Here is a 72,089-nt window from a genome sequence, read left to right as displayed (position 1 = left end):
TGGGTAAAGGTAATTAAGATAGCATGATGCCTTCATCTTGTTTGACCCTAGCTCTACTCACAACTTCATATCAATGGGTTGGCCACCAAGTTGGGCATTCACGCTTTCGAGATGGGAGATGCTGTAACTACTGAAATTGCTTTCAAGGGACGGTCATGTTACCATATACATGTGGTAGTGATGTGTGTGAACACACTAGGACCGCCGGGGCATTTTTTCCCTCTTTAGGAGGTTTTCCCCCCCGTACATTGTATATACGCCCATCACTCTAGGGCTATCCATCTTTCCATTGCACACTAAGTAAGACACTCTCTATTGTGTGCCTTGAGCTTCCTTCGTCTTCTCCAAGCTGTGTGCGTTTCTTTGCAACCCTAATTCCAACAATTGGTATCAGAGCAGGTTGCATCCTCCCGGGCTTAGTCGTCAGCTGCTCCAGTACACGCCTGCTCACTTTCTCCGATTTCAGTGAGCTTTGGCGAGCATTCGCAGGTCGACAAATACTTTTGGATCGCTCGTAGAGCTTGGTCTGCTCAGATTTTTTATTCGGGCTCATTTCGGCCTCCAATTCCACTACAGGTAGTACTGCACAGGCTATTTCGTCATTTTGTGCAAAATTTTTATCAGTGCCGTTTTTTGAATAACAGGTGCCTTACAGTCTTCTACGGTTTGTGCTATATAGCATGTGTTGTTCCCGCTCTGTTTCTCCTATTTTCGGGCAGTTTTCACATCCGGTGCAACATTTACCATGGCTGACAACAACAACACAGATGTGTTCAAGATGTTTGCTGCTGAGGACAGGTTGGATGGGGACAATTACCCTATGTGGGCTTATATGATGCAATATGTTCTTGTATCAAAGGGCGTCTGGAACATTGTGCAGGGCATTGATGTACGTCCTAGTTCTGAGGATGTTGCAGGTCTTGCTCCAAGGATTGCTGCTGTTAGAGTTGTTTTGCCTACGGCAGAACAAGCTTGTTGGGATGTTAAGGATGTGCAGGCTCATGCATTGATTGCGTTGTCTGTGAAGCGCACCATTGTTCCTCACATCCGTTCAGCGAAATCTGCAAAACAGGCTTGGGATATTCTAGCTAGTCTTTATGCAAGTCGCAATGAGGCTAAAATTGCTTTGCTGCGTAAAGAGCTGGAGTCGAAGATTATGCATGAGGAAGATGATATGGACACTTTCCTTGCTAGTGACAAGGATATCAATGAGAAACTCATTTCTGCAGGTGAATTCATTTAAGACAGTTCCCTAGTGCAGACTGTTCTTGATGCCTTACGAGATTATTACCAGACTTTTGCTAGTACTTCGAGACTTATGACCCAAGGAAATCTTGAATTTGTCAAGTTTGATGCATTATGCACATTGGTGTTGCAAGAGTCACTTTCCAAAAAAAACAGGACTAGGTAGCGTGCAGTTGAACAGGCTTTTATTGCTTCTCAAAGAAAGGGTGGTAACAGCAATGCAGCCACTTCTTATGGTTTTGCTGCGAGTGGCAAAAATTCTGTTCCTAATGCTTCTGCTGGCAGAAATTCGTCTGGAAATTCTGGTGATACAAGCAAAAAGAAGATGCGTTGCCATTATTGTAATGCTAATGATCACTTGATAAAGTCATGTCCTAAGTTGAAGGCCAAAGAGGCTAAGAAGAAAGAGGGTGGTTCCACTGCAAATGCTGGTTCCACTACAAATGTAGCCATTGTTGAGTCTTCTGTGAAAGGAGACTGTAATGCTGATGTTGATGCAGAATGGGCTTTTAGCGCAGAGTGCACTTACAATCCTGCTGTCTATGATGCATGCTTGTCAGCTGCTGTAGATTCACATGTGTGGTATTTTGACAGTGGTGCTACAAAGCACATTATCTCAAATCGTGAATTGTTTACCTCTCTCAAGTTTGTCCCTCATGGGAATTCAGTCACTTGTGCCAACAACGCCTCTTATCTAGTTCAGGGAGTTGGAAGATTGTGCTCACTGCTGCTAATGGCAACTCCTTCACACTTGTTGATGCACTTTATGTACCTGGGATCAAGAAGAATCTCTTGTCTGTATTCGCACTTGCTAGCCTTGGACTTGTAGTCAAATTTGTGGATGACAGATGTACAGTTCATGATCTCAATTTTGGTGATGAAATTGTTGCATCTGGGCTTTTGTGCCGTGGGCTATATAAGCTCACTTTGTATGACAAGTGTGGATAAAATTTTGCAAATGCTGTTGCAGATTCAAGGGCTATTTCAGATGCAAAACTTTGGCATGCACATTTTGGTCATCGGAATTTTGCCAGTTTGCTACGTTTGCAGAAATCTGATATGGTTGCTTCTTTGCTGCCTCTTGAAGCACCTATCAAATATGTTTGTGAAGGCTGTATTTTGGGTAAGATGCAGCGTTCTAAATTTCCAAAGGATGGTTTAGTTCGGGCCACATGCAGGTTGCATCTTGTGCATAGTGATGTTTGTGGGCCCATGCAAACTCTGTCCTTGGGCAATTACCAGTACTTCGTGACTTTCATTGATGATTACTCCAGGCATGCATGGGTATTTCTGCTTAAAGTGAAGTCCAAAGTTTTTATGTGCTTCAAACAATTTCTTGCTATGGCTGAAAATGTCTCGAAATGTACTATGGACACCCTCCGTTTCGATCGAGGGGGGGGAGTATATGTCTCATGAATTTAATGCATTTCTGGCTAGTCATGGGATAAAACACCAATGTATAGTGCCTTATACACCTCAACAAAATGGTGTTGCTGAGAGGAAAAACAGGTCACTGACAAAAATGGCACGATGTATGGTCAAAAGTCAAGCTTTGCCGCATTCTTTTTGGCTTGAAGCCATCATGTGTGCCACTTATGTACTTAACAGGTGTCCTACAAAAGTTTTGCAGTCTATTACTCCATATGAAGCATGGCATGATAGAAAGCCTTTTATTGAGCACATGCGTGTTTTTGGTTGTTTGGCATATGCTTTGGTGCCACAAGTGCAGCGCAGGAAATTGGATGATAAGGCTGTCAAATGTGTTTTTGTTGGTTATAGTGCTGAAATCAAAGGTTACAGGTTATATCATCCGCAAACAAAACGTATTCTGGTTTCACGGGATGTAGTGTTTGTGGAAGATTCTGTTCAGCCCTTACTGTCATGTACTAGAGACAATAATGTAAGCTCATAGGATATTTATGACACTTTCTTGCCTCTTTTCAGTGGTGGAAATACGAATGTAAGTTCCAATGAGGCAAATGTACAGCCTATGGGGTTTTTGAAAATGTTGTAGATCAGCCTATTACTGATGGAGATGTACATGATGTACTTGATGAGGAAAGGGCTGAAATTGAGCAGGCTAGAGGTATGCCAAAATGGCTGGTGCACACTTTGCGTGACAGTAAATTGGATGCACCTTTGTCTAGTCGTACTCGTTCAGGCTCTTGCCATGCATCTTATGCATCGGATTGTTATGCTTTGGCTGTGTCTAGCTTACATGATATTGAAGAGCCTCTGTCTTTTGATGAAGCATAGAATTCAAAAAATTGGACGGCTGCCATGCAATCAGAATATGATGCACTTATAGAAAATGACACATGGACTTTATGTGATTTGCCTCCTGGCAAAAAGGCCATTGGTACGAAATGGGTTACAAGTTAAAACGCAAGCTGGATGGTGAGATTGATCGCCATAAGGCTCGACTTGTTGCAAAGGGTTATGCCCTGGGGCAGTCACTTATCAAAAGATCCCTATATCACGTGCGTTCAAGAGGTAATTAATAATACCCCAATATACATACTATACTTACACTGTGAGCCTATTTAAAAAACCCCCACCCCCCTCTGTATGTATGCATTTTTATACATTTTGGTCTTTTAATATTCCTCTCCGGTTAACTCACGTGATATCATACACATTCTAAAAAGTGACCGCCCCGGGGGTTATGCACAGCAAAAAGGCACTGATTATGAAGAGACTTTTGCTCCCACTTGTCGTATGACTACTGTGCGTTTTCTATGTGCATTGGTAGCTCATTTTGGTTGGGATATACATCAATCAGACATTGTTACTGCTTTCTTGAATGGTGACATATTTGAGGAAGTTTATGTAACGCAGCCTCGTGGTTTTGTCATAAAAGGACAAGAGGACAAAGTGTGCAAATGTAACAAGGCTTTGTATGGGTTGAAGCAATCTCATCGTGCTTGGTATGAGAAAGCTGACACTCATTTGGTCAAACAAGGCTTTCGTAACAGTCCAACAGAAAGCACATTGTATGTAAAGCGTGAGGGTGATGTAATTTTCATTGTGGTTCTTTATGTTGATGATTTGCTGATCACTGGAGCAAATGAGAGACATATTGCTGAATTTAAGGCTGATTTGAATGCTACTTTCAAGATGAAAGATTTGGGGCTGTTGCATCACTACTTGGGTATACAGTTTAAGCAGTGTGATGGTGGTATTGCCTTGTGTCAGAAAAGTTACATAGAGACATTGCTATGTAAGTTTGGACTTGAGGATTTCAAACCTATTGCCACTCCCATGGAAACAAGTTTGAAGTTGAGTCTAAATGATGCTGGCAATCCTACCGATGTCATTCTTTATCAAACTGCTGTTGGCTACCTCATTTATGTACGCAATACGAGGCCGAATATGCAGTTTGCAGTCTCACAGGTCAGCAGATTTATGCATAGCCCAGGGTAGAAGCATTGGCAGGCTGTCAAGAGGATTTTCTGCTACCTTAGTGGCACTTTACATCTTGGCTTGTTTTATCCCAAGGGGGGATCATTGCCGCCAGACTTACATGCTTTTTCGGACTCAAATTGGGCGTTGTTTTGACACGCGAGTGTCCACAAATGATTTTTGTTTCATGCTTGGTAGTTCATGTATATCATGGTTGAGCAAGAAGAAACCTACTGTGGCCACTTCGAGTTGTGAGGTTGAGTACATGGCAGTCTTCACAGCTACGGTTGAGTGTGTATGGCTCAGACGCCTTATGGCTGATTTGGGTGTTGGACAGGACACTGCCAACACTATCTACACTGACAGTCAGAGTGCATTGGCAGTTGCGAGGAACCTAGTTTTTCATGCTCGCACAAAGCACATTGAGATGCATTACCATTATGTCAGGGAGAGGCTCTCAGTAGGAGAGATCAGCTTGGCTTGTGTGCCAACACATGACAACCTTGCAGATCTTTTCACAAAGGCATTGTCTCGTGAGAAGCTTGAAGCTTTCCGCAAAGCTTTGGGCTTACTCCCCTTTGTGGACTATTCATGTCCTCAGGGCATGGTACTTCCCTTTACTCATGTGCCAGCTCTCGTTCACCGCATCACTCTAGGGGGGATTTGTTACCATATACATTGAGGCGGTCCGGGGCGGGCAACAAGAGAGGCGACCTCTAAACACCCCTCAAGGTTCCCATGCTGCTCAATTGGGGCTGGGGCAACCACAAGCACAACACAACAACAAACCCACAGCCAAACCCAAACAAGATAGGGGCACCACCTAGTTATGGTATGCGAACTAGGACGCAAGAGAGATTTTGGCACAACCAAGAAGATGCACCACACAACACACACAAGCAACCTCACACCAAGACACACATGAAATGGACCAAAGAGAGCTAGAGCAAAGGGAAGAGAGAGAGGAAAGGATCTTGCGTAATACCTTATTTGTGACTTGCAAATGGATATGGTTCCTTATGATGCTATCGTAGAACTTGTACAAAACTCACTCAATGCTTAGTGATTGCTAATCATTGCCAAAACACACACACACACTGTCTTAGGGTGTGGGAGACCTCTCACCACAACACCCTCTTACAATGGACAAAAAACTGGCAATGAAAAACACACTAAAACACTTTCTAAAATCAAGATCAATCGATAAAAAGTTAAAATACACAAGTCACCTTGAATTCACCAAACCGTATTGCACAAATAGAAGGACGAAGATTTGAACGTCGAATCACGCCTTTGATGCACCAAACCTCAATTTATTGATAATGAAGGAGCATATACAATAGTGGTTTTGAGATTTGTGGAACTCACGCTCTCTCACTTGCAATGTGTAGCTCGAAGGCTTCTCTCACACCAAGAGTGAAGCTCACAAGTGGTTGCTACACCTAAGTCTCTCCTCACGCATAGAGTGTTGGGGTGCTATGTGAGATGTTGGAGGTTGTTTTACAAGAAGGAAAGGGGCCTATTTATAGGTTGGAGACCCCTCATTAAGATTATTGGAAATCCTAATTTACAAGCTAACAAATCAGGATTATGATTTTTTTGAATATCAAAACATCGCGGGCCTTCTTTGTCTGCTTGAGTCATGGGTGTGGGCTCAAAAGAGAGCATTATTGATGGTAGATAAGGTGAAAGTAAGTAAAGAGAGAGAGAGAGAGAGAGAGAGAGAGAGAGAGAGAGAGAGAGAGAGAGTTACTATACACATGTCTTGAGGCGAGGTGTCTTTTATGGTTAGGTCAATGGCTATTTTGTGTTAGTATGTTAGTGGTTAGTAATCACTAGAAAGTTAATGTTACATTTACAATGGGTAGAATGAGGTGGATGGTTGAATGAAGTGAGAAAATCCTTGTGATGGTGAAGCTTGAAGATGTTTTGGACTTACTTGTGTAGGTTCTCAAAATGACTATCGATCTTCTTCTTCGTCTTCTCTTCTTTACGCTACCGCCGCCAAGGTTGATTATCGTGATGAAAATGGTAATTTCGTTGATGATATCTCTTGATTTGCAGAGGTTAATCATGGTACACATGCTGAATTTATGTATATATATAAGGGTTAAGATGGAATTGTACTTTGGAGATAATAGAGAGAGGCATAGAGATGGTGTATGTATGTAGAGGTTCATAAAAGAACTATAGGGATGAGAGAGAAGGGTAATGGTGAAGAGGGTGGGAGAAGCCATGGAAATTGCAGGTTTGAGTGAGGGAAGGAGAGGGAGGGATGTGTAAGAGTAAGTAGGTGTGTGGAAGGGTGAGAGAAGACTAAAAGCTACTTGTGAGAAAAGTGGGCAGACTGGGGTCCACTCAAAAAATCATAGCTCACCGCTGGTAGCTCCACAAATCATGAAAAAATTTGAAGTGATTATTTAGAGCGTGGGCTACATTTTCTCTTTTGACCACCGCTCCAAATTCGGAGTGGAGATAGGTGCCAAAATTCTCACCAAAAAGCCTGTTTTTTATGCCTGCAAAAGTCTTTTAGTGGCCCCCTCCTTTGTTGAATTTGTACAATGCATCCAAGAGTGAGCCCCTCCTTTGTCATATTATAATAAAAAGCATCCAAGTTGCCCTTGACCCATGCATGGAGGATGATTATTGGTGAATAAAGAAATATATACATGGTGGGACTAGTGTATGGACTATTCATGGACTTTAGCTCAATGAGCACATGGTGTTAGAATAATGAGTAAAAATAATAATAAAAATATGGAGGAGTTATGGATATGGAAAGATATTGGAATCATATGATATGGTCCCTCCTTGAATTATTTTGGGTGAAAGAGGAAAAGGTATGCAAGTAAATAATATAATAAAAGTAACCAATGAGTAGAAATCAATTTTTTGTTTTCACGAGGGTGAGGGTGAAAATGTGGGAGTGATTTGTATAAAGGAAAAATATGAGGTTAGAGTATGTACAATATTGGCAAAAAATATAATTATGGTGTAAGAGAATGAAAGAAGGTGTACATAGGTTTAATAAAATACACACCTAAGTAGAATATTTAAATAAAATACCAAAATAATAATAAAAAATCCCTATATTTAGGCCATATATACAATGAAATATTTACACACAAAGAGGCCATAATATACTTTTAATTTTTTTGGCTCAACTAGCCCAGTGACTAGCTAGCTGAGGGTTTTTAAGAAGATATGGGAAAAGCCCCCTAACTCACACACGCCTATGTACAGTGAAATGGTAGGGATAGCCATAGCGTTTGGGTGAATTTGGTAGGGTGAGATAACTCACTATGGCAATTACAGAGAGCCGAAAAAACGGTTATCAACATGTGGTAGTGGTGTGTGTGAACACACTAGGACCACCGGGGCATTTTTTTCCTCTTTAGGAGGTTTTTTCCCACGACCATTGTATATACGCCCATCACTCTAGGGCTATCTATCTTTCCATTGCACACTAAGTAAATCTGCAACCCTAATTCCAATAGGTCAAGCCTCTGTTACTCCCTTGATTGGAAAGTTGAGGCTTCATGTCCAATGTCAACAAAGAAGACTTCTTTATCTCTCCTCTCCAACATGAGGATGCTATCCTAGGGGCACCATGGTTCAACCTCATGGCTGCCAACATGAAGTTACTTGGAAGGAGAATCTACTTCACCTACAGAGGAAAGAGCATGTATATAGATGCTAGTGAGTCTGGTCGTACTATACCACTTGTAAATCCTCCTACTTTTGATAAATCAATGAAGAGCTTTATTTTCGCGTACATGATTTTTCTCAAAGAGTCCCTAAAGGTCCTAATGTTTCATCAAATGTAAATGGTAGGAATCAAGAAGAGTTATACTTGTCTAATTTTTTGAAAGGATTCCAAGATGTGTTCATCGATGATATCCCTATTGACTTACCTCCAAAATGAGGGGATGATGAACATTGAATTGAGATCCTACTAGAAAGCTCACCACCTAACAAGCCTCCTTATCGAGTTTCCCAAGCTCAACAATAGAAGACCATGAGGCGATTGCAATAATTGGTTGACAAAGGGACGGTGAGGCCTAGCTCCTCTCCCTTCTATTCTCTAGTCCTTTTAGTGTAAAAGAAAGATGGTACATACCGTATGTGTGTGGACTATTAAGCACTAAACTATCACTATCAAAAACAGATTTTTTGTGCCTCGGGTAGACCATCTGTTTGATAAGCTACAAGGCTCTACCTCCTTCAATAGGATTGACCTTAAAAGTGGCTATCATTAAATAAGGATAGTGGATGAAGATATCCTAAAGACCGCGTTTCGCACAATGTTTGGTCTTTATGAATATTTAGTCATGCCTTTTGGCTTGACTAACGCACCGGCCACGTTCAATTGATTAATGGAGAAAATCTATAGAGCCTATTGTAAATTCACCGGAGTGTTCCTTAATGATATCATCATCTACTCCAAGTACTTGGAGGAACACAAGCAACATCTCCAAGTGATTTTTCAAGCATCAAGTGAGAACAAGCTTTTTCTCAATCAAAAGAAAAGCAAATTTTTCCTTCAAGAGATTCAATACTTAGGTCATATTATCTCTCAAGGTGGTATCTGTATGGATGCATCGAAGTTAGAGGTAATAAAATCATAGCCTAATTCAGGGAATCTACATGAGGTAAGAAGCTTTATTGGTATGTTTGCATACTATAGACTCTTCATAGCTAAATTTTCTCAAATAGCAGGACCATTACATGGCTTAACAAAGAATATAATTAAGTATTCATGAACTTCTAAGGAGAAAAATGCTTTTGAAAAGCTTAAAGAGAAGCTTACCTCCCAATCAATCCTCATGCTTTCGGATCTCTCAAAGCCATTCAAGGTCCAATGTGATACTTGTGGTGATTTCCTTGGAGCAGTCTGGCTTCAAGAAGGGCATGTCATAGCGTATGAGAGCTGAAGGCTCAATATGGATGAACACGTCTTAGGCATTTATGAGAAAGAGCTTTTAGCTATTCTACATGCCCTAGACACATGAAAGCACTATTTATTGGGGACTCCATTCATTTTACGAACAGACCATCAAAGTCTCAGGTACTTCATGATGCAAACTAGGCTTTTTGAGAAACAAATGAGGTGGAAAAATTTTCTTTTCCAATTTAATTTTCATTTTGCTCACATTGTTGGTAAGCACAACCAAAGTGGTCGATGCGCTTTCACATCGGATGACCAAAAGTTAATGCGATGTCTATAGCAACTCACAATGATCTATCTTCCATGACAGATGAGTATGATACTGACCCTAACTTTAGAGACATAATGTCAGCCCTTGCTTTGAAGAAGAAAGAGGAACCATTCACCTTGCAGGATGGTTATCTTCTCCAAGGTAATAGGGTATGTGTTACCCACTCCCTTTGTGAGAAAGTCATCTATGAACCCCATGCCCCTCCCTATGCAGAGCAGAGAGGAATTCAACCTACTCTTCGAGGAGTAGAAACATATTTCTATTGGCCTATCATGAAAGTGGACATACAATAGTATGTTTCAAAACGTGTAGTATGCCAAAAGACCAAGTATGATAGAGGGAAGCAATCTGGATTACTCCATCAATTGCCTATCCCAAATTCACCATGGGAGAGTATATCCATGGATGTCATCTTTGGATTACCCAAGTCTATCCATGGGAATACGGGAATATGCACAATAGTCGACAGGATTAGCAAGCAAGCACACTTCATTCCTGTCAAAAAGACTATTAAGGCACACCAAATGGCAACTTTCTTCACATCTCAGATTTTCAAACACCATCGATTACCAACATTCATCCTGTTAGATAGAGATTCTAGAATGACCAGTAATTTCTGGAAAGGTCTCTTTGAAAATCTAGGTACAAGATTGGATTTCTCTTCGGTCTGTCACCCACAAATGGACGGCCAAAGTGAGATAGCCAATCTTACGATACTCGATCTACTAAAAGACTTATGTTACAGAAGTAGATCAACGCTCACAATGAGAAAAGTACTTACCTCTTGTAGAGTATGCGTACAATAATACTATACATACTTCTATGGATAAAGCACCTTTTGAAATCATTGAGGGAAGACCTAAAATTTCCTTGTTACTTAAAGTACATGGGAAGATCTTCGCTGCCAGTAAGTATAGCCATGACCTACAAGAATCTTTCCAAAAGATTAAGGAGGCTATATCCATCTCTCAACAAAGGAAAAAGCTGTTGCTAACAAGTGAAAAAGGGCCTTAACGTTCAAAGAAAATGATTGGGTCTTACTTAAGTTTTCCAAGGCTTGATTGAGGCAAACGACGTAGAAAAATCCTACAGGCCATCAAAAGTATTATGCTAAACTAGCAAAAAGATACTATGGTCCTTTCCAAATCTTGAACCCGTCAATGAGATGGCTTATCAACTCAAGTTGCCCAACTATTGGCTCATACACAATGCTTTTCATGTAAGCCTACTTAAGCCCTACAAAGGAGAGCCACCAAGTGAACCAATTATTGAAGACCCTCTCGAGACCGAAGGCCAAGAAGAGGTGCTACAACCCAAAGATATCCTTTGGCAGCATGAAGACAAGGTACTACAACATGGTAAGATTATCCGACAGTATCTTATTAAGTTCAAAATTATCCTTTTGAAGATGCTAGATGGATGCAAGGAATACAACTCAAGGATAGTATGAACCTTGTCAATGCTTACAATGCTACATTAGAGTAAGCAAATGTACAAATTTCTTTTAAATGACCAATGTTTTTGTCTTATAAGACTAGTTCTCTCTTTTTATTATGCACAAATTTTAGTAGTTTGCATACTTAGAATCATGTTTGTGATGATGACGTCTCTCAAACACCAAGTAGAATTTATCACTCTACTTGGGAGAATCAAATGGACTAAAGAGCAGACATGCTTGTGTAGCTATGTCTCACAAGCACCAAATGGATTAGTAATCTATCTTGGAAAGACGTCGTCGGGTAAAAGGGGGATCCTCTACCCGCTAAGCCAGATTGACTAACGACTAAGGCTTTATCTCTTCTACCTCATAAGAAAGGACGACTATGATTTCAAGAGAGAGGTAATATCATAAAATCTAATATCTAACCAACCCAAATAATTTTCTCATATTAAATTGATCATTTAATGTGGGAGAATAAACGGGAACAAGGGTTAGAATGTAGACATGTGCTTACAGATCTATCTCACCATGGGGAGTGTTAAAAAGTCCTTTAACCTTAGGTAAGCTAGGGCTGAGCTTGAGGTGGGAATGTGGCCCAACCTTGAGGTAGTTGTCGTGCTTGATGACTAAGATACTTGAGGTGCTTGTCGTGCTTGATGACTAAGGTGCTTCAGGTGCTTGTCATGCTTGTTGACTAAGATGCTTGAGGTGCTTGTCATGCTTGCCGACTAGGGAGCTTGAGATGCTTGTGGGAACATTACCCAAGATTGAGGTGCTTTGTCATGCTTGCGGACTAAGGTGCTTGAGGGTAAGGTGTTCCACAAAGTCAACAACTATCCCTACAAGGAGGGGACGAGCCCTACAAGAGGGGGCTAGAGAGAGAATTTTGGTCTCATAAATCTCTATAGACATGATTGTAATAAGGATTAGTTAATCGGGGGGACCGACTCATCATATGAAACCAACTCACCATCGGCTAGAGAGCTCACCATAGCATGATTGTCTTCAAACAAGATAACCTGTAGAAATTGGCATAGAGGCACTTGCATAGCAACCTTCAACAACATTTCCTTCAACAGCATGGCATCCACCTGCGGTAACTGATCCTCCAAAGCAAACACCAGCATACCTTCACCTGTAGTCCCTTCAAACAGCACTAGAAAAGGCAAAAATCCTTGCATACCTTGTATTCTCACCATAGGTTTAGCAACCAAGCCTATGACTCGTCATCTACATCGACCACTAGATCATCGAACCCCCAGTCTACTTCATGGAAGCACTCTTCTTCAGTCAACATGGCCTTACCATTACAATGCAAGAGAGAGGGTTGCCCAAACCCCTGGTCCGCACAGAATCTCTTCACCTGCAATCTGTTGCTCTTTGACCACCTTATCAACATGCATAACATCATATGTCTCATATCTTGAGAAACCAGACTCCGTTTCCCATGTGCTGTCTGTATCCAAGGCACTGCTATAGCTCGAATACACCTCGGCTTTCTCCACAAGACTCACTGGCTTTGGCACTTCAACTATCTTTTCCATTGCTTGCTTTTCAAAAGTCACTTGGTCAAGCACATCAGGTGGTACTCGGTAGACTCCTCTCTGCAGCTACTGAGGCCTCATAGGCCCACACGGTATCGTCTCTACTCTGTCATCACGCCTATCCGCTGCTACCACATGTGCATCAACAAAGGGTCGGATTACCTGAAGATCTTCCCTAGCAATTGGCCTTGGCACCAATGGACTCGCCAAAAGCTGCTTTGCATGTTGCTTCTTTAAAACCTTCTTTGTCCTGCTTTGCACATAGGCTACTGCCTCCTCGTACGTGCACGGTCCATCTATCTCGACTTTATCCTGCACTTTTACATGCAAGTAGTCCACAAACTTGGTCATCTTCAAAAAATCTGCATTCTCTACTGTAGTTACCTTAACCAACTTGCTCCATATGGCCTCGAACTCCAACACGAATTCTCGGAAATCACCATCAAGGCTTTGCTTTAGGTTGTCCATCATGTGCTTCACTTCACTCCACTACATGTTGGCCACATATCGGCTTCCGAATGCCGCTTCCAATGTGCTCAAATCCTGTTTTTCTTTAGCCTGCAAGCCCTTGTACCATATCTTTGCTTTTCCATGAACCAGGAGCAGGAAAGCTTGGGCCACTCCCTCTTCTCTTGACAAGCCGCTGTCCAACAAAAGAAGGCCGTAGTCTTGTAGCCAAACCTCAACATCTTTAGCACCTGTAAAAGTCAGAAAAATCCTGCTCTTCAAACCACGACACCATCTTCGACTTCACCAAGAAGCAATCAATAGCTCCTTTGTGGGGGCACCACTGATGGAAAGGGGGAAGTAGGAACAAACCCAGGACACCCCAAGCTTGCCTCTCTATAGCCCCGGGATTAACCCGCACCCCTAACCACACAGAATCACATACAAATGGGCACTATCTACCAATCTTCATAGTACAAACCACCTTCGAACAATCACGGCTACACATAGTTGACCATAACCGCAAACACTTGTCCACAACTCACCATCCCACACTTGTACCCACCGATGCATACACTCATCCCAATTCTGTAAACACACTCACGCAGGGAGGCGACACACGCCTCGACCACACATACAGTTTGCCCGCACAATATCTTTCCCTCCCTCTTTGCGCACACACACACACAAACCCGGAGCCACCGCTATAACGGGTATACGACAAAACATGAGATGCAAATGAAATTGATGGCAAACTCGACGAAAAACACAATCCCACTATGTATCACATAAACACAATCAAACACAATGATGGCGAATTCGATATTTGCCGGCTTCATACCAAGATGCTTCGTGCAGCTAATTGATCCTCTTCGCACTGGCAATCTCCTTCAAAGCTTTCTCAAAGCAGTTCTACTGGCCGTACTTCTCTTCTACTCACGGCCGAACTCCCCCGCTCGTCATGATTACCCCAACTTGTAGCTGGACAGATCTCGGCCTTTCTCTTCACCTTGGCCTTCTTTTCCGGCTACTGCATGTGACACCCTGCCATGCTCACCTCCTTCGTGCTGTTCCAAAGCTCCTCCTCCTTGAGTGGCTTCTCGGCCTTATCCTCCTGCTCACGCCAAGGTGGCTGCCCCTTAAAGCTTCTGCAGATGCCCTTGGTTGCTTGGTGGCGCCCCTATTTGTGCTTTCTGGGTTTGGCTTAGAGAACCCTTTCTCTACCTCCTCAAGTGTGCCTCGCTACTGGCCAGCCCCACCTCCTCTCCCTCTGTCAAGCTTGCGGCCCTCAACCCCTGCTTAGTATGGCCACCCTCGCCTCCCTTCTTTGGTTCCATGCGAGCTGAGCTCCTTCAGCGTCCTTTTGCTCCGTAGTCCCGGCAAGCTTTCATGGCCAGCTCTTTGGTGTTACAAGCTGCCAATGATTCTTCTGCTCTCGTTTCTGAGCGGCTCCCTGCTGCTACATCTTGTGAGAGTGCTTCAGGAGCCCCCTGCTCCCCGGCCTTCTTTTTCGGCTACTGCATATGGCCTTGCTCTGTCGTGCCACTATAGCCCACCCACCACTTCTTGGCTCCTCTCTTCACCTTCCTAATTTGTGCTGCCATGCAACCAGACAGGTGGTGCCCCTTTCCCCTCCAGATGGCGCCCTCATCTGTGTCGTTAGCGCCACCTTTCTTTTGGAATGGAACCGATTTTCATATCTCAGGTTAAGATCAGCTTATTTTTAGAAAAAAACTCTTATTGGGTCCCCTTTCCCATGCCCATGCAATACCAACTTTGAGCTCGCCTTGAAAAACTCTTAACTTTACTTCCTTTCACACTTTCAACTGTCGGATCCAAACTCCAGCGTTGATCTTTGATAATTAGTCCACTATATGGTCACATAGTAGGCTCCTCTGCAATAGCTCTTGATCATCGAAGAACACAAAAAAACCCTGCCTTGGTTGATCTAGACCATCTATTTTGAAGCCACGGTCGCCAATCATAATGCTCGATTAAGAGTTAATAGGCATTGGCCTTCAAACACCTAGAGAGCCTTGAACTCACCAAACATGAGAAAGCATTCTGCATACATACTGGTACTATTGGATGGAGATATACATCAACCTTTAGTATCCTTAAGAACTCCAGTTAGCAAAGCTTCGAACCACATTTGACCTGGTAAAAGTGACATTTGGCATACACATCCTGGCAAGTAGAGTCTCTTGCTGACATCTCAATCAAAATTTTATATCATAAACCTCATAGCACCTGTATCCAGTACCGCTTGCCTCTTTCCCAACCTTGTGATATAAGCATTTGATCCTGTCACCTGTAATAGCAAGAAACACTTGCAATTTCGACTAGAGAGTGCTTCATCCCGGTATACTTGTCTCCTAACTGCATCAAATACTTTCCCAATGTCCTTGTTACTTGCCTGCAGACTGCCATGCCTGGGCTTCTTGCACTTCCATAGGTCGACCATCTTCAACTGTACCAAGGTCCACCACACCCTCACCTTGTCAAGGGGCAGCGTTTCGAGATCCTACTTGGAGCGCCCTCTCTGCCTGCGTCTATTCCTTGCCGCCCACAGCGTCTTGGGAGGCTCCGACTGCCCGCATAGGATCCGCCACCATTGGGCGTTTTGATATGCCTGCGCTCCATGCAGTAGACTACCCACACTTGCTTGCGCTAAGAGCTCCTTGATTTGGCCCGCCTAGGCTCTGATACCAGTTGTTGGTGTCGGGCTATGGGGGTGTAGCCGGTGAGGGTTCACCATGGCATAAGGGTAGGAAGTGGAGAAGGTTGAGGAACGAGAGAGAGAGAGAGAGAGAGAGAGAGAGAGAGAGAGAGAGAGAGAGAGAGAGAGAGGAGAGAGAGTCAACACAGTAGGAGAAACTACACGCTATATTGATTTGATTAAAACCTTTACAATATATAGATTTTCCTTGCCATGCAAACTATAAGTAATGTGCATGCTTTTAAGAGGCGTTTCCCACCAGCGGCTGAGCACTACATATTGGACCACAATTGGGCTTGCATACCACAACATTGGAGAGGGTCTAACATTGCTCGGTTGATTATAATTCCTAATGAGCTTGCTAGTAGCTCGATAATGGTTAAGCCAAAGGCAAGCCCCAAAAGATTTCATTATTAAGTCTATCATTTCCAACAGTGTACCTCGAAATAAGTTCTTTTTAAGCGGGATAATAAATCCTTGTCCCACTTACCCTGTTACATGAATAGGTCCAACCTTTCATGGACAACTTAAGGACCTCTCTTCTTAAGCAAGAAGAGAGAAACCAATAGCTTTGATACCAATGTAATGGAATATGTCTATAACATTGATTGTAGTGGAATTAAGGTAACAATAGTGAGAATTTCCTTAAGAGAATTCTTAAAGAGCAGAAGGAGATCCCTTCATTAAAGGTAGAAAAATGAAAATTATACCTAATTAGCTTGGCATGAGTAATACTTGTAAAAGAGAGGGAGAGAATTAGAGAAATTGACAACAGTTGAGGACCAGATTGTGACTTGGAGCCTATCCCCCCTCCAAAAAGGCTTTTGTATTATAGATTCTCCCATGAAGAGAGACTTGGTACAATACATGCTTTGTGTTCCTTGAGACCTTGTTGATGAAATGAAGATGGTAAACTTCATGAACCAAATTTATACTTGTGATTACCTTGCAAAAACATTAACTTGTTCGGACTCAATCCCAAGACCTCAAACCTTCAAAGGTGGAGAGAGCTAGTAGGGAGTGAGAGAAAGAAGATATAGTATACGAGAAAGAAGTAGTTTCCTCACATATGATTACTCATGGAGCATAGCATAGCATAGTAATGAAGATGAAGAAGATGGTAAGCATTGCGGTTGGATTTGCATTCCATAGCCAAGAGGTGTTGGTGTGGGCTCTCTGCTTCTCAAGCTTGGAGAAGGAGATGGAGTTCTTTCTCAATACAATGAGAGAGAGTGTGAGTGTGTGGGAGAATAAGAAAAAAGGAGCCTACCTCCTAGCCTTGGTTGATCCCTCTCACTTTCTACTCTTGCTTGCACCTCATTGGCCCTTGCCAAGCTCAACCAATCATAAGCTTAGGTCATAACTAGCAATAGAGGTAAGCATTTGGACAGGTGTCCTCCTTTCCCCTTTGAGAGAGTGGACTTGAATAACGCTTGAATAAATATTTAATTATTTAAAATTCTTGTTAGATCTCTCTATAGGTCATCAAATAGCCTTTAGGCACAATATTGAGGGAACCTTGCTAGGGGCTTGACATGTGTCCTATATGCCTCTTGTGGAATGGGTGTCTTTTGGTGTGTGTGGGTGAGTGTTCTCTCTCATCCCCTACTTCTTGGGCTCGCCCCCTCCTTTGTAGGCCACTTGCTGACTTTCAAGCACCTCAAGCACCTTAGGCATGAAGCACCACAAGTACCTCAATCACCTTAGTCAACTCAAGGACCTCAAGAACCTTAGTCAGCTCAAGCATGACAAACACCTCAAGCACATGCCTAGATTTCCTAAGGTTTAAAGTACCTAAAGGTCCTATGTCTAAGGAATTTTAACACTATCCTTTGGAGGTCTTTAAGGACGCTAACCCTAAGGTATTTTCATCTCTATTACCTGCTCATTGCTCTTTGGTAGACCATCTTCCTTTTGGACCCTTCATGAGATGTAGCCTTCTCTCCCTTTGGTCCCGTGCTGAGGTAGGTCTAGAAGCACATATCTATATTTTAACTCTTATTTCCATTTATTTTCTCACATTAAATGATCAGTTCAATATGAGAAATTCATTTGGGATAGTTAGATATTAGAATTTATGACAAAAGTATGTTGTGAAATGGTGGCATGTTCAATTGAAGTATTGTGAGTATTGTGTAGGCGTTGTTTTCTTGAGGTATGTATACACTTATTTGTGTGAAACATAAGGTGTGCATTGTGAAGATTGTGTTGTTCTAGAGATGTTGCTAAGAGGATTGGGGTGTTGTGAATATCTTGGGCTATAGAGAGGTAGTCTATGAGTGTTTTTGGATATGTTTGCATTCCCCTCTTTCAATGTCATCTTTGACTACTTATATTTTTTGATATAGTGAAGTAATGATCTCAATGATTTTCACAAAGTGTAGGGATTTCTCCAAGCATCGCACCCATAAGCTAAATCAAAGATTACTCAATTGCATTCTAAAACTTTGGAAGATGCTATTTTTGAATTATTAGTTATGATGCACATGAGAAAGGGTTGTGAGCTATGAAACCTACTATAGATAATAGATATTTCTTCTTACAACATCAACGATAAAGGCAAGGCATATTCACATGATGAAGGGGCTACAATGAAAGCTAAGGGCCCTTTAGGACGGCACCAAAAAGCCTTAACAAAGAGTTCATAGCAGGGTGATGAGAGTAATAGCATTGTATCTTCTTTGTGGGCCTTGGATAGGTCTAACCACTGATGTCCAAGGATGATATTTGTATGAATTTCCTTTGAATACTTTACTTGAAACTTGAATTTTTCTTCATGATTCTGGATGCTAAAAATAGCAACCATTTCTTCTTGACTTGTAGCCATACCTTGCATTGTTTTACTGTCATGTTTGCATGGAGTGATCTCGAGTATTCATTGGATGCTGTTTGAAATCATATTGCACTTGGATTTCTTATCCATTAGAGAATTGCATTTGAAACTTTCTCCATTTTCACTGCTGAGGACTATAGCTATTCTCATTGACAGTTCTCTTGAAGATCTTTGTCCTGCTTCTGCCATGGTATCATCTTGATCTAGCTTGGTCTCTATGGAAGGTGATTTGAAACTTTGTCTTCCATCCTCACTTACATTTGTTTATTCAACTGGAAATGATTGATCGACTTTTGGACTTTCTCTTGTTTCCTGGTTAGCTACAACCTTGATCTCCTAACTTCTATCTTTGATGGCATTTTTTACTTAGTAGCTTGCATGGTTGTTGTTTTCTCTATTTGATTTGTGCATGTTATTGCATGATCTTCTTTAAGCTCTTTGGAGACTGGAGATGAATCATTTTCAGTAAACTTTGCTTTTACATTGGTCTTCATTTGAACCGTGCTTGAGGACTTTGTGCTATCTTCTACGGGTGATAAGTCCTGGTCCTCATTCTTTACTGTCTTTGAAATTGCATCTTGTTTGAAATCTGTATCTCTAAAACCTTTTGCAACAGTGGCATTCATAATATGATGTTAACTGTTATATCTTTTGTTGTGATCACATGGAATTGGGTTATGGTGGTCTGTGAACCTACTTGAATGGCAGTGGAAATGAATCCCGAGTACTCTACTCTTTTGTCTCTAGATATGCTAATGAATTCAGGAGAATCTTCCAACTATGGTTGGCCACATTTTTCCCAAGTGCAAAAAGACACGAGGTTATTATCTAGCTAAAAATCTAGCTTTACTTTGCTTGATAGCTTTTCTTCATATTCACTAGTAATGTTGCACTTGGTCTTCTCAAGATTTCTATCTAAATTGATTGCTTTTACAGTGGTGGCATCCTTGAATTGAACTTTTTATACATCTTCTTTTCTTTAACAACCTAATTCAATCAATGTTGGCTCATTTGGCAGTGTACTGCCCCTTTTGTTTGTATTTGTTGAGCACTATCTGCTTGCATTTAGTAACTTTTGATCTTAAAAGATCCACTGTACTTTTTGGGCAAAATTTGTCTCTTTGGAGGAGATTTTGGTGGTGACCATTATGTAGCCTTCTAAACTTTATCTTCTATTGAATTTGAGCTATCTTCCACCTATTTTGGTAGCTTGAGTCTTTGCATGAGCTTGAGGTAATCTTTAACTTTAGTCTGGCTATTCGTAGGGGTTTGTACAAAGTCATGAACTTATTGATATTCATTGCCATGTGCATCTGGATATGCATATGTGATCTTGGTCACATGCAATTTCTTAAATACTATTGGATTCGTTGGCTCTTCCAACTTTGACTTGAGGAGATCAGCTAGAACTTTTGTCCTTGATGATCTTCATACTGACATTTATCATGACATTCAGAAGAAATCGAGGTCAACATGAACTTCCAACAACCATATGGTCTTTAATGATTTTTTCTTTGAAGGGGTGTGTTGGCTAGAAGTTCTAGGGCTTCTAGTGTGCATATGAATTATGGGTACCATACAATGCTCACAACATTTGCTTCAATGTGAGATTCGTGAATGATTACATGATCTCCATATTTGCCATACAACTCACAGATTATGCATTTCTCTTCCTTCTTAAGATCATCCGGAGAGAGGATATCCTTCTTGCTATCCAATCTACTATGAAGCTCTTTGGACATTTGAACCTTTTTGTATATATTTAAAAAGACCATAAAAATGACATCTATCTATACTTAAAAAAACCAATTATAAAATACTTTATGAAAATGAAATTTTAAATATGAAAGATTACTTACATCAAACAATAGACGTGCTAGATATCTCTTGGTCAATGAATACCATGGTTCTTCTCCATTCGTGTCTCTTCTACGAAGTTTCTCAATGAGTTTTTAATCTTCTTCGGGTAATGCATGAAGATAACCCTCATGATCAACTGCACATATGTTGCCATAGTTCACAAGCTCATCTTTCAAGTGAGAGGACACCAAAATATGTGTGTTCATACTAGAGAAATTTATACAAAATTTTAGTTTTTGTACAAGAGAATTATAAGCACGTAAAATTTTTCAAAATTAAGCTATGAACTCACAAATTCATTCTTTGCAAACTCGTTAGCAAAGCTACCTCTAACACCTTTGTAGCACAATGCTTATCTTTGTTGGTGGAGTACATTTCTTTGATGGTAGCCTACCATGCCACAATTCTGTGATTTCCTTCCCACATAAAAAACATCTCTGACAAAGAGATTCAAATTCAGGTTGAGCAGCAAGCTCTTCATCACACGCCATATTAATTTGTCTCCATATAGGATCCCACTCCTCCATAATAGCATCTTAAGTAGAAAGCAAAACTAGCATAATTAGAAAAAAACTGTCACAATTTTCTTTTTAAAGTAAAAAGCAAGAGTAGCCACCAAAAAATACCTGTCACATAAGCTTTCTCTTTTTGGCATGTGGTCAAGGATACAATAAATGCACCCTTCTCCGTGATATATCCTTCTCTAGAAAATGCTGACTTTAAACCACTGGCATCTGATCTCAAGCCTCGAACTTTGGCATGCGGAATGAGACGACATAATGGCACAGAAGGACACTCAAAGTGGCTGAAAATTCTGGTTTTTGAAAGGATATCCTCTCCTCTATCTAAATGCAGTGAGCTATTGTCATCATCAATAACACCTGGTTGGATCTCTGGTCTCATTTCAAAAGGTACTATCTATAGTGAGGCTTCAGCTGCTGCTTCCTCTTGATCTATCTCATACAAAGATCCCATACCTACTCCTAGCTATCACTGTCGTCATGAAGTTGCATCTTTGCAACCGATCTAACCTGGTCACTACACATTGGTAATGGTGTAGATGCACCTCGGTCACGCCTTCTAGAACCGACTCTAGAAGAAGAAGTACTGCATACACAAAAAGCTTTGATTTTGTAAAGATTTTTGACCAATTCTTCTACTAATTTAATAATTGGCAAGGCATACAGTTAATAGTTTTTTGCTCCAAACTATACGACGTCGACGCGGTATGGTTTGGGGAAGAAAAGCCACCTTCAATGGTTTTTTAGTCGAAACTTTATCGCGTTGACGTGGTATGGTTTGGGGCATTAAAGCTGCTAATCAGTTGTCATGACTAATTTATCATTTAACTAGTTTCGAGCAATGTGAGACACCTAATCACTGTCTTGAATACTCCCATTGACATGCAAAGAGAGGAAACAACTGATCATCTTGGTGAAATTTGTGAAGTACTCTTATGCTGCCATCTTGACAACATCCGGGGGAAGAATGATGGATTTACTACCCGAAACTATACCGCGTCAATACGATATAGTTTTGAACAAAAAAGCTGGGCACAGACTCATACAATAGAAAGGGACAAACTCATACAATAGGTGTTTTGGGGACAAACATCTGACAGTAATAATAGAAAGGGAATACTTGATGCGGTATAGTTCGCTTGATATGTTTGTTGTATAGATGTGCTGAACCACTACTTTGCAAAATTTATTAGATTTTACATCTAGCTGGCGTTAGCCCAAAAATTCCGCGCTGACCATACCACGCATCACAGGCAATACAAAAACTGCAAGCAATGGCAATATCCACCATACACAGACAATATTCACAAATCACTGTCAATATCCACAATACATAGACAATATCCACCATGGAAAAGGGGTAGCAGGGTACATGAGATTTTTCTCAAAACCATCCCACGTCGAGGTGGCATAGTTTCAAGCAGTATCACGGGGAGACATTTTGGGCAATGCTACTGACCGTTTGGGAGGCATTTCAGGAAGCAAGTAGGGTCGATGCTGAATAGGGGTGCATGTAGGTTTGTTGTTGAGCACGGGTGTGTGTAGGGTCACATTGAGCGAGTAGAGCATGAGATAGGACGTCTCTCTCTCTCTCTCTCTCCTCTCTCTCTCTCTCTCTCTCTCTCTCTGTCTGCACTACTCACTGTGAGCCAAAGCTATTCTGTTGAATAATAACCTAAGCTTTAAAATTTTTTGAGACTCCCAAAATATCTCCAGTTGTGAGACGCACAAGAAAAGAGATAAGAAGAAGAAGAAAAAGATATCTAAAGATCTAGCCGATGAAGAGAGTTGAACTCAATACCTGTTATTCAGGATAGAGATAGATAGACAGATTTTATTATCGTCCTCAGAGGTCAAATATGACCTATGGGACCAAAGTTACATGTGATGTAGTATGTGTATGGATGATGAGTGACTCTCGATGCTCTAAAATTATGGTGATGAGAGTCGCAATAGAGAGCCCACACTTTCGCTGGGAGAGAAAAGTTGTCAGGACACCAGCAAGGCCCGACTAGACAAGGGCAAGGCCGGGCTAGGCAGTGTGGAAAGGGAGTCCAACTAGGGCAAAGGGCCAGGGGGTGTGCTATATAGTGGGTGGCTGGGTGGTTGACTCCTAGATTCTAGTTCCCCTTGTCTAACATTGGTATCAAGAGCTTGGTTCATTTTGGGGAAAGGCACAGCCGTGGAGAAGGGGATCCACACAACTCTGCATGAGGAAGTGCATGTTGGGGTCACCAAGTCGCGGAACACCTCTCCTGTGAGGAGGACAACAAGGCAAGCAGGCCATGGGAAACCCCCTTTCAAGAAGGAGCCGCTGAGGCGGCTTGCATCAAAAACGCCACTTGCAGGCTCTACGGCTGCACGTCGGGTGCGGGAGCCCCTACCTCAACACAGAGGTGGCCGTGGCATTTTTCCCTACTCGTGTGCTGCTCTGAGCGGCCATACCCATTGTGTGAAGTTTTTTTCCCCACTTACGGGCGCCCAACCCCCTTGGGGTTAGTGGCCACACCCAAATTTTAACAATAAGGGGCGGTACCCATAGTGGGGTACCCCACCCCCTTCCTCCACGTGCGGATTCGGCAAGGCCCGGAGAGGTGCGGCATAGCATAGACGAGGCCGGTACAAACTTCAAGATAAATTCTCTTTGCATTACGCAGAAACTCAGAGATTTAAAGAACACCATTCCGACGGGAGTTCAAAGTACAATTATGTGGTAAAATCAATTAACGCTTTCAAGTCTAATTGATTCGTCTCTATCAAGAACTTGTGGAATTCCATATACGACGGACAATTTGAATCAATCTCCACCCGGGATACTATCGATTTTGAGCGAATTAGCAAGGGTAATTACACTTTGCGAGTGCTCTCAATCTTAGGTATTTTTTTTGACTACTCCTTGCACCACAGTGTGTCGCCTTGGATTCGAATATGAATATGACATTCGATTTTGAGCAAAGTACGCCTGATCGATGGCCCGTGACAGGATCCTCTCAAGGAGAGTACCCGCGATGCTACGGCAGGTGATGATACTTACGATCGAATTGATCGATACTCAAGAATTTCATGGACTTCAGACACGCATGACAATCATGGATGAAAATTTTAAAGCTTTAAATGAAAATGTTACTAAACTATCTACATTAGTAATTCAATTAATGCAAGAGCAGTCCAAGAGTCCTACTGACACGCACATGCATGAGCACGTTGCTACACAAGGGCAAGGCCCTTCTAATCTAGGGCAAGGGCCAAATGCTGATACGTTGCATACTCTCACTGCAAAAGAGGTGGATGAATTGTTGAAAAACACCAAACCACCGATTTTTAAGCGAGAAGACCAAGACCACAATAAGGATGTAGTGAATATCTTTCTCAGCAAGTGGGATGGAATTCACGCCTTACGACGTACTCTGGACCCAGTCAGAGCTCTGCGAACGAGCTTAACTCTGGAAGGCAAGGCCTACAAATGGTGGATGTCCCTCAAGGAGAAGAACATCATACCACATAGTTGGGAAGCTTTTGAAGCTATGTTTAGCAAAGAATTTTTGCTTACAAATGAGGCAGATTGGAATTGGACGGCTTGGGATACATGTTCCATGCGCCAATACCCATCACTACTTGAATATATCTCTCACTATCGGGATGTTATCCTCAAGTTGGAAGGCTTAGATAACTTTCAACAAGTACGGGGGTTCATACGAGGTCTGACACCAGAGCTTAAGAAGTATGTCAAGACCCAAGACCCTAAAACACTTAAGGAAGCTATAGTGAAAGCACATATTCATGATGATCCAGATGAAAAGAAAACACATAATAGTCACGTGCCTGAGACCCTAAAACACTTAAGGAAGCTATAGTATGTCAAGACCCAAGACCCTAAAACACTTAAGGAAGCTATAGTGAAAGCACATATTCATGATGATCCAGATGAAAAGAAAACACATAATAGTCACGTGCCTGCTAATACACATGGTAATACACGCACTCAATATGGGAACAATTAAAGAAAATTTATAGTTGCCAATTCGGATGAATCTAAGAAAGAGGGTCCTCCCTCTCCTGAGGACTTGGATAAAGCCAAGAAAGAAAAATTATGTTTTCAATGTTTAGGAAGAGGTCATGGCAAAAAGGATTGTCCCAAGGGGAAATTTGCTGCTCAGGGCAAGGAGAAAGCAGTGCACACGGTGCAACTGCTGCCTCTTCAGTCTTCCTCATGATTCTCTACAGTGGAAGTAACACACACCAAGGTGGTGCATGAATTCTATCTCGCAGCTTCCATGTGACAACCAACCTTTGGACCACATGAGTTAGTATGTATGCACGGATATCTGCAAGGGCACAAGGTGCGCATCTTGGTAGATGACGGTGCTACTCACAATTTCATCAATTACGGATTGGTGAAAAAACTCAAATTGCCTCAAACTCTGAGTACCCACCACTACAAGGTAGCAATGATGAATGGACATGATACCTAAATCTGGGATACTCAATGCCTAGCTGTTTCATTGGAAGTACAAGGGTACTCCACATGCTTGGATTTTCAGGTTATGAACATGGAAAGGAAATATGTGGTTCTTGGTAGGGAGTGGTTGCATAGCCTAAGACCATCATTGAAGCATAGCTATGAGCACAATAGCTTGATGTTTGAATCCCATGGCGCACATGCATTGTTTTTAGGAGAAAAAGATATACCTTCATCACCACTAATTTGTATTGCTGAGCTTATGCAGCTCGTTTCTGATAATGAAATAGATCAGTTTTTCTTGGGTTACTCACTGTCTCATTTTCTTTCTAACATTGAATCTGTTGAACATTCTTCAACGTCGCATGCTTCTCTCTCATCTGTTGCACCAATGGCTAATTCTAAACAAGCAAATGTTGCTAGTCAATTATAGAAATTATTAAAGGAATTTCAAGATGTTTTTACTAATGATTTGCCACCAGGATTACTGTCAACACGATCAATGCAACACAACATCGACGTGGCTGCAGGCTGTAAACCTGTTAGTAAACCACCCTACCATATGAGTTATTCGGAAGCTAATGAGGTGGAACGTCAGCTTGCTGACTACCTTAGTAGAGGGTTTATACAACCCAGTTCTTCACCATGGGCTTCGCCTATCCTATTAGTGAAGAAAAAAGACGGCAGTATGCACATGTACGTAGACTACGGTGGCTTAAATGCGGTTATGGTTAAGAACCGTACTCTATGCACATGTGCGTAGACTACCGTGGCTTAAATGCGGTTACGGTTAAGAACAAATACCCATTTCCCAGAGTAGATCAGTTTTTTGACAAACTCACTCATGCTCGCATTTTTACGAAAATAGACTTACGATCAGGATATCACCAAGTCCGTATTCGACTTGGCGATATACCCAAAACTACATTTCGAACACGGTTTGGACACTACAAGTTCTTGTTGATGCCCTTTGGGTTAACCAATGTGCCCGCAAAATTCATGACACTTATGGATAGTGTCTTGAAGCCATATTTGGGAAACTTTGTCATTGTTTTCCTCGATGACATACTAGTCTACAGTGCTTCTGAAGAAGAACACTTACAACATCTCAGGCAGGTGTTTGAGTTCTTATGAACAAACAAATTATATGCCAAGGAATCTAAATGTGATTTTCTAAAAGACAAAATTCACTATTTAGGGCATGTTATTTCAGCTAATGGGCTATATATGGATCAATCCAAAGTGGATGCCATCCGGAAATGACCTTCTCCTAAAAATCTGGAAGAGTTACAGATTTTTTTGGGATTTGCAGGTTTTTACCGAAGGTTCGTTAATTTTTTTTCTCATATTGCTGTTCCCATGACGGATCAACTAAAAAAAGGCAAAGGCAAAGCTTTGTAATGGGGATCTGCTCAACAACACAGTTTTGATACGCTCAAGGATGCATTAGCTACAACTCCTATACTAGCTATTGTAGATCCTTTAAAACCATTTGTTTTTGAAATGGATGCCAGTGACCGTGCTATTGGAGTAGTCCTGTTACAAAATGGACAGCCGATTGCATTTGAAAGCAAGAATCTTGATGTAGCTCAACAGTACTAGTCTACTCACGAACACAAACTCTATGCAATAATGTCTGCCTTTGAAAACATGGCGGCATTATTTGTATGGTGCTCAACTTGAGATTGTGTTTGACCATGAAAGCATCAAATGGTTTACACAACAAACGGATTTGAAGGGTCAAAAAGCCAAGTGGTCCAAGATTCTTCAGGAATATGACGCCAAGCTAAGGTATCGCAAAGGCCGGTACAATGTAGTGGCAGACGCTCTAAGTCGAATGCGAGAGATCAATTCTCTCTTGTTCACGGAACTTTGTAGTGAATTTTTAGATTCTCTCAAAGGCAAATATGAGCATGATGAAGCATATTCCAAAGTGTGGAGCCATATTCAAAAGAGGGATCCTTCTCACTCCAATGACGGTAGTGTACAATTAACCTCCACACCTAGTTCTCCTTTATCAAGTGATGAACTACAGTGATGGAAGCATTTCACCATCAACAATGGGTACCTACTCCATAAGGGAAGAGTTTGTGTACCACCGAACACAGACATTCGGTGCCAAATTCTTTATGAATGTCATAATAGTCCAAGTGCAGGGCACCCAGGGATTATAAAAATGTATGTTCTCGTACGACGACAGTTTTATTGGCGAGGTATACATGGCTTTGTTCAAGCTTATATCTTGCATTGCCAAAAATGTCAAGTTAACAAAGCGGAGCACTGAAAGCAGGAGGACTCTTACATCGTTTGGAGATTCTCAATGGAAAATGGAAAAGCATCTCTATGGACTTTATTGTGGGTTTACCAACCACTGTATGAGTTCATGACTCGGTATGGGTGGTCGTAGACCGGTTGACTAAGCTATGTAAGTTTATACCAAGAAAATCAATGGTTAAGACACCAGAACTAGCCAAGTTATTTGTGGACAATCTATACAAATTGTATGGTTTGCCAAGTAACATTGTCAGTGACCGTGATTCCAAGTTTAAAAGTCACTTTTGGAGAGCTATTTTTAAACGATTGGGTACAACCGATCATCCAAAAACAGATGGTCAGACTGAACGAGTTAACTAGGTGCTAGAGGATATGCTAAGAGCATAAGTCAGCAAAAAACAATCAGACTGGGAAGAATACTTACCTTTTCTCAAGTTTGCCTACAACAATCCTAAGCATGTCACAACAGGCTTTAGCCCTTTCATGTTCATGTATGGGTTTCAACCTAGTTCACCAGTTACGGTGGGGTTGGCAACCAAAAAACTCCAACAGGTTTTCTCCAAGACCACATGGATATGATGAAACTTGCTCGTCAAAATGTCCGACAAGCACATGATCGGTATAAGAAGTACACTGACGAGAAACGCTGGCAAGTTACCTTCAAAGAAGGGGAGGAAGTGTTTTTACGTGTGCCAGAACATTTAGAAAGTCTGAAAACTTGGCCAACACCTAAATTATCTCCCCAATATTGTGGGCCATTCAAAATACTTAAGCGAGTAGGTGATCGTGACTACAAATTATTGCTACCTTCACATTCTCGTATTCATCCGGTGTTTCATGTAAGCCATTTACGCAAGCGGTTACATGGGGATGACAATGTCATTGACCAACAAATTTTGGTAGATTTCATTGAATCTCCTACCTTACCGCATGAACTTGGACGTGTTCTCGATTATCAATAGTTGCGTACACGTCATCATGTATGGCAACAAGCCTTAATCAAGTGGAAAGACCGACCAGAGGAATGTTCCACTTGGGAAAACATTAGTGTTCTTAAGAAGAAGTTTCCCACTTTTGTTTTCGAGGACGAAAACTCTATTTAAGGGGGGAGTAATGTCAGGACACCGTCAAGGCCAGACTAGACAAAGGCAGGGCCGGGCTAGGCAGTGTGGAAAGGGATTCCAACTAGGGCAAAGGGCCAAGGGCTATGCTATAGTGGGTGGTTGGGTGGTGGACTCCTAGATTCTAGTTCCCCTTGTCTAACAAAAGTGTGTAGGTATAAGTTATGGCTGAAAATGTGAGAGAAGCAAGTTCGGATGTGACCAAAAGCTGAGCACTCTAGTAGTGTGTGGTACTCAGACTCTCGAACTTGCACCGAGAATAATGTGCACAATCATTTTGACTCTTCTCCATTGCCCCAATGCCCTATCTCACGTCGAAGGAAATGGGAGCTAAGCCGAATGGCTGCGATAGTGCGTATCACCGACAAGGGGATAGGCTCAAGCATGTAACTTTGAGTACAGTTTCCTCTTTTAGCGAAGAACATGGTTTTGTAGTTGGGGGCAATATGGGTGGTGTAATGTATGAAGTGTGACCCACCAGATTTATCCCAAGCCGTAATACATTGGCATTGTAGAAAAGCTTCATTCACTTGGGAGTCAATGAAGCATCATGTACCAAGTGTAATGCATCCCATTTCCCAAACCACTTTTTTATGTCTTGCATCTATCCCGTGCTCAAGATCTTGCTTTTATGAATCTTTTGAACTTTTTTGCTTGCTTCCCATGCAATTGTAGGAAGTTGATGTGAGGGGTTTCGACGCATCTTTATCATCTACTCCACAATCCTTTCCATGCCCATAACTCAATTGGAAGACATCCCGACTCAAGAAGTAGGAGCATATATGGTGTTTGTGTCTTCACTTGGAGAAAGTTTGTGAGAAAATGCTTTTGGACATTCTCAAACTCTTTCCAAGTAGACTTTGAGATGCTCCCATGCTCCTGCCCCACACTTCAACTCCGTAAAGAAGAACCGGTGTCACCAATGCATCAAAAAGATACTTCTTGAGAACACAACACTTGATGTTTCCCGCATTACACATGTTCTCAAATGCTTAATATGCTCTCTTTTGCGCTTCCAAACGATGCATAGCACATTCATGCCACTTGTGATTGGACGGAACCTCAAGGCCAAGGTAGGTAAAGCTCTCAACAACTCCAAGTGTCTCATTGTTGTACACAATGCATGGATTCTCCTTATGGTTGGTTTTCACAAGCATAACCTTTGTCTTGGATTCGTTCACAATTAGCCCACTATGCAAGCAAAATTTCTCAAGGACAACCATAAGCTTTTGTGCATCTTCTAAAGTGTGTGCTTGAAGCACTACATCATCCGCATACAATAAAAGCATGATTATTGCATTGCAAACAGTGACCTCTTCAATGCATTCTTCTTGCATAAAGTCAAGTACCATTTGTTCCAATTGATTGATTCATAGACCAAAGAGAGTTGGTGACAACGGACATCCTTGTTTAACCCCAATAGTGCTTACAAAAATTTCTGAAATTTCTCTTCCCATGCGCAATTGACAAATCACCTTCTCATAGATTCGAGAAACCGCAAGCATAAACTCACTTGGCACTTAGTGTTCTTCCATCCTTCTCCACAAATCGTTATGTGGGATCATATCAAAGGCTTTCTTAAAGTCCACAAAACAACAATACAATCGCTTGACTTTCAACCGACTTTCCTCCATGAGAACACGAAGAGTGACAAGATGATTAATGGTGCTAAGGCATCGATGAAAACCCGCTTGTCCCTTTGCACGCTTGTCACTATCTTTAGCCCAACCACTCAATTTTATCTCCAGTATGCACCCAAACAAATTTCCCATAAGAGACCCAATAATTATAGTCCGGTAGTTTGTTTACATTCTTTACATCCCCTCCTTTATGCAAAGGCTTAATCCAATTAGTACTCCAATCATAAGAAATACCATGTTGAAGTGCAAGGTTGAACATATCACACATCCACTCATGGGTAAAATATCGTGTTCATTTGATTATCTCTGGCTTGATATCTTGAAGATCTCCTGCTTTGCTAGTGTCCAACTTTTCAAGCCCACTGCATACATCCTCAATAGTAAAAATAGAAGGCATACATGGGAGTGAACCATAAAATGGTATTTTTTCAGCATTTTCTTGCTTAGATAATTGCCTATAATGTGTGTACATATCCAAAAGACTCAAGTTACCCAAATTCTCAACCCGCTTGCCCCTCAAGTTTCTCCAAAATCCTCCACATGCATGTGCCTTTTCTTGAATTTGAAAAAGTTGTTGATTTACTTCCCATCTTCTTCTCTTAGTTTGAACGAATGCTTTGTATGTATGCAAACGACTTTGATAGTTATCTTTATCCATAGTTGCATCAAGCTTTATCAAGGACTTTCGAGCATCTTGACATTCTTTATTAAACCACCTTTTGTGTGTTCTATCTTTGTTGATACCATGGAGATGCTTTTTAACAAAGCATTCTTCGGCACAAGAACAAATAAATTTCTTGAAAGCTCCCCATTTAGTTTCCAATGGTGTATCATATTGAAGCTTCTTCATCCATAAATTTTGCTCAACCATTTCAATGTACATTGGTGCCCGTTTGAAATCCATACATAGTGATAATTTCTCTTTCCTTTGACTGAGATTATCATGCTTAGTTGCTTCTCCACATGAAAGGTCAATACATAAGGTGTGATGTTTGGATTCTGGGGTCCATTGGCTACACATAAAACTCTTTATGCGATACATAATGGCTTCGGAGAGTAGCATATAGTCAATCACACTATCCCCATTATGTCTCCTACATGTAGATCCATTGGTTCCACTCCACAAAGATACACCATTGGCAATGAGCATACCCGTGCTATTACACATGTGTAAAAGTAACTTTCCATAGTGATCCAACTCTTTCTTATCCATTGAAGAATGATAATGGAAGTGAACTTCCTCCAACTCCCTTGAAATGTATGGCATATCAAATTGTTGAGTATCATGTTGCAATTTTTTTGTGCGATCATTCATATCCCCAAATAAAATAACATCACCTTCACCTTTGAAATAAGCAATGTCTTCTTCTTAATAAAAAAATGTCTGATCTCTATCCATGCAAGCATAAAAGGGAGAATCACAATGAGGAATGTAGCAACCGGCTACAAAAATGGGTGCTCTTTTTGGTGTCATAATTTTCAGCATTACATAACGTTTGTACTTGTCATCTTTCACAATTGATACAAAATCTTCTAATCCTTTCTTAACCATACATGCTACCCCTCCTTCTCTTCTTCATTGCTTAAAATTATTTGACCACATCAATGAATGTACGTTGTAATTCTCTAAGCCGTTGTGAGCAAGATGGAAACACACAGAATGCCTCTATAACGACCTGACAAACACCCTTGGGAAGATAGACACACACACACTATGGGGCACTACTCTGCTTACACAACCCACCTGGCCGAGAGAGGAAACACACCTATGGAGTGAGAGGAGAGAGACTACCCATTCACCCACTCCACAAAGAGAGACACACCGACACACACACACCCAAAAAACTCAGCTCAAAAGAGGAGACTTTCTAATGTTTAGATACAAATGAGCTTGGGTCAACACCAATGGGGCAAATAGCTCACGTAATATGGGTAAAATATGCCAGATACAATCACAAACTGGAGCAGAAGCTTCGCTCATAGTTTAGGGTTCCTCCTCTTCTCTCCACGTTTTTTATGGTCTTCTCTCAGTTTTTTCAGTTCCCACACTTAGCTTTATTACTTGGGCACCCTTGGCCTTTTAATTGACCTCAAACGGACCCCGAACAGGCCAAAAACTAGCCTCACAGTGCATAGTTGTCACCTTTTTGCATCATCCGCACACCTTCACTGAAATTTTTCCAATAATGCATCCCGCCACCACGTGAAGTGGCCCCAAAATATGGTCCTCATGATGACCTTTCTGCATAATTCTCACAACAAAACATCCACGTTGTGTCCATACTTATCCACGTGCAAGTATTGACCCCATTCGACGTCCTCACGCCACTAGATAGCATGTGACGCACCTGCTTACCTCATGTCATTGGCTCGCGGATAGCTTCCTCAAGAAGCTTTACACGCTACCAACTCCTCATTATTATAGAGAAAACACACTGGTACTGGTAATAGTGAAAATCGATGCACTATGTACATGTTGTCCTACCTGTACACATGTGGGCCCGACGTAACCACCTGGATTTGGAAAATGGGCAATCCTTTATTTGATACATTATTCATTTGTATGTACATATGTGAAATCCCTTGCTCCAAAAAACTCGTGACATAATTTGCCTATCCCCTAGCCTGCTAGATCATTCATGATCAGCATCAGCAAAAAGAGATATGAGACTCGCTGCGTCACAGATCTCCTCATCCCTCACACACCTTACTTGTTTTGTAGACATCTCATCTTGTTCCACCATCATCAATATAGCATGATACAATTTAAGATGAAATCCATTTACTCTTGACTTATGTAAAATCCCATCCAAGTTAGCCAACTAATATGTGCCATTCGGAAAACACTCCACGACCTTGAAAGGGCCTTCCCACTTAATTTGAAACTTCTTTTGGAAGGTGTTTTCCAGCTTACTGTTGTACCGTAAAACCAAGTCATGCTTCTTGATACCCTTACTTTTGACCTTTTCATTTATCTTTGCCAAAGCCTTATCCTGCATCTGCCCATAATGTTCCAATGCACTCATCCTATCAAGCTGAACCTCTTGTAACTGTAAGAGCCTCTCTTTGAATGCACCACTAGGCGGCCCAAACAACTTTTCTAGCATCTTTAATGCAGGAAACTCTACTTCCACAGGCAATAGTGCTTCCTTTTCATATACCAGATGAAATGGAGTAAACCCTGTACCTGTCGTCACCGAAGTACGGTAAGCCCATAATGCACTAGGCAATTCCAAATCCCAATTCTTTCCTTGGTGCTCTATCACTTTCGAAAGAATTTGTACCAACTCACCATTGAATCTTTCATTTAAGCCATTACACTGTGGGTAATAAGGAGTGGTATGCTAGTGCCTAATCCTCATCTTCGCGCATAAAAAATCTAGCAGTTTAGCTCTCAATCCTGGCCCCTTATCTGAAAGTAGCTCTAGTGGCACCCCAAACTTGCAACATATTTCATCATACACAAATTTTTCCACATCCTTTGCAGTGATCTATTTTACTGCTTTAGCCTCTGCCCATCTAGAGAGATAGTCCACTACAGTCAAAATATAGCTTTTTCCCCTGTTTGTGATAGGTAACGGGTCTATTGCATCAATCCCGCACTTTTCAAACACATCAAATGCCACAATGGTTTTTCGTAGCTCTGGCTTCAACATTCTCTTCCCAAATGCTTGACACCTATTGAAAGACCTACACCAATGATGAACATCCATGTGCAAATTAGGCCATACATACCCCTCTTGCAAGATCTTATGCAAAGTGATCTTTAGAGCAAAATGGCCACCACATGCACCTTCATGATTCTCTTCCAACCCTCTATAAAGCTCCTCCCGCCAAGGTACACGTCGCAACACGAGATCAGCCCCTTTCATGTATAAGACATCATCAATCAATTTGTACTTGTATGCTCTACGCACAAAACCATACTTCTTAGACTTCTGAATGTCCTTCGGAATGATTCCTGTTAGCATAAACTCCTCTTCTTGAGCCAAACTTTCCCGGCCATGATAAAGAGGTAAACTGGTCCTCAACACAAATAGATGCCCAATCATGCTTCGAGATGCTCCATGTGCCTCTCCATTTAGAGCACGTTCAATGTGTCTGATTCTCCATGCTTCAAACTTTTTTAACAGGCCTTTAATTCTGAAACGCATTTCCTTCAATGAGGTGTTCTTGCTCTTCCACACACCCAGCACTTGCTTCACAACTAACAAGGCATCACCTTTTATGCTCAATATTCTAATTCCATGCTTCAAAAAATGTGTAATCCAGCTTCCAAAGTAGCATATTCGGCCTCATTGTTACTATGCGCACCCAATTTGAACCCTCTCTTGCATACTAGCTTCCCCTCTGGATCATAAAGTGCTATACCCCCTGAAGCCGCATCATTGCTCTTTCTGTATGAGCCATCAAAGAACAAAACATGTGCATTGCTGATCTGTGGTACTTCTTTGACTACCTTCCTCACTGCCTCTTCCTTAACAAGAAGAGGATTCTCCTTGTAAGTCAACAAATCAGCTAGGGTAGCTCTTGTACTGTCTTCCACTAAAAAAGAGAACTCAAACTCTTGCAACTCAATTACCCATTTCTTGACCAAATTTGACATGTTAGTGCCATTAATTAACTGTGGCAAAAAGGCATAACTCGTCAAGAAAACAAAAGGTCGTGGTAGCAAGTAATGACGAAATCGTCAACAAGCAAATATTGGCCGTCACTAGCTCTACTTCCGAGAATTTTCTCTCTGCTACCAGCTTCACTCGGCTTGCACAATACACTGGCCTCATATAATGGTTGCCCTTCTCCTTTTGCAATAGCATGGCTCCAATGGCATCATCCCCTACTGATGGATTTACATAAAACACTTACTCCCAATCAGGAGCCTACATGGCTGACAACCCCCCTAACACCTCTTTCACCTCTTGAAACACTTCTTCACACTTTTCATCCCATTGCAATGGATCATGCTTTGCCACTTGCTGTAATGGATAAAGGACCTGCGAAGACAATGGAATAAACCGTGCCATGTACTTCACTTTGTGTATAAAAGTTTCCAATTTCTTCGTACTCGTAGGAGATGGAAGAAGAATAATAGACTTAACCTTGTCTGGATCAGCCTCAATGCCATTTCCTGACACCATATGACCCAATAACTTCACTCTTGGCTGTGCTAGATGAAATTTCTTTGGATTTATTTGTCCTCCACATTCATCATATCGAGTTAACACCATCTGCAACTTCTCATGGTGTTCAACCCTACTGCTGTAGACACAGAAGTCGTCCATAAAACCTTTAACACATCTACCAATGAATGGTTCCAACACCCAATTTTCTCTCTCTTGATAGAAAGATGGTCCATTTAACAACCCAAATGGCAATATCGTATAGCAATAGCAACCCCATGGCGTAATAAAAGTTGTCTTTGTGCGGTCTTTAAGAGCAATCTTCAATTGAAAATAGCCTGAAAAACCATCACACACACTGTACTTCTCATAACGTGCCATTGAATCCAAGATCTGATCAATGAATGGAAGAGGATATGGGTTCTTCTTAGTGGCTGCGTTTAAGGGTTTAAAATCTACACAAATCCTCCACTTCCCATCCTTCTTTGGACTGACTACTATTGGACTCACCCATTCTGTGGTCTACACAGGGACTATGAACCCTGCCTTCAATAACTTGTCCACCTCTTCCCACAAGGCTTCCATTTGCGCTTTACCCATCCTTCTTAACGTTTGTTGCACTGGCTTAGCACCTTCTTTCAGCTCTATATGCATCTCTTCGCCCTTGAACCCTCTGATCTATAGCTATTCATATGAAGTAATGAACAAATCAGAAAAACTAGCCAGCATGTGCAAATATATCTCCTTCTCCATAGCTGAGAGGTCTCCACTGATCATTTGTGTCATCAATTCCTGCTTCTTTGACAATTCAACCTTGGTTTGCATCAGCCCTTCAATCACTTCATAAGGCCCTTCACTTTCATCTTCAACCTTATTCGCAAATGCAACTAAACCAGACTCCTGGATTCCTTTGTCTATCAGAAGAAATGCAACATCAGCATCCTCATCTGCTGGTAGTGCTATCACTGTCCTCATCAGTCACTGTGGAATAGTCTTCATCACTAGACTCATCCTCATCTTCATAAAGCTCCTCCAATCGTTTCCTTCTATCCATATTATATAGCTTCTTGGCACCTGTCTTTCCATAGAGGCTAATTGTACCACGTCACCAATCTTGAACAGCTCCCACTGCACGTAACCATGGTCTGTCTGATATAATAGGATATGTTCCCAACCCTGCTGCCATCACATGAAAATCAACCACTGCCTTTGCATCATATGCCTCCACTTCTAAGCTCTTTACAACACCCAAACATTTTACTTTTTGATGGTTTGCCAATCTGAACCAAAAATCTGACACCCCAGTCACTGTAAGACCCATCTTCTCAATGCATGAGTGTGTTATGACATATATTTGGGCTCCACCATCCACATAACCTTGTCCCATATTTTTTCTTTTATACCACACATATACTATTGGACAAATGTCTGGTAGCTCATCCGTCGCCAACACCTTCACTGAACCTCCCTCTGGCTCTTTCTCCATTGGGTTAACCATCCTCTTCCACTTTTGCTTTAGCTTAGGCACCATCTCTATAAGCTGCCCAAAAATAACATCGGCTTTCCTGCTCGTCAGATCCTACTTCAATTCATAGCTTAATTGCCCATCCCCTAGTGGAAAATCGGAAACATGAAACTTGCGACGAGCCCTCCTTTTCCTCTTGGCCTTGACATCTTCGTCTTCATGGCTCTTTCCCTTCTTCTTACTAGGACTTGGGGCACTTCTTCCTTCCTTGTCCTCTGTGGTCCTCTTCCCAATAGACATCACTGATGTATCCTCTAGCTTTGATCCCTTCTCCAAGGTGACTACACTTATCACTTTTGTCTTTCCCTTTTTCTCTTGGGTTAATCCACTGGTTCCTTCTTCCCCCACAAAAGTGACTACACTTATCACTTTTGTTTTTACCTTTTTCTCTTGGGTTAATCCACTGGTTCCTTCTTCCCCCTTAATTTCGATGCCATAATTATTTGACCTACTGTCTTGGCAATGGATACATGTCTCCCCCCATCCTTGGTGGCTTATCACATTGCGGGCTGATGTGGCCCAACTCTCCACAATTATAACATGTGGGTGTTTGCCTCCAGAACCTACCATTGCTTTGTCCAACACCATTCCTAGGTCTTTCTTCACCTCCTGGATGATTTAAAAACCTCCCTCGAACTCGATTATTTCCCACTTGACCTAGCATGTTTAGGCTGAGATTCTTCATTAAATCTACCACTTGCCTCATGTCTTGCCTTAGCCCATCATCTTGCACTGCTGTAGTGACCACTGCTTGCATAACTTGAGGAGTAACAGAAACCACTGGTTCATGATGAACCCCTGGAATGCGACCTTGTAAAGAGTCCATAGGCTGAAATGCAGACCTCATGGGCAAAGACTCTACTCCTAGCTGGCTCATTTTCCTCAGCTTCCACTCTTTGTTCCTTGCCACCTCCAATGTATCTTCATATGTCCTAGGCTTCTTTAGCTGCACTCTCCAACGTATATTCTCCCAAAGACCAGCCAAGAACCTGTCCTTCTTCATCATGCCAGGTGGGGGTACTTGTGGTGTTAAGGCCTTGCACATCCGCTCCCATGCTAATGAAAACTTACGTATGTACGCATCTACTGGCTCACCTTCCTTTTGCGCCAAACCTTGTACTTCTTGCCACACTTTGTCAGGATCTTCTATCTTCACAAACTCCACTTCCAACCCATGCCGTAGATTGTCCCAACTCAACCTTGGGGGTGGATTAGCCTAATGCAACTCCTGTTCAAATTCTTTGGACCAAACTCATGCATCACTCTTCAAAGAGATTTGGAGAAGACGTAACATCTGCGTTGGGTCAAGGATCTGGTTGCTAATGTAGGCAACTTTCATCTTTTCCAAAAAGTCTTCCACATCTTCATCACTTCTTCCATGAAACTCCGGATAAGAGAAAGCCATGGCTACCCAAATTACGATGCTTTGAGAACCCCTTCGAACACACGTGCAAGAACCCAGAACTTTTGACTGACTCAATTCCCAATGGAGCTCAACTTTAGATAAGGACAAACACATGCACATCAAATGAGTTTTCATAGTTAATCATCGGAATTACAATAGGCAAAGGACATTCCAGGATCTCTCTTAATCTTCTTGGCTCGAACATAAAGACTATGCGCTGCTGGAAAAAAATCTTCCTGAACACATGATCATTTATCTGGATTCTTTGAGTTAAATGAAAAGGAGTGAATTGAGGGCCATTTTGATCATCCATTAAAGTCAACCATGCAGCTCCCAAGAAAGCACACATGTCTTATCCTCTGATTTTACCAAAATTTCAGCATCATAACAACATAAATGGCTTAAAAGACCAAAAGACCAGCCATCATAACTAGGAAAAAATTTGACAGAGTTTCCCCAGAAGTAGAGCACTGAGAAACCAAAATATAGATTGTATATGTATGCATAAATTGCCAACAATAGAACCCGAGCATCAATTAGGAATCACTAGTACATAGCCTATGGAGAGGTCACAAAAAGGGTGCTCCAGCTACCTATATCACCGAAAGGATCTCCACATTCGAGAATCCCCCAGCTCAATAAAACCTCACGCTATCGACCCTCACACGAAGGCTTATGCAAATCTCGTATAGTCAAGTCTCAAAAATGACTTTCTTCCAGACCAAGTATCAGAAATGGCTGGGACTACCAAAATTTAACCAAGTATGGCTCCACAAAGGCGTACAATGGAAGTTTCCACAAGTAACGTACAATCTAGCAGACAATGCGCACAAACAGGCGCCAAGTGATGCATACCCACAACAACTGCAAGTGACACCACTTCTAGTATATCACTGTACTCCAGCTACCTGTACTTGTGTAAATCACCTGTACGTGTACCTGTCCCTGTAACCTGTAACTTGTAGTTTGCAACCTGTAATCCCAAATATCGAAGGTTGAAGCTCAAAGCAGAAGGTACTCGAAGAAGATCCTCTGTGGGGGCGCCAAAAGAATGTGAGCGGGATGGAAACACACAGAATGCCTCTATACAAACCTGACACACACCCTTGGGAAGATACACACACACACACACACACACACACACACACACACACACACACACACTATGGGACACCACTCGGCTTACACAACCCACTTGGCCGAGACAGGAAACACACCTATGGAGTGAGAGGAGAGAGACTACCCATTCACCCACTCCACACAGAGAGACACACCCACACACACACCCAAAAAACTCAGCTCAAAAGAGGAGAATTTCTGATGTTTAGATACAAATGAACTTGGGCCAACACCAATGGGCAAATAGCTCATGCAATATGGGTAAAATATGCCAGATACAATCACAAACTAGAGCAGAAGCTTCTCTCATAGGAGAAACTTAAACAACCAAAACAACAAAAAAACAGTGAGGAATTTGGCAAAATGGACAGAACCATTGCGTCCGGAACGGCCCAAAATCCCAGTCTACAATGTCAAAGTGCTCAAATGCGACCTCTGATGAGTAGTTTAGGGCCAAAACAGGCTCCAAAAACAGATAAACAGAGTTGCGGATGATCCTCCTCTTCTCTCCATGTTTTTTCTGGTCTTCTCTCAGTTTTTTCAGTTCCCACACTTAGCTTTATTACTTGGGTACCCTTGGCCTTTTAGTTGACCTCAAACGGACCCCGAATAGGCCAAAAACTGGCCTCACAGTGCATAGTTGTCACCTTTTTGCATCATCCGCACACCTATCCTCGCTGAACGTTTTCCAATAATTCATCCCGCCACCACGTGAAGTGGCTGCAAAATATGGTCCTCATGATGACCTTTCTGCATAATTATCACAAGTAAACATCCACGTTGTGCCCGTACTTATCCACGTGCAAGTATTGATTCCATTCGACGTCCTGACGCCACTAGATACCATCCGATGCACCTGCTTACCTCATGTCATCGTCCCACGGATAGCTTCCTCGAGAAGCTTTACGTGCTACCAACTCCTCATTATTATAGAGAAAACACACTGGTACTGGTAATAGTGAAAATCGATGCACTATGTACATGTTGTCCTAATGGTACACATGTGGGCCCCACGTAACCACCTGGCTTTGGAAAATGGGCAATCCTTTATTTGATGAATTATGCATGTGTATGTACATACGCGCAATCCCTTGCTCCAAAAAACTCCTAACACCGTTAATCCTTTGTGTATCATGCTCCCAAGTTTCAACAAGAAGTACAACATCGGCTTTGCTTGTTAGTTCATTAATGCTAGCCTCCGCATTCCATGGGTATCCATTACAATTTGAAAAGCATATTGTCAATTGTAACTCGGTCTCACAGGTCACGCATCCCTATTTTCTCACGGGACTTGTCTCTTCCTTGGGCACATTTTCTTCATAAGAGATTTCCTCGTTTTTCTTATTCTTTTCCTCATATGCCTTGTGACACATATTTTGTTGCTTAATAGTGCAATCTTCACATACAAAACATTTTTTATCCCTCAAATAGATCCAATTATTATCAAGGATAATCTTTTGCTTGGTCTCATCCGGTATGGTGCATACAATTGGCCGTTCTCCCAAGCGAGGAGCTCCTTGCTTGCCCACTCTATGTGCTCCATAGACCATAACTCCGGACATGCCAAAGTGGGTTTTGTATAGATCTTCAATAGCAATGGTAAGAGAAGGAGGTGTCTCTAGCTTCTCTTTGGAAATTCCATGAATAACGATATTCTTGGAACATCACTCCTGTTCCTTCAACTCCTCCACATCCACGTTCTCAACATTCTTTGTTTGAGCCATATCTTGCATGAGTGAGGAATTAGCAACCACATTGCTACCACATACATCAGTCCAAGACTTGTTTGTGCGTACATTTTTCATGGCGCATACATCCCGGCTCATGGTGTCGAATTTCTCCTCTTTCAATACATGGTCATGCTCTACTTTGCTCATCCGCTCCTTCAAAGCATTTAAGTCCACAAGAGAGCATTTACATTCCTTGATTTCCTCTTCAAGTTGCATCAAACGTGTTGTTTGTATCTCAAATGTCCTCTTGAGATTCTCATTCTCAACCACAAGTACCATTAGTGTGCCTTTGTCCATTGCAAGTGCTCGTAAGTCTTCGCCTTTTTTGTTTACAGTCTCTTGCAATGATACCAAGTATGCCATGACCATGGTTTCCGATGTCGTTGGTTGGGTGCTTGTGTTGCTATCTCCACCTTAGGAGATCTTGGATAAGTTTCCACAATGGTTGTGGACCTTGTTGAAGAAGAAGAAACCTTGCGAGTTCCGGAAGACATTGTATGTAAAATAAGAGATGAGAGTCAATTTTCTTGAACCTGTTCGCTTCGGAAATGCTGTTACAAAGACGCCTTCCATAATTCTGAAAATTTTTGTCTTCACATCAATGCATAGAGGGCTTTATGATCTTTGATTGAGGCTATAGATCACCCAAAAAGGAGTTTGGATCCTGAGTACTCCAACATAAAGACAACAAATATGCCTACATCCGACTCACAAGGAGCCATCCAGGTACCCTAAATCGGGGCTGCTCGGGACACTCAAGATGAACACCTTCACCTAGAGGCCAAGGGCCCGCAACTTGGAGCTCGTGTGCTCTGAGGCTCGCATCCACTGACTTGAGTCCCTTTGGTGGCTTGTTGATAGGATTGTCCAGAAAATGGCCCGAGATCACGTCTAGCTCGACGCGCACGGAAGTCTTCGCGGCACCACACGCACATGAAGTTTAGTTGAGTGCAGAAGCATCTTTAGGATCAATGCTGAGTGAATGAGGCTATTTGGGCCTTGATCTCATATCTAAGAGGTCCCCCCTAGAACTCTCTCAGGCCACTTTGGGCTAACTTGGAAAACTGCCGAAAATGCCCCAGACCGCTGCCTCGGGTCGGGGTGGGCCGAACCTGCCGACAGCCTGTCGGTTGAGAACGAGGAGCGCCTCGGCAGTTCATGAGTGTGCATGACTGAAATCAAAGAGGAAGCCAAGGTCTTTGCGTGGAGTACCTAAATGTCCAAAACGGACAAGCCGTCCGCGTGTAGCGCCTTGCCGACGCTCGTCGAAGAGAACCGACTACGAATCGCGTTCGTGGATGTGCATGGCTGATCTCGAAGAGGAAATTGAGACCTCCGCATGGAGTACTCAAACATCCAAAATGAACAACCCATCCGTGTGTAGCGCCTTGCCAACGCTTGCCGATGAGACCCGCCGACTATGCGCCGACAGCCCCGAAACTAGGTCATGGAGTCCCCGTGCATGGAGGACTCCCCCGATTACCTCCACGTGATGAAGTGGAAGGGGACACTCCCATTACCGGGCACTTTAAAACCCCCACACGCGTCCATAGTACCCAAATGGTGAGGTGAGGAGAAAATCAAGGTCAAGACTATATCCCATCGTCCATCGTCCCCATACCGGGTCCATCGTGCGCCCCGCGGCACGGAGCTGTGGTTTGCCAAGATCGGGTGGTCACCTTCCACCGTCACCTCGGAGACCCCCGATCGAGTGGAGTCCAAAAAATAACCCCCCCCCCCCCCCCCTCGACATCTCTTGAATCGAGAGTAGCATTGTTAGGGCAAGAAACTCCCTGGTTAATGCTTTGGAGGGTGTAGAACTACTAATAGCCGTTTTTCGGCTCTCCATAATTGCCATACTAAGTTACTCCACCCTACCAAATTCACCCAAACGCTATGGCTATCCCTACCATTTCACTGTACATAGGCGTGTGTGAGTTAGGGGGCTTTTCCCATATCTTCTTAAAAACCCTCAGCTAGCTAGTCACTGGGCTAGTTGAGCCAAAAAAATAAAAAAAATAAAAAAATAAAAGTATATTATGGCCTCTTTGTGTGTACATAGTTCATTGTGTATATGGCCTAAATATAGGGATTTTTTATTATTATTTTGGTATTTTATTTAAATATTTCTACTTAGGTGTGTGTTTTATTAAACCTATGTACACCTTCTTTCATCCTCTTACACCATAATTATATTTTTTTCCAATATGTACATACTCTAACCTCATATTTTTCCTTTATACAAATCACTCCCACATTTTCACCCTCACCCTCGTGAAAACAAAAAATTGATTTCTACTCATTGGTTACGTTTAGTATATTATTTACTTGCATTCTTTTTCCTCTTTCACCCAAAATAATTCAAGGAGGGACCATATCATATGATTCCAATATCTTTCCATATCCATAACTCCTCCATATTTTTATTATTATTTTTACTCATTATTCTAACACCATGTGCTCATTGAGCTAAAGTCCATGAATAGTCCATACACTAGTCCCACCATGTATATATTTCTTTATTCACCAATAATCCTCCTCCATGCATGGGTCAAGGGCAACTTGGATGCTTTGTATTATAATATGACAAAGGAGGGGCTCACACTTGGATGCATTGTACAAATTCAACAAAGGAGGGGACCACTAAAAGACTTTTGCAGGCATAAAAACAGGCTTTTTTGGTGAGAATTTTGGCACTTATCTCCACTCCAAATTTGGAGCGGTGGTCAAAAGAGAAAATGTAGCCCACGCTCTGAATAATAATCTCAATTTTTTTCATGATTTTTGGAGCTACCAGCGGTGAGCTATGATTTTTTGAGTGGACCCCAGTCTGCCCACTTTTCTCACAAGTAGCCCTTAGTCTTCTCTCACCCTTCCACACACCTACTCACTCTTACACATCCCTCCCTCTCCTTCCCTCACTCAAACCTGCAATTTCCATGGCTTCTCCCACCCTCTTCACCGTTACCCTTCTCTCTCATCCCTATAGTTCTTTTATGAACCTCTACATACATACACCCTCTCCATGTCTCTCTCTATTGCTTCTATGTTACAATTTCATTTACCTCTCCTAAAAATATCTAAAATTCAGCATCTTAACCATGATAACTTCTGCAAATTGAGGATTTTTCATCAACAAATCCTCTTTTCATCGTGGTGGTCAACCGTGGCGGCGGCGTAAAGAAGCGAAGAAGAAGAAGAAGACCAGCGGTCATTTTTTCCACAATCTACACAAGGGTGAGTTCAAGCTTCTTCAAAGGTTCACCATCTCAATGATTCTCTTTAAATTCACCCCTCTTCCTTCATCAAATCAACTCATCCTACCCATTGTAAATGTATCACAAATATTTCTAGTGATTATTACCACTAACAACTAACTTCTCTTGTAAAAATGCACCCACACTATCAACATATGGAGTAGGCAACCGCACAAGTAAACCAAATTCACTCACTCCCATGGAAGTTTCTCTCCTTTCACCACATCAATAATTCTCTTACTTGAGCCCACATCCATGTGACTCAAGAGAAAAGAGAGACCCCATTCTCATTTGAAATTCATAAAAATTCATAATCCTTGATCTTTCCTAATAAAATTGATTAGGCTTAATCCTAATCAAGGCTTCTAAAACCTATAAATAGAACCCATTCCTCCTTGTAAAAGACATCACTATACCATTGCACACTAGATGGAGCGTACCACACGCCAGTTCTATCTTGGTTGTAAAGAGAGAGTAAGCTTTCTATAGACCATCACCTTGGTGCATAGAAAAGCTTGAGCTAGTTTGAGTGAGTGCGAGTAGAAGATATTCTTCCTACCATTGTTGTATCTATCCCAACATCAATGAATTGGTAGTTTTGGGTGCAATTCATGTCCAAAGGCTCACGCTTCTCCTCCAATTTGGCTTGGCAAACTCATTCAGCTTCATAAGGTGACTTGTTTCATTGAAGGTTGTTGTTTTGTTGCTTGTGATTCATTGGCTATTGTTTGGCTACCATTGTAAGAGGGTGGATGGTGAGAGGGCTCCCATAACCCTAAGACAATGTGCTAGTGATGCTATAACCAAATCTTGTTACTTGATTCCGCAAGCTCTAAGTTCCTTTTTGTGCAAAATATAAAGTTGAAGCTAAGTTGTACATCATCTCGCTCTCTCTCTCTCTCTCTCTCGTGTTTTAGTGTGTGAGAGTGTTCCATTGGTGGTAGGGTTAGTGTAAATTCCTTGCTTGTTTGTGGGTTGCTCTAACGATTCTCCTCTTTTGCGTTCTAGTTCGCTCTTAAACTAGGTGGTGCCCCTTGTGTAGTTGGGATTTGGCTATGGGTTTGTTATTTTGGTTTGTGTTGTGTTGTGCCCCAGCCCCATTGAGCAGAACGGGAGCCTTGAAGGGTGTCTAAAGGTTGCTCTTCTTGTTGCCCGCCCCGGACCGCCTCACTACGTGCGTCTACAAAATCCAAAATGGGTTGCATGAGTGGTGTTATCAAGAAAGCACTGTCTATCTCAAACAGTTGTGGTTGCTGAAAGGCAGAAAAGCTGTGGGTACCAAGTTTACTTGGAACTTTTGCTGGGGCTTGAATGATAGGCATATATACATTGAGTGGCATATACCATGTTGCTGCGTTGATCCATGCAGAGGAACCTGTCTGTTCCAAATATCATACTTGATGCTGCAGTGACGATGCAGCAGTTCTCTTGAGTGTGAGAACCAAGTCGCATTGATTCCCACTACTTCTTGGAAAGCATATTTGAATGTATTCGTGCTTGTTCCTTTATGGATGGTGATGAAGGTCCACTTCGCATTAAGCTGATTTGATTTGCAAGGGTGTAGAATATTGTATTGAGTGCACCGGAAAGATTTGCTCGCTTCATGTTCCATGGAGAGTAAGGTACTCTGCCAAATTGGATCCCTAGGCTTGATTGTCGCGGGGCTCCACAGCCTCCTAAAGATTTGTCCTTTGGATTTTCCTTCTTGAAGCACTTACTGAGTGCTCGAGTAAACCTCTAAGTCTTTATATGAGCTTACCTGCTTGTTGAAGTAAGGTACATTGCATAAGATACCTTCTAGGCTTATTGAGCGTCGGTCCGTCCCTGAACCAAAAGAGATGAAGCCTATTTGATTGCTTCCTTGGAATACAAACCAAGGTTTTCTTGACACTGTTGGAGAGTCAATCCCATTGATACCTTGAAGCTTTGGCATACTTCAGGACTTGATTGAACCTGAATGTTCTGATCCGAGTCTTGCAAACTTGAGGGCAAGACTTGAAGTAGGTAACTCGTAGAGAAGAAGATTGGCCGATCCGCTTTTGTTCCTTGCTATCTACTTGAAGCTTGTCACTTGAGTTGAGCCTAAGTGCTCACATATATCTATCTTGATCTGGAAGAACTTTGACTTGTTCTTAACAAACTTGCCTTTGTTGGCCGACAAAAACAAACCTGAGAATCACTCATCTTGGCTCTTCTTGTTTTCCCTTGCTTAAATCCGCTGCGATCTGGATGAAGGGTTGTAGGTGCGGTTGAAAGCAGAGGGTTGATGGTGGGGCTCATCCTCTTGAGCCCGATGTGGACGCACCACATACCTTTTCTTGTGTGCCTATGGGGCTCATCCTCTTGAGCCGAATGTGGGGCTTGACTTCATATGTACCTGTAGAGGCTCCTGTCTGAGCCGAATGTAGGTGTACGCTTCGTGGTACTAGGATGGGCTCCTTGTGAGCCGGATGTAGGCATACTCGTTGTATTTACCTTGGAGGACTCAGTCTCAACTCAAGCGACAAGCTTCATGTAGATAGCGAGGAGCAAAAGAGGATAGGCCAATCTTCTTCTCTACAAGTTACCTACTTCAAGTCTTGCCCTCAAGTTTGCAAGACTCAGATCAGAACATTTTGGTTCAATCGAGTCCTGAAGTATGCCAAAGCTTCAAGGTATCAATGGAATTGACTCTCTAGCAGTCTCAGGAAAACCTTCGTTTGTATGCCAAGGAAGCAATCAGATAGGCTTCATCTCTTTTGGTTCAGGGACGGACCGGCGCTCAATAAGCCTAGAAGGTATCTTTCGCAACGTACCTTACTTCAATGAGCAGGTAAGCTCATATAAAGACCTCTAGGTCTACTCGAGCACTCAGTAAGTGCTTCAAGAAGCAAAATCCAAAGGTCAAATCTTCAAGAGGTTGTGGAGCCCCTCGGCAATCAAGCCTAAGGATCCAATTTGGCAGAGTACCTTACTCTCCATGGAACACAAAGCGAGAAAATATTTTCGGTGCACTCAATACAATCGTCTGCACCCTTGCAATCAAATCTCCTTAACACAAAGTGGACCTTCATCACCATCGAGGAAGGAACAAGCACAAAGACATTCATATATGCTTTCCAAGAAGTAGTGGGAATCAATGCGACCTGGTTCTCACACTCAAGACGAGTGCTCCATCATCACCACAGCATCAGGTATGATATCTGGAACAGGTATGCTCCTTGGCATGGATCAACGTAGCAAAGTGGTCTATGCCACTCAATGTATATATGCCTATCATTCAAGCTCCATCAAAAGTGCCAAGCGGACTTGGTACCCAGAGCTTTTCTGCTTTTCAGCAAGCACGATGTTTGAGATAGACACTGCCTTCTCGGTAAGACCACTCATGAAGCCCATTTTGGATTTCGTAGATGCACGTAGTTCTACACCCTCCAAAGCATTAACCAAGGAGTTTCCCGCCCTAGCAATGCTACTCTTGAGTCGAGAGTTTTCCCATGTCAACTTGCTCCTGCACGCGCTATTAGGTTTCCCTTTTCAAGAATAGTCCTTATTTGTTAAAAAGATTTGCTGTCATTTTTTGTGTTGCAGCTTTCTCTACAAGCAAGAGGTCTGAGGAAATGAGTCGCCATATCACCATCTTTGGCCCTTCCTGGGGAAAGAAGTTAGTTCTTGTTTTCTGTGTTGCAGCTTTCTCTACAAGCAAGAGGTCTGAAGAAATGAGTCGCCATATCACCATCTTTGGCCCTTCCTGGGGACAGAAGATAGTTCTTGTCTTTGACAGTCAATATCAAACCATCACAATACAAGCTTTGAAAGATCATTTTGAAATGGGAGACTCTGATTTCTCTCTACAGACATTGACATTGCTTGGTGAACAGATTAATCTTGAACGTGATTGCAATGAAGAAAACGAGTTGATCTACACGCTAGACCACAAGAAAGACTATCACGTGCTCGTAGTTAGGGTATTTTGAATGCAGATAATGGAAAATTAGTTTGTGTTCACTATCGTCAAATGCCTGAGTTCATTGGAATTTGTTTGGCGGTAATTTATTATTGCATTCCTGTTGAAAAGACTAGCATGTCTAGATGTGCTATACACCTTGGTTTTCATAAACATTCTGTTGCTGAAGGGAAGAGAAAAAGTGCGGACCAAGCAATTTCGGATGCTCTGTTGCATAGAGAGGCCTTTGAGCCCATGACATATGCAAAACAACTATAAAGAACTACTGCTAAAGAAATTATTATGGATACGCTTATCTTGAAAACATGTGATGTTGATACTCTGATGGGTGATCAAGAGTTCTCTAGCTTTCTTGATGCTATCACACCTTTGTCGGATAAGCGTCGAGTACAAAGGAACTTGGAGTCTACTAAAAGAGAAAAGGGCATTACATTTGTTGGCCTTGAGTCCATCTTGAGTCTAAAAGCAAAGTCAAGGTATCCTTTTATTCATAGTGTTCTCTTTCCAGGACATCTAGGACTAGGGCAACAACCAGATGTATTTAAGATGCCTACTATGGGGCCAGGAAGTGGTGTTGACCTCGTGAATCGCATGCGACCAAGAGGAAACTTACAAGACATGTGGGTGCACTTTGATCATGTGCATCCTATGGAAGGTTGGCCTACAATGTTAGCACATGTTTATGACCCAAACGCTCTAGAACTGTTGACTTTGGCAATTTGTGAGTTCACTATGGAGAACAAACACGCTCAAATAGCGTTTTGGAACATGCTCAATAAAGTTGTGGTTGCTAAAGGTTATGATAAGCCTGAATTTAGAGGGTTCATGGCAGATGAGACCAATGCAAATGGAATTGCAGTACGCACTGTTTACTTTGGTGGAGCTAAGAAAAGGATGTCGGACAAGGAGAGTTCTTGTGTTTTTCATTGGGAACAAAGCATGATTAGGCACACTGTTCCATCTTTTCAAGAAGAGCATAAACTACTGTGTCAAAAATGGCTGCATGCGACATCTAAACACTCGGCAAAAGTATGTATGGAGGAGCTCAAACAGTTCTAGAGAGCAAGACATGCAATTGTAGGAGAGATTCCTGCTCTGAAAACTTGGCTATCATGGTGTGATGTTAGAGTGTCTCATTGGGGGACATATTTATTGCACAAGACGAAATGGGAGCTTTTGTTTCAAGAAAAAATCTATCGGAGGTGAAACATGAAAGTATGCGAGCTTCAATTGGTTACAAATCAAACATTGGTCTTTTTGAAGCCACATGTGCAGATTTGTCTTTGGTAGTTTTACAAAGTGTGCATTACAATGCTTACTTTAACACTAGGTTGGTAACCTAACAGGACATAAAAGTGTCCTTTTAGGGTTTTGAAAAAAACCTCCAAAACCATAGTAGATCCACTCATTTTGTAAAATCCTTTCATGAGGTTATAGTTCAAGGCCTACTACACATGGAAAAAATAAGAAACTTGTAAAATTTCTCATCTTTTGGTCACACCAAGCCTCCAAAGTTGATGGACCAGTACATTTTCATCAAAACAGTCATTTCTTACGTTTTGTTACATAAAAATAAGATTAGGGATTTTTGTAGGACTTGAGATAAATTCCCTAGTTAACTTCATTGGGTTGGTGATCAGAACATATGATTGCTTCTCACTTACTATTTTTTGTTTTGCCAAAAGAAATAGGTACAAAAAAGTTAATTTTTTACCATTCTGCAAACCTATCATCAAAGTTTCTATAGCCACGCTCAATGCAATTAATATATGCATGTTTTCTTAGTTCCCTATTGTCCTTTAGGTTCATAAGGAGCCACGGAGCATGTCAAAAGAATAATACATCTCTTACCAAGGGGAATCTTGGGGACAAAGATGAAGTGCTAAATACAGCAAACATGAAAAAACTGGGTTCAACATTATGAGTTGTAGAATCCCATAGAAACTATTCAATATCTAGCCAAATTTAATCCTTATGACTAGATATGGTTACTACCTACAAAATTCATGTAGTTGTCACAAGAAACTAACAATATTGAAAAGGCTATACTTGATATACTAGAATGTTTCGTTTTCTTCTATAATTGAAAAAATCAACCATCGTTGTCTACTATGCAAAATAGGGTATTAGGTGCCCCAAAACTCAAGGAATATTAGCTTTATATTACAATATGCGACATAGAAAATCAAAACTGCATTTGGATATCATGAAAGCCACCAAAAAAATCATAGAAGAGCTAAAATTGGCTAAAACGCAGGATTTGACAATTTTTGTAATTTGGTCATAACTTATAACTTTAACATTTATTTCTCCCTAGAAGCATCAGTACATGTTGAGGACTACTAAAGATAGTTCTCTAGCATTATAGAACTCACAAACATGAATTTTAGAGTGGTATAGTTGAAAAAAGTTGAAAAAAGCCAAAAACAGGACCCGTTTTTTCACACAGTTTAGGTTGTGAAATGTTGTGCAAGGACAAGGTTAAAGATGGAATTGATATTCCAAAAAAATGTCGAGTTTTTTTCAGCTCATGAGACAACTTTCTAGACAGATAGCACCTCAAAATCCATTTTGAAACTCTTGACATAATTCAAGGAAAATGGTCACTTAATAGGATATAAAAGTGTCCCAGGACATAAAAGTGTCCCATTACCAACCTAGTGTTAAGGGTATACAAACATCTACAAGACCAATCATGGTAGATCTTGCTACAAGATTTATGAGCAATCAATCTGGGAGTCGCTCTGGTAGAAAAGTAGTAGATGCAACATCATCGATAGTTCTTGAAATGAAAATTCCAAGCCCGGAGATGAATAGAGATTCAATAAGGGAAAAGAGTGTGTGCAAAACTAGACCTATCTTTATTGACCCTGTGACCCTGATGAAACTCTCAAGGAGGGTAGCCATAGACCTGAGCTTGTTACAGTTACCACACCAGTCAATTGTAGATCGCAAACCTAGTCGGTCAATTTTGCTACATCAAAGATGTGGCCAGAGCAAAAGATAATAAGAACAATTTGGGCAATTCGGCAAACAAAGCCTGGTAGGAAAATAACATGTTTCGTTGTTTTGCTTGGTGAGACAACACGTTGTGGTAGATTTATAAATGAGACTTCTAGCAACATTAAAAGTGGAGTTCGAGCACCTTGTTTTTGGGGAAGGAGGAGATATCCTACTGTAGGCCCTAAACCAGGAGGGGTTGTTGAGGGATTTTTTTGGTTTTGCAATAGTAGCAACATGCTTGGAATATTGATGACATGATTATTGGACCTCCTGGACCTGCCCGCTCGAACGTGGACTGTGGATGAGGAAACTTTCCTTTTGCCTTTGAAGGTTGAAATGCTGCGACGGAATGGATTTATTTTTCAAGGTGGCAATGCATGCACACCTATGGGAAACCACCCTTCAAGGCAGAATGGGATGCAGCCTAGTTCTTTTCGTGCAAAGTCTAGAGATGGAAAACAAGTGAGGTGGAGGTCAAAACGAGCCAAGGAGTTTCATGGACGGATTGAATTGGGAAGAAGCATGCAAGCAAATTTGGTGAGGGAGGTAATATTAGTGCCAAATGAATCGCATGTTTTCCACATTAGCACTGATGGTTCATCTCAAAAGGGTATGAAATATGTGGTGACCATTGGAGACCCCTCGATGTACTTGTGAGGACTTCCTAAAAAGAGATAGCCAACACCTCACATTGTCAGGATTTTTTTAGAGCAAAGGATTACGCATATGTACATACACATGCATGGTGCATCGAATAAAGGATTGCACATTTTCCAAAGCCAGGTGGTTACGTGGGGCCCACATGTGTACAGGTAGGACAGGGTGTACATAGTGCATCGTTTTTCACTATCACCAGTACCAGTGTGTTTTTTATACAATAATGAGGATTTGGTAGCACTTAAAACTTCTCGAGGAAGCTATCTGCGGGCTGATGACATGAGGTAAGCAGATGCGTTAGATGGCATCTACTGGCGTAAGGAGGACAAATGGGGTCAATATTTGCACATAGATAAGTATGGATGCAACGTGGGTGTTTTCTTGTGATAATTATGTAGAAAGGTCATCATGAGGACCATCTTTTGTGGCCACTTCAGGTGGTGGCGGGATGCATTATTGGAAAAAGTTGAGTGCCAGGTGTGTGAATGGATGCAGCAGGGTGACAACTATGCACTACGAGGTCAGTTTTTGGCTTGTTCGGGGTTCGTTTGAAGTCAACTAAAAGGTCAAGGGTGCCCAAGTAATAAATCTAAGAGCGGGAACTGAAAAAACTGAGAGAAGACTAGAAAAAACGTGGAGAGAAGAGGAGAAACAGCCGCAAATGTGTTTTTGGGGGTTTTGGAGCCTATTTTGGTCGTAAACTGCTCATCCGAGGTCGGATTTGAGCACTTTGACATTGTAGACTGGGGTTTTGGGCCGTTTTGGACGTGATGGCGCTGTCCATTTTGCCAAATTTCTCACTGTTTTTCTGCTATTTTGGATGTGTAAGTTTCTCCTATGAGTGAAGCTTCTGCTCCAATTTGTGATTGTATCTGGCATATTTTACCCATATTGTGTGAGCTACATGCCCCATTGGTGTTGGCCTAAGCTCATTTGTATCTAAACATCAAAATTTCTCCTCTTTTTAGCTGATTTTTTTGGGTGTGCGTGTGTCTCTCTCTCTGTGTGGAGTGGGCAAGTGGATAGTCTCTCTCCTCTCACTCCATCGGCGTGTTCCTTGTCTCGGCTAGGTGGGTTGTGTAAGTCGAGTGGTGCCCCATAGTGTGTGTGTGTATCATTCCAAGAGTGTGTGTCGGATCATTATAGAGGCGTTGTGTGTGTTTCCATCCCGCTCACATTCTTTTGGCACCCCCACGGAGGATCTTCTTCGAGTACCTTCTGCTTCGCGTTTGAAGCTTCGAGATTAGGGATTACAGGTTACATGGGTCGTATGGGCAAGGCCATTGGCACTGCCGGACAATGTGTATGCTAGGGGGAGGCTATAAGATAGCACGGTTGGGTGAGACTAGCACACGCATTATCACCACCCTTTCACTTATGCTCTCGCCTTACTCTAAGAAGTGGCCTTTGAGAGTTATCTCTTACATGCAAGAAACGCTTTATTTTCTAGTACTTAGTTTGCCCCATTTTCTCAGCATAGTTTGGATAATACAAACACCACAAGTTTCCCCTTTCCAATAATAATTCTTGTTTGGCATATACTGCAAAGCCATGCCAAGATAAACACCAAGAGATCGTAGAAAATAGTGCCTGTCAAGGTCATTTCTCCTTCTTGTGGAGCCATACTTACATAAGACTTGTTCCTTCTTTTCCAATGCGTATCTATTTGTCTCACCCACAATCTTGTCAATCAAGCATAACGGGAACAATTTCTGTGAGCTCTCTTGGTACTTTTCCCAAGTTTGGACCTGCAATATCTACAAATGTGGGAAGCACTCTGAATGTACCATCAGGCTCAGCATGTATTTTATCACCCCTCTTCCTTGAAGGCATAGTCACATTAGACCAATCGAACTCATCATCACTGTTCCGCAAGACCGGCCTTTTGGCGTCCAAAAGCTCATCCTTGCATTCATTTTCTTCTCCCACAGATCCATGCTCATCACAAGAATCACCTGCTTCATGCATACTTGATTTGTGACCTTTCGTAACAAGCATCTTTTGCACTTTTCCACGCTTTTTGAGAAGCTTGTAGCCCTTGCCACGACCATGACTACTCTCTACATCGTCATTAGCATCATGAATTCTTCTTGCATGATTCTTCTCAGCCTTTCTAGATGCATCATGAGTGTCAACATTCACATTATTAGCACGGCCATCAAAAACAAAATCATCATGTTGGGCCTTTGGACGCCCTCTACCCACAATGAAAGGCTTTGGAGGTCGACCTCTCTTACATGCTGTAGGAGGTGCACCAGACACTCTTACAAGAGGCATAGTTTCAATAGAAGCAAACGTAGACAAGCATGCATCAAATGGGCATCACCACAAGCCTTATCAACTACATCAAGGACAATAGGCATTTCCAAACAAGGTAATACGTTGGCTCTCCGATTTTCCCTCTTTTGACATGACAAAAATATGGCCAAGGAGAGATCATCATCGACATCAAATGCAGTATCATTATGTATATCGAGCATGGTTTTCTCTTAAGATACAATGTACATGCATATAGACTCCCATGACAACATGTAGGTGGTCTTATCACCATCAAAAAAGCATTTGAGCAATCCTTTGCATGACTTATATGACACAACCTTTTCCTTGTACGGCTTGGTCTCCCAATCAAGAGGGTGAGCTTCTTTTTCCCACTCAACACTGAATCCCATGGCACGGTAGATAACCTCTCCTCTCTCTAAAGTGCGGCAAAATGCATTGGAAGGAAGCCTGTTAGCAAGGATGAGTTCGCCATGGCATGGAGAAAAATTCGTGGGCAAGCACAACACTTAGAGGAGGATAACGGAGAACTGTTTTGCCTGTGTGCTGTGTTGCAAGTTTCGGCTTAGTTTTTTATTTTCATTAGGAAATTCAAATGTTAACATGAATTGCCATGGAGATGCAATGACAGTCATCATGTCAGCCCCAAGGTGAGAGTTCCATAGCCATGCAAGGTCGCCAATGAAAAACATGAACACATATATCTTGAAATTTTAACACTAGAATGGTAACCTAACAGGACATAAAAGTGTCCTTTCAGGGTTTTGGGAAAAAATTCCAAAACCATAGTAGATCCACTCATTTTCAAAAATCCTTTCATGAGCTTGCTATGTTCAAACCATCTGGAGGTGCAGAATTACTCAAAGCTGTGCAAAAAGTGTCCCAACTTTCCGGCAATGTGATCAACAGGAACATAACTCTAACAGGTTCATCAAACTTGACACCTTGAGCTGACAACTGACTATAGATTGTGTTGAATTCATTCAGATGATTGGACATAGGTGTCCCTTCTTTCATCTTCAAGTCAACAAGCTTCTTAAGCCAGTATACCTGTGAAGCTGCACTCTGCTTCTCATAAAGATCACTCAACTTTAACCATGCTTGATAAGCCGACATCTCGCCTGCTACATTGAAGTAAACGCTTTCTGCCAAAGTCAGCATAATGGTAGAAAGTGCCGATTCATCCATTTCGCTCCATTCATCTTCGTCCATATCTTCTGGTTTTATCCCCTTGAGCTTTATAGGTTTTATCTGCTTCTTTTGTACCAACACGTGCCAAATCTGCTTCTTCCACAATGGGAAATTGGTTCCATCTAGCTTCTTGATATTGTAAAGAGCGGTGACCTGTGATCCAGCCATAGCTACGCTTCACAGTAGTTTACTTTTCTGGGAAAAATTCGGCAGAGTTTCCCCTGTAAACTGACCTCTGAACCAATATCAACCTGTCAAATGAACCAAGAAAGCTTCAGATTCTGCAGAAATTTTGGCAGAGTCTCCTTTGTAAAATGGCTCTGGTGTACTAAAAACAGACCAAAAAACTGCTCAAAAAACACTATCTTTCTGACACTGTAAGCTGTGGGTAAACTTGTCCTGCACATGTACTGTCTCTGACTGTCCTGTCACTGTCCTGTAAGCATAGACTGCAACAATGCCTCAACGGCAGTAAAGCAAAGATGCAATCCCAACTGTCTAACTCACAGTCAATACATCCTAGCTGCCTATCTAAGGGTGCTCGAGGGATCGCTCCAAGACCTGTATCACCGAAAGGATCTCAACATTCGAGAATCCCCCAACTCAATAAAACCTCACTCGGCCCTCAACAAAGTCTGCAGTAAATCTGACAGTACATAGACTTCCCACAAAGTCATACATCCACAAATTTCCCACTGTATGTTGTAACCGCTACGGCGGTTGTTTGCTGCGTGACTCACAGCCAGCAAACCCTCAACAGACATACATCATCTCTGACAATACATCCCATGTGGAAGTACCTGCAATGTCAGGATAAAATCTGGAATATCAAGTAGCAAACACAAGCTACCTGATGAACTAGTGGATGTCGCCTACAGTCTGTGTGTAGATGCGCCCGTGTCGTATGTGACACGCCTCCAAGAATTGTGAGCCGTCCTTCGATGTGTAGACAGCCACAAATCAACACTCTGGGACTGTCGATATCCTCAGCACCTGCAATCGTAGGCCGAAAACCCCAAATTTGCAGAGTCGGATCTGCACCCGCTGAGACCACGTAGTCGAAAATGGCCTGCGCAGAACTTTGTCGAAGCCGAACAGTGACCGAGATGACCTCAGAATGAAATTCTGAGCACACCAAGACCTACGGGCTTTCCCACAAGATTTTGGGGCCGTGTCTTCGCCTATCGAATTTCACTCCAATCTGAGTTGGTGACTCTAGCCTCCTGCAGTGCTGCCCCGAGCCTCGATCTAAGCTCTGATACCAGTTGAAGGAGTACAAGGGGAAGTGCAACGCGAGAGAGAGTGCGAGAAGAAGAGCACGACAATATGGTGAACTCGCTCTACTGTAATGTGTAGAGCATAGTGAGTTCTTATTAGGTTTTTACAAAAGAATATGTGTATATACCTGGCGGCCAGCCCACTTACCTGGGCGACCACATTGGGCTTTATACCCCAACAAGGGGCTCAACAGGAAAGCTATGGTGCGCTGGGTATTTCTCGACACTAGAGCGGAGCCCCATTTTCATCACCTTGCTCAGCCTCACCCCCTCTTTCCTTGCGTGCTACCTGCTCGACGGCCATAGTCTCTGTGAGCTGTGAGTTCACATATAAAAATGCCTAAGGCCCTTGGCCTTAGGACTTAATATCATCTAACGGCGAGTACACACAGAGGTCGCATCATAGCTTGGAACCCAAGGTAGTCACAAATTGTTACCACATACTCGGCTACGATCAATGAAGGGGCCGGCAATTAGAATTGATACTACCTTGCATGCTACGTGCAACAAATCAGCAAGTCAACGATCTCTTAGGTAAATGATAAATTTTTCAAATGGATTCATTGGCAAGCGTGTTCATAGAGCCAATTACACTAAAGAATTAACAATTGCAACCGGTTCGCGGCTACTACGTGTCCAAGCACGATACTTGCACGGGTGGATTTGCGGATTGATTACAACTTGGACAATCAACATAATTAGCACGGCTAATTACCATTTGTGGTGCCAATTACGACTACGAGATTCTTTTTCCTTGCCTCAAGGTATTTTTCTTTCTATTCCTTCCACTGCACGGTGTCACCATGGGTTCAGATATCAATAAGACTTTTGATTTTGAGCATCATACGCCTGATACTACCCGGGATGGCTCGTGGCCGGATGCTCTCACGGAGAGTGCCCCCAATGCTATGGTAGGTGATGACACTTATGAGCTACTTAATATTCAAGATTTTGTGCATTTCAGACACGCATATCAGTCAATGAAGGAAATTTTGCATCTTTAAATGAAAATGTCACTAAATTATCTACATTAGTGATACAACTTACGCAGCAGCAGGCCAAGTGCCCTATTGACACACACATGCATGAGCAAACTGCTACTTAGGGGTAAGACTCTTCTGATCATGGACAGGGTCCATCTCCATATTCTTTGCAGACTCTCACTGCCAAGGAGGTGGATGAGTTGTTGAAAAACACCAAACCATCGACTTTTAAGGGAGAAGACCGAGATTGCAATAAGGATGCAGTGAATATCTTTCTCAGCAAGTGGGATGGAATTCATGCCTTACGGTGTACTCCGGACGCAGTTAGAGCACTGCAAACAAGCTTGACTTTGGAAGGCAAGGCCTACAAGTGGTGGATGTCTCTCAAGGAGAAAAATATCATACCACAGAGTTGGGTAGCCTTTGAGGCTATGTTTCACAAAGAATTCTTGCCTACAAATGAGGCAAATTGGAGTTAGACGTCTTGGGATACGTGTTCCATGCGCCAACACCCATCATTACTTGAATATATCTCTCACTATCGGGTGGTTATCCTCAAGTTGGAAGGACTAGACACCTTTCAGCAAGTACATGGGTTTATCCGCGGTCTGACACCAGAGCTTAAGAAGCACGTCAAGACTCAAGACCCTAAAACACTTGATGAGGCCATAATGAAATCACACAGTCATGATGATCCAGATGAAAAGAAATCACATAATAATCATGTGCCTAATAATACACAAGGTAATATATGCCCACAGTATGGGCACAATAAAAGGAGATTTATAGTAGCCAATTGTGAAGCAACTAAAAAATTCAAGGGGTCCAGAAGTCCTCTCTCTCCTGAGGACTTTGATAAGGCTAAAACAGAGAAATTATGTTTTCAATGCTTGGGAAGTGGTCATGGCAAAAAGGATTGTTCCAAGGGAAATTTGTTGCTCATGGCAAGGAGAAAGCACTACACGGTGCAACAACTGCCTCTTGAGTCTTCCTCACGATTCTCTACCGAGGTGGTGCATGAATGTTGTCTCACAGCTTCCATGTGACAGTAGACCTTCGGACCACATGAGTTAGTATGTATGCACAAATATCTGCAAGGGAACAAGGTGTGCATCTTGGTAGATGACGGTGCCACTCACAATTTCATTAATTATGGATTGGTGAAAAAACTCAAATTGCCTCAAACTCCAAGTACCCACCGCTACAAGGTAGCAATGATGAATGGACATGATACCGAAATCTGGGATACTCAAGTCTGAGCTTTATCGTTGGAAGTACAAGGCTACTCCACATCCTTGGATTTTTAGGTTATGGACATGGAGAGGGCAGACGTGGTCCTTGGTTGCATAGCCTAGGACCATCACTGAAGCGTAGCTATGAGCACAACATCTTGATGTTTGAATCCCATGGTGCACGTTGTGAGCGGGATGAAAACATGTAGAGCACCTCTATAACAACCCAACACACACTCTTGGGAAGATACACACACACACACACTATGGGGCACCACTCGGCTTACACAACACACCTGGCCGAGATAGGGAACACACCTCTGGAGTGAGAGGAGAGAGACTATCCACTTGCCCACTCCACACAAACACACACAAACACACACACCCAAAAAACTCAGCTCAAAAGAGGAGAATTTCTGATGTTTAGATACAAATGAGCTTGGGCCAACACCAATGGGGCAAATAGCTCACACAATATTGAAGAAATACACCAGATACAACCACAAAGTTAAGCAAAGGCTTCACTCACCGGAGAAGATTACACAGAAAAACAGCAGAAAAAGAGTGAGAAATTTGACAAAATGGACAGTGCCATCGCGTTCGGAACGGCCCAAAACCCCAGTCTACAATGTCAAAGTGCTCAAATCCGACCTCGGATGAGTAGTTTACGGCCAAAACAGGCTCCGAAAACCCCAAAAACACACCTGCGGCTGTTCCTCCTCTCTTCTCCACGTTTTTTCTGGTCTTCTCTCAGTTTTTTCAGTTCCCACACTTAGCTTTATTACTTGGGCACCCTTGGCCTTTTAGATGACCTCAAACGGACCCCGAACATGCCAAAAACTGACCTCGCAGTGCATAGTTGTCACCTTTTTGCATCATCCGCACACCTGGCACTCATTTCTTTTCAATAATGCATCCCGCAACCACATGAAGTGGCCCCAAAAAGTGGTCCTCATGATGACCTTTCTGCATAAGTATCACAAGAAAACACCCACGTCGTGTCTATACTTCTCCGCGTGCAAGTATTAACCCCATTCGCCCTCCTGACGCCACTAGATGCCATCTGACGCACCTGCTTACCTCATGTCGTCGGCCCGCGGATAGCTTCCTCGAGAAGTTTTACGTGCTACCAACTCCTCATTATTGTAGAAAAAACATACTGGTACTGGTGATAGTGAAAATCGATGCACTATGTACATGTTGTCCTACCTGTACACATGTGGGCCCCACGTAACCACTTGGCTCTGAAAAATGGGCAATTCTATATTTGATGGACCATGCATGTATATGTACATATGCGCAATCCCTTGCTCCAAAAAACTCGTGACATAATTTGCCCACCCCCTAGCCTGCTAGAGCATTCATGCTCAGCAGCAGCACTAGTAGATGGTCATTCCACCTGGATCAAAAGGCCAAAGGCATATCGCCTGATTCACAAGAAGCATCATAACACCACACCTACATTTGTCAACAATCAACCAAAATGCACCATAGGCATGTTCAACTAACACATCCGCCCTGTATGGAGTTCCAAAAGCATAAATATTGCATGCCACATTCAACCCAACCGATAGAGACAACTCAAGTGACTCATCGCCTGGCATCTTGGCTTCACCAGCCATAGAAACAACTTGCAAATCATGCACACAAGTAGCTAAAAGCATTATGTGAAGGTAAAGTTGTTGATATCCAAAGCACAAAAGTATCCCCGCAGCACACATATCCCTAGCATAGGCATCCACATAGCTGAGATTGGACTCATATATGCCAAACCCCTTCTCATCATCATAAGCATACTCATCATCACACATAACTTCATCCACATCATAATCATGGCTATCACCACTATCCATAGCTTCTAGCATGCGTTCATCAGTCTCCAAGAATACAGATCCCTACTCTAAACTACAATCATGCTCACAAATTGGTTCAATCACTACACATACATCAAAATATGGCTTCAAAACAGGCTCCACATCCAACAAATCCACAAAATGGCTCTCAACCTTGCCCTCTTCCCTAATTTCCAAGGAACTAGTATCCAAAGATACGTGCTCATCATCAATAACCTCAACCTCACACTCACACACAGAATCACAAGGTACACAAGTTGCCAATGCATCCTCTTCAAGACTTTTCAATCCTGTATCCAAAGCATTACTCACCTCTTTAGGCTCTTCCATAAACCTGTCAACCTGCAAGACCTCTTTACGCTTCACAATAGACCTTGGGAAGAAACGAGAAACATCATAGGATAGGTTCCTTTTCACCTGCTTAGGCTTAACTTCATCTTCCATGCCAAATCCATTTTGCACATGCATACCTGTACTGATACCATGTTCCTCAAGACGCTTAAACTTCCATTCCTTGTGCTTTGCAATGCATACCGCATCTTCAAAAGACTCGGGCCTCTTCAACTCAACCTCGAACCGCAACCAAGGTGACAAACCATCAACAAAAAAACTTTTCTTCAATGAACAAGGGGGGGTCTCATCCTTAAGATCAACACACCAACGAGTCCATAAATCTGTAAAACCTTGTATATAGGCATCAACACCTTGACAAGAAACTTGCTTAAGAGCATTGAGTTCATTCCATACTGCATTTGCCTCTTCCACAACCTGGAAATGCTCTAAAAAAGCTTCTATAAACTTGTCAAGACTCAAACCATAAGAAGAAGCCACTGCTTCTTTAGCTTCCAAATCCATGAACCAAACACGGGCCTGATCTTTCAAAAGCAATCCAAATAGACTTAAAATCTTGTCCTCATCACACATATTGTTTCTTATGCATGCCACCTCAACTTGCTCCAGAAAGTCTTCCGCATCTTCACCACTTCTTCCATGAAATTCCGGATAAGAGAAAGTCATGGCTACCCAAGCTACTATGCTTTGAGAACCCCTTCGAACACACGTGCAAGAACCCAAGACTTTTGACTACCCAATCCCCAGAAACTTCAATGGAGCTCAGCTTTAGATAAGGACAAACACATGCACATCAAATGAGTTTTCATAGTTGATCATCGGAATTACAACAGGCAAAGGACATTCCAGGATCTCTCGTAATCTTCTTGGCCCGAACATAAAGACTATGCGCTGCTGAAAAAAAATCTTCCTGGACACATGAACATTTATCTGGATTCTCTGAGTTAAATGAAATGGAGTGAATTGAGGTCCATTTTGATCATCCATTAAAGCCAACCATGAAGGTCCCAATAAAGCACACCTGTCTTATCCTCTCAAAGGTGTCATCATAGGTGAGAAAAGAGATATTATTTCCTCCCTCTTTGAAATTCTACTTGTAGGACCTTTTTCAAGCAGCATATAGTTTGCAATGTCCTCTCCTCTTGTATTCTCTAGGAGAATAATTGCTGCTTTCACCAAAAGAGGACAAAGATGACAAAGAATGAGAAGAGGGTGACCTATTTCTCGCCTTTTTCTTCCTTTATTTCCTCCATTCCCTTTCAGAATGACGAGAAGGACTATAGGATGATGTTTTCCTCTTGGGTGGAGTTGGAGATTGTCGAGACCGCCGTCTTTGTGGAGCCACGTCTTTAGAGGAATTCAGAGATTCACTTCTTTCTCGTTCATTGGATTCCTCCTCTTCTCTTATCGAAGAGAGTCTTCTTTTGGAAGTCTCAACAAGAGGCTTCCTAAGATCTCTCTCTTCTTGGAGAGGTAGAGAAATCCCATAAGCACAAAGCTATTGAGTAACTTTGGCTTGCAAAGCATGGTTGCCCATAGCTTGTTGCAACCTAGTAACGAGATAGTTCACAAACATTGGTGTATCATCAGTAGCACCTTCATGTGAAAAATCAAGGTTGTCAATATTCATTCTACTCTCTTTATTATTGTTAGCCATGATAACTAAACTTGTACATATGCTACTTTGTGCTTTGGTACCCTTGAAAACCTTAGTTGCTACTCTTCTTTACCTTTGAAAATTAGCTCTCAAGCAGCCACACCCATGGTTTAGAGACCGTTGATTGCAAAGAGTAATGGATAGGTTCTAGCATTGCTCGGTTGATGATGGTTCCTATTGAGCTTGCTAGTAGGTCAATAATGGTTAAGCCAAAGGCAAGCCCCAAAAGAATCCATTATTAACTCTATAGTTCCCACTAAGTCTTTTTCACCCAAGTTAATAGATATGTGTCCCACTTACCCTCTTGCAATTAACATGTCCCAACCTTTCATGGAAAATTTAAGGACCTCTGTTCTTAACCAAGAAAATAAAAACTAATAGCTCCAATACCAATGTAATGGAATATGGCTATAACATTGACTGTAGCAGAAATTGAAATAACAATAGTGATCAGTTCCTTTAAGAGAATTCTTAAAGAGCATAAGAAGAGAAAATGATTAAAGGTAGCAGATGAAGACTACACCTAATTAGCTTAGCATGAACAACACTTATAAAAGAGAGAGAGAAAGGATTAGAGAAATTGATAGCAATTGAGGACTGAATTTATGTGGAGCAGGTGCCCCCCTCCAAAAGGCTTTTGTATTATAAATTCCCCCATAAAGAGAGACTTGGTACAATACAATATTGTGCTCCTTGAGACCTCATTAGTGCAATGAATATGGTAGACTTCATACGCCAAAATTATGCCCTTAATTATCTTGCAAAAGGAGTAACACTAGTCCTGTAATTGAACACTCAAGTGTCCTGAGAGACTAAAGTGTCCTGAGATACTAAAGAGTCCTGAGACACTAAAGTGTCTTATGAGCACATGAATTTTGTCCTTTTTTTTAAATGCACACTTTAAGCCAATTTTCTTGTAAAACGTAATGTACGTTTAGAGTATGACTCCAAAATATTGTGAAATTTTGGTTTGGGTCAAATGGTGAGTGCTAGTGCGTTAAATTTTTTAGATCTATGTGCTCATGTTTTTCATCGGCGACCTTGCATGGCTATGGAACTCTCACCTTGGGGCTGAAATGATGCCTGCCATTCGATCTCCATGGCAATGCAATGCAAGATGTTTGGATCTTAGATGCATTGTAAGTGAAACTAAAGCCTTATCACGTTTAAATTAGAATTTCTAAAGCGAAATAAAAAACCAAGCCAAAACCTGCAACGCAGCACACAGGAAAAACAGTGCTCAATAATCCTCCTCTAGGTGTCGCACTTGCCTACAAATTTTACTCCATTCCATGGCGACCTCATCCTTGCTAACAGGGCCACCTTCTAATGCATTTTGCTGCACTTTAGAGGGACAAGAGGTTCTCTACCCTACCATGGGATTCGGTGTTGAATGGGAAAAAGAAGCTCACATTTCTGATTGGGAGACCAAGCAGTACAAGGAAAATATTGTGGCCTATAACTCATGCAAAGGATTGTTCAAATGCATTTTTGATGGGGATGAGACCGCCTACATCTTGTCATGGGAGTCTATACGCATGTACATTGTATCTAAGGAGAAAACCATGCTCCATATGCGTAATGATACTGCATTTGATGTTGATGATAAACTCTCCTTGGCCAATTTTTTGTCATGTTTTTTGAGAAAAAATCGGAGAGCCAATGTATTACCTTATGTGGAAATGCCTATTTTCCTTGATGCAATTGATACAGCTTGTGGTGATGCCCATTTGATGCATGTTATGGACACTATGGATGATGCACCTACTATGCATGCATTGTCTGCACATGTGGAAGAAACCAATGAGGAATCCCCTTGCTTGTCTACATTTGCTTCTATTGCAGCTATACCTCTTGTAGGAGTGTCTAGTGCACCTCCTACAACATGTAAGAGAGGTCGACCTCCAAAGCAATTTGTTGTGGGTAGAGGGTGTCCAAAGGCCCAACATGCTGATTTTCTTTTTGATGACCATGCTAATAATGTGAATGTGGAAACTCATGATGCATCTAGAAAGGCTGAGAGAAAACATGCAGGAAGAATTCATGATGTTAATGGCGACATAGAGAGTAGTCATGCTCATGGTAAGGGCTACAAGATTCTCAAAAAGCGTGGAAAAGTGAAAAATATGCTTGTTGCGAAAGGTCACAAATCAAGTATGCATGAAGCAGTTGAGTCTTGTGATGAGCATGGATCTGTGGGAGAAGAAGATGAATGTGAGGACGAGCTTTTGGAGGCCAAAGGGTCGGTCTTGCAGGATAGTGATGATGAGTCTGATTGGTCTAATGTGACTATGCCTTCAAGGAAGAGTGGTGATAAGATGCATGTTGAGCCTGATGGTACATTCAGAGTGCTTCCCACGTTTTTAGATATTGGAGGTCCAAACTTGTTAAAAGTACCAATAGAGCTCAAAAGAATTCGGTTTTCTCTAGAATTGTTCCCATTAGACTTGATTGACATGATTGTGGGTGAGACAAATAGATATGCATTGGAAAATCAAGAACAAGTCTTATATAAGTATGGATTCACAAGAACTGGAAATGACCTTGATAGGCACTATTTTTTGCAATTTCTTGGTGTTTCTCTTGGCATGGCTTTGCAGTATATTCCATACAAGAATTATTATTGGAAAGGGGAAACTTGTGGTGTCATGCATTATACGAACTATGTTGAGAAATGGGGCTAACTAAGTACTAATAGATAAAGTGTTTCTTGCATGTAAGAGATAAATCTCAAAGGCCACTTCTTAGAGGAACGCGAGAGCATAAGCTATGGAAAGTCTTGCCATTAGAGGAAAGGTTGAATGCAACGTTTCAACTGCACTTCAAATGTGGGAAAAATGTGACTGTTGATGAGAGGATTGTATCATCTAAATGTAAGTTGAATCCATGTAGGGTATATAATCCCAAGAATCCTCACAAGTTTGGGATTTAGTTATGGATCTTATGCGATTTTGAGATTGGGTATAATTATTCCTTTCGTGAGTATGATAAATTGCCTTGTGCAGAGATTTCATATAATGTTGCATCTATGCTTTGCAAGAGATTTGAAATAGAAATCTCATCATGTATTCTTTGATAGGTGGTTTACATCGATCAAGCTCTTGATGCATTTGACCAAACAAGGGCATCGTGCTACAGGTACTTACATGACTAACATGAAGAACTTTTTGGATTTGCAGTTGTTACATATTGAGCACCGTGAGCATGGTTCTTCTCGATTTGCATGGTTTTCTTGAGCCTTATAAAGGCTTTACAATAAGAGTTTCACACATGGACGACCGCCCAAGTTGGGATGACCCCAACATCTTCTTGCATGTAGCTGGATGGATGAGAAGACAATTTTTACGCTACCAATGTCTATGGTACGCAAAGTGGCAAAGTATTGAGGTAGATAGGAAGTGGTCATAGAGTTGCACTTACTTGTCCAAACATAGCCATCCAGTATAACAAGAACAAAGAAGCCCCGCGATGTATTTGATAATATGGTCTTGGGATTTGGATACATTTTAGAGACTACTATACGTGGTTGGAAGTGGTGGCATGCTGGATTTCGTTTTTGCAAATGCGTACATAATTTGGAAGTGTTTGCATGGCAAAAAAAGTGTAAATTGGTTTTAGTTTATGATTTGTTTGCAAGAACAACTTGTTGATAACCACATTGCAGGGATTCTCACATGTAAGGCAGTTTTGTATGCAAGTGGTCCGATGGAAGGACATAGGTTGATGAAGTTGAGTGCAAAGGCAAGAAATTTTTGCTTTGTATGTGCCAGTAAACGGAAAAGGGCTATTTGTGAAGCAAAAGAAGTGGTTGGGTCAAAGCCATCAAGGACACTTTATGGTTGCCCTAAATGTAAGAAATACCTTTGCATAGATCCTTGCTTTGCAAAATACCATGTCATGGTGGGGTATGATTGCATGGGTGTAACAGCAAAGAGAGTTGTGCAATCCTATCCAATGGAAGTTTGAGGTTCTTGAGGCTATGCTGCTACCAAATTATGTCATAATTGTATTTCACTTGTGGCTTTGACATTAAGTTCACAGGTTGAATTGTTTTTTCTTAGTCATAAGCTAAGATTCTCAACTTGTTCTCCATAGTGACATGTATACCATATGTATCAATGTTGACTCGAAGAGCCAAATGCATTTTTGGATTAGCTATTTTGGTGAATGTCACCATAAAACAGAGTTTTTCATTCATGAAAATGATTTTTCTTGAAGTGATAGTTGATCATCTATCATTCCCTAACTTGAAAACAGGTCTTACAAATTTACAATTTATTCAAATTATTTTTTTCTAAAAGAAAATTATGTATGTGTAAAATGCAGATTGGTGTTTTGTACCATGTTATACTTCAGAGGTTTTATGTAAATGTAAACTTTAGTTTTTTCGGTTTTTCTAATAATACTCTCATTTTGTATGGTCAAATGATCCATGACAAAGTTGCTAGAATTCTTTGCAACACACCCAAAAAGGACACTTTAGTGTCCGTTTTGGTACCAAACTAGTGCTAGCAAGGAGTGAGGGAAGGGAAGAGGAAGAATAAGTAACACAGGAGAAAAAAATAGTCTCCTCACTTGTATTACTCTTGTAGATTAGCATAACATAGTAGCATCATAGTGGAGATGAAGAAGATGGCAAGCTTTTGCTTTGGAGCATGGCTCTTGGTTTCATTTGCTTTCCATAGCCAATAAGTGTTGGTGTAGGTTCTCGACTTCTCAACAAGCTTGGAGAAGGAGATGAAGTTCTTGCTTCACACCAAGAGAGAGTGTGTGTGAGGGTGTATATCTCGCAATCACACCCCATCGTTGCTTGGGTCGACCCCTCCTTCTAGCTCATGCTTGAAGCTCATTGGTTCATGTCAAGCCTACCCAATCACAAGCCTAGGTCATTTCAAGCAATAGAGGTAGACTTTGGACAAGTTTCCTCCTTCCCCTTTGAGAGAATTAAACCCTAAAATACCTTAATAAAGTAGACATATTGTGAAAGCAGCCAAAAGAACTTGGACAAAACCTTTAACTTGTGCACAAATGAAACGCAAATTGTCGCAGTGGTTGGGGTTTCCATCAAAACCCAAGCCTTCACCTTTTTTGGAGCACAGTGCCCTTCTTCTCCACAATTGTATCACCTGCCAAGCAATGGTCTTGCCCTACCTCTTTCAACCCTTGGTTGCCCTCTGTCCATAACACTTAAATAAAGTTCTTACATTTGCTGAGACAAATCTTCAACAGTGTGTACCCAATAATGAGGAATGTTTGTGACTCCCTAATTTTCTTGGTTTTCCATCAGTACTTTTTCTCTCACACTCTCAAGCAAACTTGGGACCATAACATTATATACCAATGCACCTTTCTTGATCTTCTTCTTTATTTTCTTTCTCTTTGCTTGTGCAATTGCAACCCCACCATTTTAATTCTCCAAAATTTTGAAATCTACCTTCTCTCAACCTTTGGGATGTAGACACACCATGAATTTCTCCAATTTGAAGTAATCTCCATTGGCCAATTGAATAGCAGTCGCAAAAACTACACAACACTCTTCCAAATGGTTAAGGAAAACACCCAATTTTACATTTACATCTTGCCTTAAAGCCTTCACCCTTGCATCCAAATGAGCTAGAGACACCTCCTTACAAAATCCCTCTACAGAAAGAAATCCTCTAGGGCCATCCATATCAATATGGGTTCTTCCTCCAAAGATTCAAACCATACCTTTTCTCAGCTAGCAGAGTTTTTGGCATCTTGTTATCTTCATTTGGCATATGCAATGACAATTTGAAATCGGCCATCCACTCCTTTGGATCCTCCTCGTTGATGAAAATGGGCATGTAACTTCCTACTGCAATCACTTCTTTGTGGAAGAAACCGCCTTCCTTTATCAAACCAATAAGCAATCAAATGTTCCTTAGTGGGGACACTATAATATGGATTGGGCAATGAAAACATGGCCAAACACACTCACAAATTTCTTTTCTATAGACTAGGATTTTCACAACACCCCAACCACCTCAGAAACACCTCTAGAACAACACAATTTTAACAACACACATACCTTATGTTGCACATAGATAAACGTAAACACATCTTGAGAAAACAACACTTTCACATTACTCACAATACTTCAATCAAACATGCCATCATTGCACAACACACTTCTCTCCCTCTCTCCACCACCAAACACGGCCCAAAACTCATGCACGCAACGGTAGCAACACCAAAGCACAAAAATAATGAAGAAGAGAAATAGGCGAGCGGGGGGGGGGGGGGGGGCTTACAATAGGGAGAAATCATTAATTGATTTTTGAGCAGAAAGAGGTGTGTATACAAGGCTTTTCCCTTTGAACTAATGTAGATGCTATCCCAAGACAACAAAAAATGGGGGGGGGGGGCTTTTGGGGGCAAAAAAAATCTTTTTTAGCACAATGTTTCTCCTCTGGACACACGTCCAATTTTGTGCATGTCTATACATGAACTACTACTCTTAGACCCTTGCTTCACTTATTGACGCATGTGCATAAGACCCCTATTTATGGAGGGCAGCTTACGATGACTTGGGGCCACTTGCCTCGAGAAAAAAGGAGAGGGGCCCATGGCACCCCCCATATGAATTCCCCCTTATGAGAGGCCACTAGAACCATCAACAAGTGCCACAACACCCACAATGACCATCAATATTTGTTCATGGTTGCCACCGCTGCCACATGCAGCACCCAGCACCCCCACAGGTGAGGGGGATAAGGGGCTCTTCTCTTCTCCTTCTTCCTTGATGCCAATGCCAACGCACTCAGATTACGATATATATACCATGGGTTCTCGAGCTCCCACCCCCATGTGGGGCTAGCATGCATGGCACATGGCACTGGAAGGGGCACCCAACCTCTATGAGTTAAAAATCTTCATAGAATTCCATAAAACTTTCAAAATTCTCCCCCCATTTCAGGGCACTCCCATTCCCTACTCAAGGATCCAATTGACTTCTTGTAAAAATACACTTGAAGCACGGGATCTTAAATCCAACTTGCATCATTGGATTTACATTCTTACTTTTCCATGGCCTTGAACAATGAACCCCAACCTGGCAACTGCTCCTATCTCTCCGGCAATTTCTTCCAAATTCAACTGGGTGTATCTTGGTGCCCACAAATTGGATTGTCATGCCATCACTTTTAGTGGGCTTCCCATGCTACACACTACCTCTAAAAACTTTGGAGAACTAAAATAAATTCCTAATGGAACACTTATTGAGGCAATCAAATTGGCTCAGACGTAGCCCTCGCAAAATTTTAACTTCCCATAACATGGCCGTTTGAACTTCCCATACTATGGCAAATCCAAAAAGAACAACATGCACCATAATTGAGCACTTCAAGTTCATGCACTCAAATATCCCTTAACCAAAAATCTGCAATGGTCCAATCCATTAGGAGTTTGCAAACCACTTTTACATTCAAGCAGTCATAACTTTCACTCCGTAGCTCTGATTGATGAGCCGTTTGAACCAACTCGAAAAACACTTTGAGGACCACCGTTAAGACTTGCACTTCAGAAATTTAAACAATTTGATGAGACACCTTTGATAGGCATATTGGCATGCACATGTACTACCCTTTGCCTACCCTTGACATTCATATCTACTTCTTGACTTTAGCATGTACCTGTAAGCACACATAGCATAGCCTCCCACACTTTATTGCATTGACCAGCTTTAGCTGCACCAATGTATGCATGCAACACTCATCTAAATCTTGACATTTCTTGCCGTCCTTGTTGTTGGGAAGGAACTTCTTCTAGAGCATAACTTGAAGTCACTATTAGGTTGTACTTTTTTTTGGGCTTTAGCAACTTCCATCGCTTGTAGGCCTCACCTTCAAATGCTGAAAACATTAGGAGAGAATAGAATACATCTTAATTTGCATTCAAATCATTTGTGTTCTTGCCAAAGACTAAAGAGGTGTAGATGAGTCATCAATCAAATGATAGCATTTTTGGTGGGAATCCGAGCGTAGTTGTTGAACTCTTGGCCAAGGTGAGGAAGTGCTACATTCAAAGCCAAAACCAGAGATCGTTAAATTTCATTGGTGGGAATCACACAAGGTAGGCGACAAATTATTGATAGATGATGTTGTATCCATTGATGTGTTTGCATTTGCAAACAATGTCATACAATTACGTAGATTTCTAGTGTTAAACACACAAGGTAGGTGACAAATTATTGATAGATGATGTTGTATCCACCGATGTGTTTGCATTTGCAAACAATGTCATACAATTACGTAGATTTGTAGTGCTAAACATACATATACCAAGCATCTCATGCTACTTGGTTGAGCAACTCAATGCTCTAATTAAGGAAATTTTCATTCATTCCATCTTTAGAGTCTTTAAATATAATCATTCAAGTGAGATCCCAAAAGATTATTACACATTTTTTGAGAACATTCAATTTTATTGGCTTGTCTTCTTTGACTTTGTAGCTACACAATTCCTTGTTTACAAGCCAATAAATTTCTTTACCTAAATTGTGTGTACTCTCTATCGGGAATTGATGATATATTTGTGGGCCTCTTTCTCTATACTAAAGGACTATGAAATGAGCTAAAAATACTATGCTTAAGCTCGCAACATGTGGAAGCCCAAAAAAAGACTTTTCTAATTATAGCAAGAAATTTTACCTTCAAGCATAAATGGATAGGAATGTGCGGGTACTAGACCCGTACTAAAGAAAATTCAAGATGCCTCTATGTGCAAGCTTCAACAATCGAGTTCTCTTGGTTGCAGAGAGCCATG

At 41.8% G+C, this 72,089-nt stretch overlaps 3 pseudogenes across 1 annotated transcript; 1 reads left to right on the top strand and 2 right to left on the bottom strand.

The window, feature by feature from the left end:
- Positions 1-11,845: 11,845 nt before the first annotated feature.
- On the bottom strand, positions 11,846-14,272 carry LOC147449262 (uncharacterized; annotated as a pseudogene). Its single transcript, XR_015189534.1, has 2 exons — positions 14,140-14,272; positions 11,846-13,549 (listed from the first exon to the last, which is right to left on the bottom strand). The product of XR_015189534.1 is annotated as an uncharacterized LOC147449262 (transcript).
- A 40,047-nt stretch (positions 14,273-54,319) lies between these two features.
- Positions 54,320-54,964, bottom strand: LOC147449261 (uncharacterized; annotated as a pseudogene).
- A 9,906-nt stretch (positions 54,965-64,870) lies between these two features.
- Positions 64,871-66,358, top strand: LOC147449260 (uncharacterized; annotated as a pseudogene).
- The last annotated feature ends 5,731 nt before the right edge of the window (positions 66,359-72,089 follow it).

This window comes from Adiantum capillus-veneris, chromosome 10 (assembly GCF_014529385.1).
Source record: "Adiantum capillus-veneris isolate H3 chromosome 10, ASM1452938v2, whole genome shotgun sequence".
NCBI classification, from domain to species: domain Eukaryota; kingdom Viridiplantae; phylum Streptophyta; class Polypodiopsida; order Polypodiales; family Pteridaceae; genus Adiantum; species Adiantum capillus-veneris.
Note: the sequence above shows the minus strand (reverse complement) of the source record. Positions and strands in the feature narration are given on the sequence as shown.